The 72,089-nt window shown below is 37.1% G+C and overlaps 2 protein-coding genes across 3 annotated transcripts; both read right to left on the reverse strand.

Annotated features, from left to right (window-relative positions):
* Positions 1-10,994: 10,994 nt before the first annotated feature.
* On the reverse strand, positions 10,995-13,038 carry LOC150037290 (salicylic acid-binding protein 2-like). 2 transcript variants are annotated; one of them, XM_090312234.1, is made up of 3 exons: positions 12,223-13,038; positions 11,633-11,779; positions 10,995-11,538 (listed from the first exon to the last, which is right to left on the reverse strand). In XM_090312234.1, exons 1-3 carry the CDS (start codon positions 12,580-12,582, stop codon positions 11,257-11,259), a joined length of 789 nt encoding a protein of 262 aa, XP_090168360.1. In that variant the 5' UTR covers positions 12,583-13,038; the 3' UTR covers positions 10,995-11,256. The 2 variants fall into 2 exon arrangements, with proteins under 2 accessions (XP_090168360.1, XP_090168361.1); XM_090312235.1 differs by lacking the exon at positions 11,633-11,779 and having other exon boundaries at positions 12,223-12,651.
* Positions 13,039-42,399: 29,361 nt separating this feature from the next.
* Positions 42,400-44,087, reverse strand: LOC120072576 (salicylic acid-binding protein 2-like). Its single transcript, XM_039024968.2, has 3 exons — positions 43,343-44,087; positions 42,947-43,084; positions 42,400-42,800 (listed from the first exon to the last, which is right to left on the reverse strand). The coding sequence occupies exons 1-3, from the start codon at positions 43,700-43,702 to the stop codon at positions 42,519-42,521; spliced, it is 780 nt and encodes a 259-aa protein (XP_038880896.1). The 5' UTR covers positions 43,703-44,087; the 3' UTR covers positions 42,400-42,518.
* Positions 44,088-72,089: the final 28,002 nt, after the last annotated feature.

Raw genomic sequence — 72,089 nt, forward strand, 5'->3', positions numbered from 1 at the left:
TTCCTCAATAGTGGAGTCAGCGCTACACCCTTGTTTCATGCTTCACCATATTACTGCCCCTCCATTAAGAGTGAACATTGATCCTGATGTGGATTTCCTAGAATCCTTATCAATCTGAAAATCAGAGTCTGTGTATTCTGTAAGGATCAAATCCTTAGAACCATACACGAGCATGTAGTCTCTCATTCTCCTAGATACTTGAGGATGTTTTTAACGGCAGTCCAGTGATCTAATGAAGTCGATGACGATGGTACATGATGATGGTTTAGAGGATCCATTAACCTTTAAAAAAACAATGGAAGATATTGATAGGGAACAATGGATAAAAGTCATGGACGTTGAAATGGAGTCGATGTACTTCAATTCTGTTTGGGAACTTGCAGATCAACCATATGGGGTTAAACCTATAGGTTGCAAATGGATCTACAAAAGAAAACGAGACCAAACTGGCAAAGTGCAAACCTACAAAGCCAGACTCGTGGCATAAGGTTTACCCAAAGAAAATTGGTTGATTATGAAGAAACTTTTTCTCCTATTGCCATGATTAAATCTATAAGAATGTTTCTATTTATTGCCACATATTATGACTATGAAATATGGAAAATGGATGTCAAGATAGCTTTTCTGAACGACCATCTTGATGAAAGTATTTTTATGTCTTAACCAGAAGGGTTCATCGAACAAGGACATGAACAGAAAGCATGTAAGCTTAAACAATCCATTTATGGGTTAAAGCAAGCTTCAAGATCCTAGAATATAAGATTTGATACTGCGATTAAATCTTATGGCTTTAAATAGAATGTTGATGAACCTTATGTATACAAGAAAATAGTCAACATAATTGTAGCATTCTTAGTACTTTATGTTGATGATATTTTTCTCATTGGGAATGAGACAAGCTTCCTTGCTGACATAAAGAGATGGTTAGCAACATAGTTCCAAATGAAAGATTTGGGTGATGCTCAATATGTTCAAGGGATACAATTTTTTTGAAATCGAAAGAATAAAACCCTAGCACTATCTCAAACATCTTATATTGACAAGATGTAGTCAACATATAATATGCAAATTCTAAAAAATGTATGTTGACTTTTTAGACATAGAATTCATTTGTTAAAGGAATAGTGTCCTAAGACACCTCAAGATGTTGACGAAATGAAAAGAATTCCATATGCATCTACAGTTGGGAGTTTGATGTACGCAATGTTATGTAAACGTCCTGACATATGCTTTACAATTGGAATCGTTAGCATGTTCCAATCCAATCTAGGACACAATCATTGGACTGGTGTCAAAAACATCCTCAAGTATCTAAGGAGAACGAGGGACTATGTGCTTGTGTATGGACCTAAGGATTTCATCCTTACTTGATACACTGATTCTGATTTCTAGACTGACGTAGATTCAAGGAAATTTACTTTAGGATCAGTTTTCACTCTTAATGAAGGAGCTATAGTTTGGAGAAACATTAAACATATCCATGATTGTAGTATGAATAAGGCAAGTGGGAGAATATTATGGTATTAGTTTTCACTCTCTAAGGCAAGTGGGAGAATATTATGGTATTATAAATGCCTTAGTTTATTATATTTTCCTTTTATATTTCTCAACATTGTATTATATATATTTATTCTCACTGGATCTTTTAGTCTAAGTGGGAGATTGTTGGGAATGTCCTAGAATATTGCATTCTATTATAAAAATCCAATAAACATATCCATGATTGTAGTATGAATACTTTAACTCTATGTAGTGACATAAACATGATCAAGTTAATAGTATATATCTTCTGCCTTATAGAAGTGCAGCATCAGAAGTCTTGAAAGCTTGAAGTAGAAGTCTTGGAAGAGTATTTGTATCTTCAAAGGACTTCTGCCTTATAGGAGTGCGGCTTCAGGAGTCTTGGAAGCTTGAAGTAGAAGTCTTCAAAGAGTATTTGTGTCTTCAAAGGTCTTCTGCCTTATAGAAGTGTAGCTTTAGGAGTCTTGGAAGCTTGGAGTAGAAGTCTTCAAAGAGTATTTGTGTCTTCAAAGGTCTTCTGCCTTATAGGAGTGTAGCTTCAGGAGTCTTGGAAGCTTGAAGTAGAAGTCTTCAAAGAGTATTTGTGTCTTCAAAGGTCTTCTGCCTTATAGAAGTGCAACTTCAGGAGTCTTAGAAGCTTGAAGTAGAAGTCTTGGAAAAGTATTTGTGTCTTCAAAGGTCTTCTACCTTATAGGAGTGTAGCTTCAGGAGTCTTAGGATCCTCTTCTTATTAGAGAATTCTCTCTGGGTCTTCTGAGTGTAGAAAATGCTGCCTTTACAAATAAAGAGAACTTCTCTATTTATAGAGTTCTCAGGTGGGCTTCATGGGCTTGGTTGATCCATGGGCCTGACCCTTGGGCCCAATTAGTTGGTTTTGGGCCTAATCTGGATTTTGGGTCCAATTCAACTTTCTTTTTTGTAGTTTGGACTTTAAGCCCAAATAGTAATATCAAATTGGACCAATTTAATCTCATCTGATTCATCCGCATGACGTCATCAAAACTTGTCTTCAATTCAATTCAGGACATGTGTCAACTTCTATTTGGACCCAAAGTCAATGGTTTAGAAATTCGTCGTTAATTTAGCAAATGACGTGGTGACTTGTGATTGGTCCAAAATTTCTCATTCAACAAATGCCTCCTTTTCGAGATTTATGCACGTATATGGGTGGATGAATCTCTAAAAAAAATGTGATTTGAGATCAAAGTATGATTTTTGTACTCTTTTAATTTGATGCATCATCATAATCAAAATATGAGAATTTAGCTTAAAATTTTGATTTGAAATCTTGTTCATTTGACACACTTTCGCTAAGTAAACTTTAATTTGAACTAAAGTAGAATTTATGTTCCACTTTTATTGCAAATTTAATTTAATTCGACTTCGGAATAGAATTTGGGGTGAAATTGAATCTTGATCAATTTTGGTTTGAGATAAAAATTTGGGATATGCTCAATTTTACTTGGAAATGAGTATAGAAACTAAGGTTGATTTAAACTTGAGATAAAATTTGGAATATAGCCAAATTTTGACTCGGCATTTTATTCATAAGTCAATATCAAGGTTAACCATTCAAATATTGATAAAATTTGGGATATGGCCAAATTTTAATTTGGGACGGATTTGACATTTATCTCACCCGATTTGGCTGGCTTGAATTTAGAATAAAAATTTGGATTAGAGGCTTTAGACTGAGATTTGGAATAACAGTTGATTTTAATTCTAATTTGAATGGAATATGAATTTGAACTTAAATGGAAGAGATTTTGAGAGCCAATGTATTGGAAGACAGCCTTACTAGCGAGATCAGGCCATTACCAGCGATACCAAGCCATTACTAGTGAGATCATGCCATTACCAGCGATACCAAGCCATTACTAGCAAGATACCAGCGATACCAAGCCATTACTAGCAAGATACCAGCGATACCAAACCATTACCAGCGAGATCAGGCCATTACCAGCGATACCAAGCCATTACTAGCGATACCAGGCCATTACCAGCGATACCAAGCCATCACCAGCGATACCCTACCAACTTCATGGTGATACCCTACCAACTTCACCAGGAACTTAATTTGTGAATCGAATTCGATTCGTTTAACAGCTGAAGAAGGAATGATACTTTGTTGCCGGAGACCAGAAGAAGAAGAGGAGGAAGAAGAATGTAGAAACGTAGAAGATCTACATCTTTAAGGTGCTAAAGCAAGTTCATTCAGACATCGGTATTTCCAGCAAGGCCATGGGTATCATGAACAGTTTCATCAACGATATCTTCGAGAATTGGCCAAACATGTTGTCTCTGAAGGCACCAAGGTGGAGAGTAAGTTCACAAGTTCCTCTCATAATCTTCTGTTTGCAGTGCTTGCAATTAGTACGTGAAGTTTATTGGAGAGAGCGAGATTTTAGGAGAGAGCGACACTAGAGAGAGCAAGATTGTGGGCGAGAGTGACACTAGAGAGAGCGAGATCAGCGAAAGCATTTTGAGCGAGATTGTGGGAGAGAGCGACACCAGCGAGAGGATTTCGAGCGAGATTCTCCCTTTTTATTATTATTATTATTATTATTTATTGATAATTTTTTTCTTTTTCTTTTATTTCAGGCAGTCGCCTGCTTTGTGGCTAGCGATACCAGCCTTAGCGAGATTTTCTTCTCCATACTGTTGGCTTATGCTAGATTCTCTCAAGTCTTAAGCTCAAAACTCCTCGTCATTGAATTTGGGGATTCAAAACTCCACCATGACCTTTAATTCAGGCAACATTGTTGACTCTTAACTAATTTCAGCAAGAATCAGAGTTCCACAACAAAATAAACAGTATTCAGTTCGACATGATTTTATCAGATTTCAACTGATTAGTAGAAAAAATTCCATCGAACTTAGCTATATAAATACTGGCAGGACACATGCTCTTCTTCATCTTGTAGTGTGATCTCCTTCGTTTTTACGTCCTTTACAGTTTGAATTGTGATTCTCTTTCGATCTTACATTCTTTACATCCTTTGTCAATCGGACTCGGATTGCAAATCAGCCTTGAATTGTAGTAGAAAACTGTAAGTGAGGAGAAGGGAGAAAGAAGGAAAGATGGGGAATTAGGGCTTCCCTTTCTTTTTTGTTTTCATATATATTTTTTTCTTTTTTTTTATTTCTTAAAATTTTTTTTTCTCTCTCTGTTTTTTTTCAGAAGTTTCCTTTTTTTTTTTTTTTGCTTTTTTTTAAATTATTTTTTTTTACTAACTTGTTCCCTACTATTTTTTTTGTAGAAGTTACAGTGCAACCAAAGAGCAGCACAACAAAACAAGTTTTTTTTAATCTCATCGACTCGTCTTTAATGCGCTCATGTATCCTGATCATCATGGGAAGGGGCCCCGCACAGGCATACAACTCTCCCATTCGATCACCCTAAGAAGGATCTCGGAAAGGTCTACTTTGTAGCGCCGCTCGTGTATCCTGATCGTCATGGGAGGGGCCCTGCAAAGGCTTACAACTCTCCCATTTGATCACCCTAGGGAGGATCTCGGAAAGTTCTACCTTGTAGCGCTGCTCGTGTATCCTGATATTCATGGGAAGGGACCCTGCAAAGGCATACAACTCTCCCATTCGATCACCCTAGGGAGGATCCTCAAAAGGTTTGCCTTGTTATGTTCCTTGATCAAAATTTGAAGATAAGGAAAATATGCCATTGAGTATTTGAAGATGAGGCGGATATGCCATCAAACCTTGGAGATGAGAAGAATGTGCCATCAAGATTTTGATCGGAGTAGGTTGGCTAGAGTCGATCTCACGTACAAGGTGGAGCCAGATGCGTCGGAGTTTTCCTCGCATATGAGGTGAAGCCGGATGGACTAGAGTCGTCCTCGCATATGAGGTAGAGCTAGACAAACTAAACTTGATCTCGCATATGAGGTGGAACCACACCCACATTTTTGGAGAGTAAACGAAGCTACAAATATTTTGGAGAAGAGGTGAAGTTGTACCAATATTTTGGAAAGGAAACGAAACCGCACCACGACTTTGAAGATGGAGTGAAGTCACGTCATCAGTTTGGAGATGAAACGAAGCCACGTCACGACTTAGAGATGAAACGAAGCCGCGTCATTAGTTTGGAGATGAAACGAAGCCACGCCATGACTTTGAAGATGAAATGAAACTGCGTCATTAGTTTGGAGATGAAACGAAGCCACGCCACGACTTGGAGATGAAGCGAAGCCGCATCATTAGTTTAGAGATGAAACGAAGCCACGCCACGACTTTGAAGATGAAGTGAAGCCGCGTCATTAGTTTGGAGATGAAGCGAAGCTGCGTCATGATTTTGTAGACCGAGTCATTAAAGATGAAGCTGAGCCATGCACACCGACCTTGAACTTGAAGATGGAGCGGAGTCATGAACACCGACCTTTAACTTAAAGATGGAAGTGGGGCCATGCATGCCAACCTGAACTTAAAGATAGAGTGGCATCAATGAAGCCTTTGAACTTAAAGATGGAGAAACATCAATGAAGCCTTTGAACTTATATATGGAGAAGCATCGACGAGAACTTCACACTTGAGTTTGACAAAGCATCGACAAATTCTTCGCATTTTAGTTTGATAAAGCATGAAGCTTTGGCAGTAGGCTTAACTTTGTGACTTTGAGCATGAAGATGAAGCATCGATGGAGCCTCTAAACTTGAAGATGGAGGAACGTTTAAGTTTACTTTTAAAGAGGAAGCGAAGCGCATTCCACGTGTGTGCCTTTTATTTACTGTGTTGGCTCCTTACGAGGGATGAACATCTTCAACCCATTGTGTTACCCCCAATAGGGATGAACATCTTCAATCTGAAGTGTCATTCTTTGATGAGGATGATCAACATCAACCTTGTATTATTATACTTAGGTGGTTGTGGTACCTCTTTTGATGGACTAAACTTAAATTTCTTTAAGTTTCCTTCGTACCTTTAAAGAAAGGGATCGAATCATGATGTAGTTTAAGTTTTTTTTTTTTTTTAACTGGACTGAACTTGAAGTTTTTTTCAAGCTGCCTACATACCCTTCTTAATGATAGGGATCAAGTCATAATGTAGTTCGAAGAGAATTTTTTTCTTTTTATGCGCGACTGAACTTAAATTTCTTTAAGTTGCCTACGTATCTTGTATAATGAAAGGGATCAAGTCGTAATGTAGTTCATACAAAGTTTTTTTTTGAGCCGTTCACATTTTAAGCTCATGCGGGCTAGAAGCATCATACAGTTTAGGCTCTTGCGATGAGAAGCTTCTTCATTTCAACTTTAGAAGCTCTTATTTCATCATGGTTTTGATCATCCTCTTCATTTATAGGATTCGTCAATATGATGAGTTTTGGCTTCACTATCAAGGAACTTTCTGTACTTATGTCAACAAAAAATTTCCTCTTCATGCGTGAAGGGACACGACTGTGAATCCTTTCGCCGTTGTTTTCTTCATGGAATGACGTCGCCTTCAAGATTTTCATCCTTTCTTTATGTTGATTGCTTGTTGTCTTGAGACGATCAAAAGCAGATATTGAAGGTCGATCTTTCTTTGATGTGGATATACTTAGCCTTTTGAAGGCTGAAGTTCGAGCAGAAGTAGTCGTTGGACATTGGTCTTCTTCTCCTACCGTGGCCATACTATATCTTTGAAAGACTGAAGACCGAGCACTTGAAGGCTTAATATGATCAAAGATAGAAGTTCTTTGCTTCATTTCTTCTGAGTTTCTGACTTCTTTAGCAGTCAGATGATTGTTGTAGACTTCCATTATGCTGACAGTGTGACATACAATAACTTCTGATACTTTCTCTGGATAATTATTGAGAAAGCTTCTTGAGAAAAATTCTGCCGAAGTTGCCAGCCGTCGGAATTGAGGGAAGTCTTTGTCTTCTTTCTTGGCAGGCTTAGGCTTCCATCATCTTTTTGTCTTTCTTTTTATGAGTCTTGTTTCTTCTTCTATAGCTTCGATAGGAACGCGACTCTTTTTGGGTGGAGTTTGGTTATCTTCTCTTTCGATGAGTCACTACTATCCACCCTTCGTTGTCATCTTCAACAAGCTCATCTTTCTTTTCCGAATTTACTGTTTGAATCTCTTGTTGGAACCGAACAACTATAGGCTCGAATTCTTCAAACTGGATCGGACTTTGTCTTTGAGCATGGGACACAGACAGTATTGGAACATTTGAAGTCACCGCTACTGTAGCATGATTTATCTGAGCTACTTCATCCAAATCTAGCTCAATCTTCTTTTCACGAGCCAACTTCATAATTCGTTCCTTCAGCATGAAGCACCTTTCAATTGGGTGACTAATGACCCGATGATACTTGCAGTAGTTAGGATCATCTATTTTTCCTTCTTGTTCCGACCGCTTGCATTTTGGTAGCTGAATAAGTTGCTTCTCTGGTAGTTGCTCCAACATATCTGCCACATCAGAGTCAGGGAATTGATAAACCTTCTCTTGTCGTTCTTTAAGATTTGGAGGACGCTTCTCGCCTTCATTGTGCCTTCTTTCAAATTTTGTTTGTTTTCCTTTGGAGGAAAATTTCAGCGGGGTCACATGAATGACCATAGATTCTTTTGTGGCACTACCCACGATATTTTCAGTGCCCTTGGCATCATTTTTGTATTTTCTCCCTTCAGAGACTAGGAAATCTTTAGTTCCCCTATTGGCAATGCTCAGCTACATATCATGAGCGCGTGTTGCCAGCTCCTCAAACGTACAAGGTTTTATCCCTTGTAGGATGTAAAGAAGCTCCCAGTGCATGCCTTGAGTGCACATCTCTACTGTAGATAATTCAGTAAGTCTATTTTTGCAATCCAAACTTAAAGCTCTCTATCGGTTGATGTAATCGATGATTGTCTCTCCCATCCACTATTTGGTGTTTGTCAGCTCCATCATGCTAACAATACGCCTTATATTGTAGAAGCGGTTCAGAAACTCTCTTTCTAGTTGTTCCTAACTGTCAATCACTTCTGGCTCCAAATTAGTATACCAATCGAAAGTATTTCCTTTCAAGGTACGGACGAACTGCTTGACTAGCTGGTCTCCTCTGGTTCCTGCATTTTCACAGGTTTCAATGAAGTGTGCAACATATTGTTTTGGATTGCCCTTTCCATCGAACTGCTAGAACTTTGGTGGTTGATACCCAGCTGGCATTCTTAGGTTGTCGATTCTCTTGGTGTATGGCTTAGAGTACATGAAGGAGCTTTGCAATGGTCCTTCGTACTGAGCTCTTATGGAGTTTATGATCATATCCTGGAGCTGTTGAATTGATAGGGAGGCAATAGAGGTGGATTGTGGTGGCTGACTTTCCTACAAGACAGTCTTTCCTTTGTCATTGGCTTTTGTAGCTGGGGATTGACTTGATTCAGTAGTATCTCGAGCCTGTATCTGATCTCTTAAAGCAGCAATTTCATGATCTCGCTCCTCTATAGCCTTCATTAGAAGATTTATCTTTACCTTCATCTCTTCCATGGTCGACTCAGTCGTTACGTCAGTCATCATGACAGACACTACATCAAAATGTGATTCTTTCTCTGATAGATCAGTAACAGAAGCATAGTTTTCAAACAAGGAATTTTCTCTGATGACGATTCCGCCTTTAGAAAATTCCATCAGCTGGCCCCAGATTTCCTCCATGATGACAGAGCTTATGTAAGTGTTGCTTGCGACGGTAGCTTTGGATGCAACTTTCTTTGGTGCCATCTATAGATTTCTTGACTCGGATGATGAGAGAGAGATGAGAGGTAGAGAGGTCCTATCGGGCGTGCCAATTTGTTCACACGAGGTTTCCAGAGAAACGTATTTCGTGGAGTTGAACTTGAGTTGGTGTTGATGTTGGAGTTGATTTGATGCGATGTGGTTCAATCTCTAATACTTAATCCTCTGATTCTCTCTCAGTTGGGTGAATATGCTTAACATGAAGAAGGAAAACACCGAACGTTCTTGAAGTAAAAGTCTTGGAAGCTTGGAGTAGAAGTCTTGGAAGAGTATTTGTGTCTTCAAAGGTCTTCTGCCTTATAGGAGTGCAGCTTCAGAAGTCCTGGAAGCTTGAAGTAGAAGTCTTGGAAGAGTATTTGTATCTTCAAAGGTCTTCTACATTATAGGAATGCAGCTTCATGAGTCTTGAAATCTTGAAGTAGAAGTCTTAGAAGAGTATTTGTGTCTTCAAAGGTCTTCTGCCTTATAGAAGTGCAGCTTCAAGAGTCTTGGAAGCTTGGAGTAGAAGTCTTGGAAGAGTATTTATGTCTTCAAAGGTCTTCTGCCTTATAGGAGTGTAGCTTTAGGAGTCTTGGAAGCTTGAAGTAGAAGCCTTGAAAGAGTATTTGTGTCTTTAAAGGTCTTCTGCCTTGTAGGAGTGTAGTTTTAGGAGTCTTGGAAGCTTGAAGTAGAAGTCTTGGAAGAGTGTTTGTGTCTTCAAAGGTCTTCTGTCTTATAGGAGTGCAGCTTCAGGAGTCTTGGGAGTCCTCTACTTGTTAGTGAATTCTCTCTGAGTCTTCTGAGGGTAGAAAATGTTGCCTTTACAAATGAAGAGAACTTCTCTATTTATAGAGTTCTCAGGTGGGTTTCGTGGGCTTGGTTGGTCAATGGGCCTGACCCTTGGGCCCAATTAGTTATTGGGCCTGATCTGGAATTTGGGTCTAATTCAACTTTTTTTTTGTAGCTTAGACTTTAAGCCCAAATAGTAATATCAAATTGGACCAATTTAATCTCATCTGATTCATCCGCGTGACGTCATCGAAACTTGTCTTCAATTCAATTCGGGACAGTGTCAACTTTTAATTGGACCCAAAGTCAATGATTTAGACATTCGTCGTTAATTTAGCAAACGACATGGTGACTTGTGATTGGTCCAAAATTTCTCATTCAACAGTAACTATTACAACTTTTTTTTTCTTTTGTCAAATTAAATTATTCTTTGATAAGTACAACAAAGTGGGAAGGGGACCATCATTCATGCCAATTGATTCCTAACCTTAAACAATTATTGATAATATATAGCTTCTCTAATTAAATAATTAAGTAGTAGCAACTCTTTTGGTTCAGTTAGATTTGATTTTGTTGTCAATTTAAGTGCTTTTCAATTACTTAATTTTGAGTTGCTTTTATTATACTTTCATGATTGATTATTTATATGTTTTGTGGCTTGATTTTGAAAAGTTTGCTGGTTGAGTTTTGTATTAATGTAATAATAGAGATAATTTTCCAATCTAAACTTGAAAGTGTAATGACTTTTTGCCCCCCCCCCCCCCCCCCAAAAAAAAAAAAAAAAAAAAGGAAATTTAATGTTAAAACATGGTAAAAAGAAAATACTTTTTTTTTTTGTCATAGTTTCATGAACGAACTTAGAGATACCCAATCATTTGATCCATTTAGAATAAATATAACGCAAACTTTTCAATCTGCTCTCAAAAACATTTTTGGTAGAAAATTGAATAAAGTATTTTTGAATTTTCTTTTGAAAAAAATATCTCCAACACTTCAAACTTTTACAACCTAAAAGCACTTTTATTGATCAATGAACAATTAAAAAAGAAAAACTAAACACTCCCTTTTTTAACATCATACCAAACCAAACACATAATAATTTTCCCCTCAAAATCTCCCCTCTTTTTTAATCAGTTCTTGCAAACCCACACTTTGAATTAAAAGAAAAAAAGATAGATCAAGCATTCAACTTAAAAAAAAAAAAGATAGTCTAGAAGTGATTCAGCCGTAGGCTTTTATTATTACAAAAGGGAGCTCGCATTTAAGTAAAGTTATGAGCTACCTGAAGAAGGCATTGGAGAACTTGCAGTGGCTTTGAAAACATAGGCATATGATCAGCTCCTTCAATTTCCATTACATTTTGAATCCCATAATTTTGAATCATCCATTTCTGGAAGTGCTTTGGGATTGTCTTGTCTTCACCGCAAATCACATACACTTTTTTAACTGATCCATAATTTTCCTCGGTAAATTTCTCTGCTTTTGCCAACTCTTCCACGAGTAATGACCCTGGTCTCACCAAACTCTTCCCTAAAGCTAGATCCTTTTCATTATGGTAAATAAATAAATTAAAAAAAATTAACATCCCTTACTAATAATCAATAGAGAAAATGTTACAGAAGAGAAATAGAGAAAACCTCAGAAGGGGAGAGATGATAGATGAAGTTGGCCATGCATTTGGGACCAAATAAAAAATAACTTGAAGAAGCTTCATCATCAACTCTGTTTTCATAACCACAAGATTGGGTGTCCATCCAAAATTCTTTGGGAAGGCTCTCTAGAAACTTGATTATTGAACCATATATTAAAACAAATAAGGATTAAAAAGTCTGCATGGTTTTGCTTTAAGTTCCATAAGAATATTATTATTTATTTCTAGGTTAGAGATAGGAGACTAGAGATAATTGCTATTACTTATATACTATAGATCTGTTTCATCTCTAACCGGAGACTTTGTTTGACTTTATTTGCATGCACCTAACATAATATTGGTAGAAATCAATGTTTAATGGTCTCGAGATCCTTGTTAGTCTATTATTAGTAGAAATAAGTGTCTCGAGATCTTGGAGACTCATTCTATCTGAAATACTTGGTTGATCTTTATAAGGAAGTCAAAATATATCATCTTATAATAACTTTTTTTTCTTAATACAATAAAAATGAGATATTCGAACTACAGATCTTTTAATTTAATCTAAAATATTTAGAGTTGAAAGATTATAGATACCTGTTCTGAGACATAGGAAGGATGGTGGTGAGTATCAGGAGCAAGGGCTGTTAAGAAAACAGAAGCTGAAATGTTGTGAGGGAATTTCTCCATGGCCAAAGCCAAGCTCATGCCACCAAAGCTATGGCCAACCAATATCACCTTTTCATTTGGACCAACACAAGCCATGGTCTTCAACAATGGTTCTGAATACTCTTCAAGCGACTTAACCTCCTGGATTGCCTTTCTGTGGACCCCAGCTCCTGCCATGTCCAACACCGTTACACGGTGGCCGGCTGCCTCGAGCAAGGGCTGGATCTTGTACCAACACCATGCTCCATGACAAGCTCCATGAACCAGAACAAAATGCCTTTGCTCCATGTGTGGTCACAGGCCTCTGTGTCTCTCTTAATTTCCTTTCACCAAATATATAATAGAACTCTAGTGAAAAGTAAATAATATGAGTGGTTTTGAGATATGTGAATAATGGAAGCTTTTATTTTGTAAGGACAGAATTATTTTAATTTGACAATAAATTCGAGAAAAATCTCTCCATGGAAAAAAGAAACCAATTTTATTTTAGTAAATATAGTAATCAAGTCTAAAGATTTATTTAGATTGCATGGATTAAAATTAGACAATTGAAAATATAGAGACTAAAACGAAATGAGCTTAGTTCATAATTGACATTAGTATGTAGTGAGGATTCAGAGGTTTGTGGTTCAAATTTTCTCACTACTCTCTTTATTTAAAAAAAAAAAGTGTAAAAAATAAAATTGAATAAACTTCCAAACATAGAACCAAAATAGTATTTAAAATTATACATAAAAGGAAAACTCTAAATATTAGTTTTCTGTAAACATATATAGACAAAAAAAAGAAAAAAAAAAAGAAAAAAAAAAGTAATGGCTCTTTTTGGCACTACCATGTTTAGAAAGAATGGTGTTACATGAAATTTGTCCAATGAAAAGAAAGAAAAGATGTGCTCTGTATTATTCTCAAACAAGAAAGTAAAAAACAGAGTAGCACCTTACCCGTGATTAAGATAAAAATAAAATTGTGAGGTTAAGAAGAAATGTGTTCACCTTTCACTTGTTAACTGCAGGCGAAGGGCCCCATCACATACGTTTCAGAACAAAAATACAAGTACACCCAAATTATGCAAAAGGAGTTGATGCTTCTGTTTTCAGCTAAGTTCAATTGGGACGATAGTGAAATTTATAAACCGGACTATGTCATTCTTAACAAGTCATTGTCAAGTTTTCAGGGTGAAAAAAAGAAAAGGAGGTATCTACTATAAGTTAACTATGTTATGAGCAAGATGTATCATCAGTGAAGCAAATCTCAGGCCCCCCAAGATCGAGACTCTCTCTCTATAAGACTTGAGGTCCCATCAAATCGTGAGACTCATTCTCACTCGTATTGTATCTTTCCTTCTAAGAACAAAGTCCCATTTGTTCGAATGACTTAGGCTCTACCTAAGCTCGAGAATCCCTTCTTAAACGGATCTTCTAACCCTCGATATGAGGATCACAAAGTATGTCTTCAAGAGATTCAACTCTATCAATACACTGGATGTTGATCGAACACACACTAAGTTGTTTTCTTTCATGCACGAGCTTCACACAAAAATAAAATGGCCAAATCGAACCAAAGGACTAATTGTCCTATCAATATGCACTATGAAAACACATACGATCAAATCTAACTTCCATAGTAGTCGCATATTGAAAAAAAAAAGAAAAGAATAAGCAAATAATGATGTAGAAGGAAAAAAACCTGATAAGGAAAGTATTTTGCAGAATCTACATTTCCGTAGAACATACCTTTGCTAGAAAACCACAAATGCAGAGATAACTCGGATGACATTTGTGATACTTAAACAAATATTACCTTTGTGATACTTAAACAAATATTGCCAACCTCATAATATCTAACAAACTCCCCATTTGGCATACTTTTTAAACATCGACAAAATGCAGAATTAATCAACATAGTCAAATAAGCAGAAACACAATGTCATTGAAACAGAACATAACAGTTTGAGAGACAAACCACACCATTCACAACAGCAACAGAAACAAAACAAAAAAAAAAAGAAAAGAAAAAGAAACCACCACAACAAAAGCAACGACTTCATACTTCTCCCCTTTTTGCCATGCTTAAAAAAAGAACTAGAGAAGAGAAGCAGAAAAGTAGTCATCAACACTCATTCACATCATCATCCTGTGCACCAGAGTTTCTACCCTGATTCAGACTATCCAAAGCACTACGAAGAAAATTCAATATGTCATCCACTTCAATTTTGCGAGTAGAGGTATTTTGGGCCAAAATGCCAAGATCTTTTGATTCATTCGCTAGCACACGCATCACCTTTTTCCCACATGGAGTCAGAAGAAACTTTCTAATTGGACTTTCAGTCATAGGGACATCGGTGTGAACCAGGTTAGAAACATGTTTTCCCCGATACAATTTGTAGTTAAAGGACAGAGTAGGGGGAAGAGGTCTAGGAATGTCTGAGTCCAGGAGAAGATTAAGATTTTGAGCAAGTAGAATTCCACAAATAAGTCTAGGAAAACAAAAAAGAACTTTTATGGCTTGAAAAGCAATATGGCGTTTAATTTGATTAAGGATAAAGGCACCGTAGTTGAATTTTTTCCTTGTGCCAATCTGATACAGAAGACTTATCAACGCAGTAGAGAGACCAAATTTGTGAGAAGTCGAGCACCAGTTCTCAATCTTTATCTTATAAAGCAATACATATTTCATATCGAGATCAGAGCAAGACAACCAACCTTTCTTGGGCGGAACACATTTGACTCCCCCTATGAATTCAAAAACAAGATCAGACATAGATGGTCATTGTTCAGTGACTTTTTCAAGAACTTGGCGATTTAGAAACTTGTTAATGAGAGAGGCTGAAAACGCAAAGAAATACCCTCTCACATGGACCTTTCTATAGTCTGGGTTGCCTTCATTATCAAACTGGTGAGAGAGATTTACATAAAATTCACGAACCAATTGTGAGCAGTATGGTCCAAGCTTCAACACAGAGCAAACATTAACCTTCACAAGTAAATTCATAATCTCTAGACAGTCTTGTGCTTGTTCAGAGAGATCTATTTCAACAACAATCCTCTTGTTTACTACAAACTTCCACTCTTAGCACTATCCTCAGAGTGGAATGATATACCATCTAAAGACATGGCTAAAACATCTTTCTTTTTTACTCTCCTCTTGGTCTTAGTTTTTTGAATATCCTCATCCAGCATATCTAGAGGATCTTTTTCTAACACACTTTCTTCTTCATCAATCCATTATGAGTCAGAAATAGTTGCATTATGAGCACTTGCCTTCTAGGAACCCTCACTAACACCCTTGTTCTTATCTTTTTATTTCAACTGGCTAATCGACATATTGTCATCAGAAGATTCGTCATTAGAACAGGAGGCGCTCTTACTTGCTTCTTCCTCTGCAGAAGAATTTTTACTCTTCTCAGCCTTATCAGATATAGTATCCTCAGTTTCGTTTTCAGAACGTTCCTTACTTGAGTTACTTTTGTCATTCAAACTTTTTGAGTTCCCATGATCTTCTTCCTTTTCGACACACTCGGATTCATTTAACATCCTAGATGTAGTAACATTCGATAACACATTTAGAGCCCCAACCTCAATAGTTTCAACATTTTGAAGTGCTTCATCAATATTGGACTCAACACCCAACACAGTTGGACTACTTTAAGTTAATTTATCTTTTAACGGTTCTGTATTGTCATAAACTCTAGACCCTTTAACTCTATTTTCAACAACTCGTGTTGTTTTATAGATGCAACATGCATGTCCTCCCCAGCCATAGTAACATTTTCATTTTCATAGTCAACAAGAAGGAGATCAGTACTTGTAGAGTTTTAAAGATCAAATGGAAGATGGGAAGGCTCACTTTCAACATAAGGACCCACAAGGTCCTTCGTGGTTAGTTTAAGGGAGGTCTTCCCCTTCTTCTTCTTACCTTTAGCTTTTGTCGCATGAGTTGTTTGTCTTCGTTTTACACCAGGAGAAGGAACAACATTACCTTGACTCAATGTCTCAGCATTAAGGTTTGAAATGTGACCAACTTCCATAACATTCGTTGGAATAATTTCATTGGAAGATTCAACGATCTTCTTTCTATTTGCTTTTTTTTTTTTTTTTTTGTAGCGCACTATTTTTGGTTTAGAAGTATGAATTCCTCTTCGAGTACTCACCATTTTGTTTACAACCACCAGAGAGAAGCCACAAACACAAAGGAAGTTGAAAAGATCGTGGGCATGCATAAATTCAAAAACTTCTTTCCTACAAACACACAACTGACAGAAGTTATTATGAAAAATAAAAAAGTAAATATTTTTCAACTTACCTTGATCAACCCCTCGACATGCACAAGCATCATGCCACATGTCCTACTTCTGAGAAATGGGCCTTAATCCTTTCGCACCCACCTGCAAAACTTGAGTTACCACAAGTCAACTGTACAGAGACCCGAGGCAATACGAAGAGCCTCAGACTATTTAATATCTAGTGCCTTTGTGAAGATGTCAAAATTCGATTTTCAATTCGAATATGTTCCAATTTGTTTACTTTCTACCAATTCTTGGATGAAATGGTGTCTGAAGTCAATATGTTTTGTCTATTGTGTTGGACTGGATTCTTAGAAATATTTATGGTACTCAAGTTTTCACAGTATAATATCATAACATTTTGCACGACATCGTATTTCTTTGAGCATCTGCTTCACTTAGAGAAGTTGAGTGCAACGACTTCCTGTAACAACATATTCAGCTTCAGTAATGGAAAGAGATACATAATTCTGCTTCTTGCTAAACCAGGACACCAAATTGTTTTCCAAAAAGAAACATCCACCAAAAGTACTTTTTCGATCTTCCGAGCTTCCAACCTAATCCACGTCACAATGGCTTACTAGGGGGTTGTTAGTGTCAAAAGAGTAAATAAGACCATACTCACATGTACCATTAATGTATTTGATGGTTCGTTTGGCACCCAACAAGCGACTTGCTTTAGGTTTAGCTTGATATCTAGCACGGGCTTCTACAACAAAAGCAATGTTTGGCCTGCTAGCAGTGAGAAAGAGTAAACTCCAAATAACGCTTCAGTATAAACTCTCATCAACACAAGAACCATCAGAATCTTTAGATATTTTAGCATGTGTAGGAGCAGAAGTTCTCTTTGTACGAGCCTTTTCAAGCCCAAATTATTTGACTAGGTCTATCACATATTTTCTTTGGGAGGTGAATAATCCATCCTTAAACTGCTTGATCTGAAACTCCAAGAAGTATGTCAGTTCACCCACCAAGCTCATTTCAAATTTATTTTGCATTTGATTGACAAAAGGATCTACAAGATGTTGAGACATTCCTTCAAACACTATATCATCCACATAAACTTGAGCAATCACAAAAATCCCTTTATCTTTCCTCACAAACAACGTTTTGTCAACTTCTCCTCTCACATATCCCTGCTTAAGAAGAAATTCAGATAATTGATCATACCAAGCATGTGGTGCTTATTACAAACCATATAGAGCTTTTCGTAGCTTGTAGACATGATTAGGATGAACTAGATCAACAAAAAATTTAGGTTGTTCAACATAAACTTCTTCATTCAAGTACCCAATAAGGAAGAAACTTTTAACATTCATCTGATAAAGTTTGTACTTTAGCAAACAAACAATATTTAGCAGAAGTCTAATTGCTTCCAGGCGAGCCCAAGGGGCAAACGTCTCATCAAAGTCAACACCCTCAATTTGAAAATATCTTTGAGCAACCAAATAGGCTTTGTTTCTTGTAACAATTCCATCAGCATCAGATTTTTTTTTTAAGATCCATTTGGTGCCAATGACATTTGCTGAAATAGGATGAGGAACCAATGCCTAGACCTGATGTCTTTCAAATTGCATTAGTTCTTCTTACATGTCATTCACCCAACACTAATCTTTTAAAGCTTTAGTTGCATTCTTAGGTTTCATAGGAGATATGTAACAAATATTAGAAATCATGTGCAAATAATCCACCTTCCTCTTTCTTCCTGGTGGGAACTTCGATCCAACATCTCTTATAATATTACTAGAAGAACAATTCTTCAAAATTCTACTAGAAGGATGCTTGGTATGCTTCTGATCATCTTCATTATCTGAGATTGTGTTGTGTTCAAAATTTTGAGTAATATCACAGGAATTGTCATGAACAATTGGTGAAGCAATCGATTTTGATTTACACAAATATGTCGTAACAGACTCATCATCATCTTCATTTGCCTCAACAGCAAATTTTCCTCCATTTGCATCATCTATGACAATATTGGTAGATTCCATAACAATCTTTGAACGCTTTATAAATCCTGTAAGCTCTGCTATTTGTTGAATACCCCAAAAAGATTCCTTCATCACTTTTGGAAACTCATTTTTCCTTTGGATATTGATTATCTAAATACCCCAAATATTGGTAGATTCCATAACACGAACTACAAAAAAAATGAAAATATTTGACATTAGGTTCCTCCCCCTTCAAATTTCATAATTTGTGCAGTCTGTGCCAGGATAAATCACAATTCAATTATGTATATGGCAAGCAGTACTCAGAGCTTTAACCCAAAAATGATAAGAAAGGTCATAAACATGAAGCATAGCATGAGCCATCTCCTATAGAGTACGATTTTTCCGTTCAACAACTCCATTCTGCTGAGGTATGATGGGAGCAAAGAATTCATAGTGTATACCTTCAGAGTGGCAAAATTCAAATTGACTATTTTCAAACTCCCTGCCATGATCACTATGAATGCAAACAATGTTAAGCCCTTTATCTTTTTGCAGTTGAAGGCACAATGTCTTGAGCACCTAGAACGACTCAGGATTTTCTCTTATAAATTTAACCCACGTGTATCTAGAAAAGTCATCAACACAGACCATGACATATTTTTTCCCACCAAGGCTTTCTACTTGCATGGGCCCCATGAGATTAACATGAATTAGCTAAAAAAATATGATTTGTAATAGTTACGGTTACCTGTTTATGAGGCACTCTCATTTGTTTCTCAACTTGGCATTCTCCACATATAACTTCTTTATAGTTGCTGAAATTTGAGAGGCCAATCACAATATTTCTCATCATAACCTTCTATCTAGTTTTAATATTGACATGTCCAAGACGCTTGTGCCACAAGCAGATTCATCCTGCTTAGAGATAAGAAAAAATTGCTTTGAATCAGTAGGAGTTAACAAATAACAATTTTCTGATGAGTGCTTTTCTATCATGACAAGAGATTTAGCATTATCCGGGACAATACAATCATCATTGGTAAAGTTCACATTCAGCCCCTGATCACACAATTAACTTATGCTAATAAGGTTTTCTGTCAGGCTCTCTACTAGCATCGCATCATCAAGAACAAGTAATCCTAGATATTTTAGCTTTTCTTTTCCAACAATCTTTCCTGTGGCTCCATCACCAAATGTAACCTGACCTAATCCAACAGTCTTAATATCAGAAACATAGCTCTTTTCATTTGTCATGTGCCTTGAACACCCATTATCAAAAAACCAATCACCTTTAGTTGAAGATCGAAGAGATGTAAGAACAACATTATAACGATTTGGGTTGGATTTGACTTTCTAAACTTTCTTCACAGTGGGAGAATTTGATCTTCTACTATAGACAAACTCAGGAAATCTTGAGCGATTCTCATGTTTATGATACCCATGTAACTTGTAGCAATAGGGTCTTATATGACCTCTTTTTCCACAAAAGTGACATATCCACTGCATCTATTCAGATAATTTTTGTTTTTGAAATTGACTTGTGATAGGACATTCAGGCTGCATATTTTTCCAAGGTACTTGCTCGTTGACAAAAAAACATTTTTCTGAATACTATCTTCCTTTTGACGAGTTGGATCTAGTGAACCCAATGCCACGAACATCCCTGGACAACTTACTTTCAGAGAGGATTTGTTCAAGGTTATCAGTTCCTGAATTTAACATCCTTACAAATTTACACACACTTTTTCTCAACTTTAACTTTATTGAGTTCACGCTTCAAGTCAGAGATAACAGACATGAAGCAAATGTTATTAGTAATAAGTGATTCTATCATTCCCTTTTGAACATAAATAGCCTTAGCATCCTCACATTTTTTCTTGTAAAGATTATAGAAAGATGAAATCAATACGTCATCAGTTCCATCATCACCATTTATTGTAGTGAAATTATCTATGAGCTGTTTATCTTTAGAACTGACAGATGAGGTACAACTGACAAATGTCTTGACATTTTCTTTTGGATCATTACTGCCATCAGGCTTTTCATCAGATAAGGCATAACATAACTCTTATTTTGTCTCTTCATAAATGTTGGGCATTCTGATTGATAGTGACAAAATCCTTCACATTATTTACATCGAAACATCTTATCTTTATTTGAATCATTCCCCCTGGTTTGTCAAAGTCCTTTAAATGGTGAGATCTTTGAATAGATGACCCAAAATTGTTGCCATTCTTTGCCACTTTTGGAGAAAAGAAGGCATACTTCTTTTCAAATTTCTTCAACATACGAGAGAATTATTTTGATAATAAGAAGATTACATCAACAATATGTTCTTCAAATTCCTCTCTTGATTCAAAAGAATGTTTGTCGATTGAAGACTGCAAAGAAATTCCCTTGTTTCTCTTCTCAGGTCTGTCACTAAGAGAAATTTCAAAGGTGAGAAATGATCCAAAAAAATCATCAACTTTCACTGTGGAGATATCTTGGACTTCTTTTATAGAAGTGACCTTCTGTCAAATCTTTTTGGCAGAGATTTGAGAATTTTTTCGTACAAGCTTTTCTTCAGGAATCTTCTCTCTCAGAGAAAATAATTCAATTTCAATGTCAAGTAATCTGATATTGAACTCAATAATAGTCTCACCATCTTGCATTTTTCAAAGATTCAAATTTTGTAGCCAACAGGTGCAATCTAGACATCTTAACTTTGGATGTTCCTTCTTAAGTAACAGCAAGAATCTTCTAGGCTTCTTTGACAGATACACCAGTGTTGATCAAGTGAAAGATTTTTTTGTCAACACATTAAATATGACATGATTTTTTTTGCCAACACAATTAAATATGACGTTTAAGGCCATAGAATTCTCAAAGGAAGCTTCATCTTTCTCTTTAGTCTACTCAACTTCAGTCTTGAGCTTCTGTTCAACTTTCTTGTTAGAAACCTGAGGATGTGACCATCCGATGATAATAAACTTCTAGGATTTACTGTCTAAAGACTTCAGAAAGACAGCCATCTTCACATTTCAGTATGCATAGTTGGTTCCACCCAGTATAGATGGACGACAAGTAGAACCTCCTCCTTTTACTCCTTCCATGAGAGCAATGTAAGATCACAACAGACTTTTTCTCACAGTCTCCTAGGCTCCCATAATAGCTTGTATTTCTGAATTATGGGGGCTAATAAGCAGAATATGCGTTAATAATACCAAGAATTCATGTAGAAAAGTGAGCTTGCATCGACCAGCACAAAAAATCCTCACTAATTGTGAAACCCGGATTTCCATTTTTCCTACTTAAGCAGGAAATAAAAGGGATTAACTAAGTGAAAGTTAAATCCTATATTAAAGTGAAGGAAATTTCTAAATGTTTAAATAGATTGTTGAGTAGCTTTGAGATAAGCCATAACTAGTGAAAATTTGGTTAAGTATAAGGTTAAAACAGAACTATGCGTTAGATGCTAGGAAAATAGTTAAGTACTAGACAATGCGTTGGCCTTGTGCTAAGTGTTGGTGTGGTGCCATGCATTGGCCATGAACCTTTAAGAGATTACTTGGGGGTTGAAAGAGGCTGAAGTATGGCCGAGAGGAAAGGTATGTGGAGACAAGCATGCGACAGCCTATGTTTGAGAGGTTAGTAAAGCATGCGATAGCCTCAAGTTGTGCGGACATAGGCGCAAGGCGCTGGAGATGCGTGTGCGGGTTGATTGTGTATGTGGCGATGCTACGCAATGGCATGCGACGATGCTACGCGATGACATGCGGCGATGCTATGCAATGGCATGCGGCGATGCTATGCAATGGCATACGGCGATGCTATGCAATGGCATACGGCGATGCTACGCAATGGTATGCAGCGATGCTACACGATGGACGCGGTGATACTATGCGATCATGATATACGGTGGCCTTGCTAAAGGATGAGCTAAGAAATGAAACAAGCTATGGTGGACGCATGGTGAATTTTCCTTGCATTGCTAAGGCTTGCAGTAATGAGGTTCATGAGGTTAATTGCGTTAATTAGAAATGGCACAATCGAGGTTAGTGGGTCGCATATGGGGAAAGGTGCTAGGCGACAATGTCTTGAAGGGTGACACGGCAAGGGCGCAAACATGGGATGGACGCATGCACCAATGGGTGATGTTCGGACATAAGTGTGTTGCGCCAGTCGGATGGACGCATATGAAGGATGGACGCATATGAAGTTGGATGAACGCATTCAAAGTCATCATCCAGACATGTGGCTTGTTAGGAAGAAATCTTAAGCATTAAGCAAATGAGGTGGATGCAAAAAAAGACATGCAAATTTGAGGGCTATGTGTTGGTAAAAGGGGAGCAAGACACCTTGGATTGCGATGACGCAAGGTTGCATTAATAGTGTAAGGAAAGGACACTTGGACATGCGGCCAAGTAGGAGGTGTCGGCCTTAGAGAAATCTTGGACACCTATAAATAGGGCCAAAGACTTCAGATGAGAACTCAAATTCTCTTCAAAGGACATAAAGAAGAGTTTATGAAGGCTAATTGGGAGTAGATTACGCGTTGATGGAAGAATGCATGTGTTGGTAGTAAGACCATGCGTTGGTCATGAAGTTCCAAGAGAAGGAGATGTTGTCGGATAGAAAGGTCTGGAAGTAGCATCAACTTGGGACGAGGAGTTCTCCCAGAATACTCGTGTGTTTGGAGTGATTCTAAAGCCACCTGAAAGCTCTAAGAGTCTAGTTTTTCAGGATAGGGCTGCCATAGAAGAAACTCCAAGGAATCGGGCTGGAGAATGAGGAAAAGACAGAAGGGTTGAGCTGTCGGGTAAGCTTGGGCCAGCCTTGATGTTTTGAAAATTTAGGCCAAACCATAAGAAGTTCTAAGCTAAGATTTTGAGGTAAGCTTCCTGAGACATTGTAGAGCATATTTGTAGAAGAAAGTAGCTCGAGATAAACTTAGAACTATGAGTAATCTGCGCTTTAAATTGAACCTAGAATTTAGGGTTCAAAAGAGGAGCCCAAGAAGATTAAGGAACTTTTAAGAGAAAGATTCCTATCCTTACCAAGGTAAGTGGTACTTTCCTTTAAGTCTTAAAGCATATATTTTAGAATAAATTGTGTATGCTTATGTTATGATTGAGTATCTAACATGAGAATGAGATTATGTGATCGGGATGGTCAGGGGGTCAATAGACCTAGTTCCTGAGTCTGAAAGCAAAACCTCACGGGATGGTCAGGGGACCAAGAAGTCTAGTTCCTAAGTTTGTGAGAGGATCCTCGTATGGGATGGTCAGAGGGCCGACGGACCTAAATTCTGAGCCCATGAGCGGGGAGCTATTTGCACATAGGAGACATTGGGAACAAAAGGGAACTCAGCAGAGTAAGCGTTCATGATTAGTATTATTTAACTATCTACCATGTGTATAGGTAGAAAATAGACTCATTTTAAATAGTTATCAGTTTAGCTATCTACTGTGCGCGTAGATAGAGTTGAGAACAGACTCATTCAATGCTAAGGGTTGAATGTAATCTCATAGTTATGATATGCTTGTTATTTATGAGTTGAAATAGACTCTAGAAGTTGCTTACCACTCACGGGGCTTTGTGAAGCTCATTATGTTATTTCATGTTTTTCTTCCCAGGTAGCGAAAGGTGAGGAGTTCCAAGGTGTAACTAAGGTCAAGGTCTGCCACAAGCCACAGTTACACTTCCAGAGGGTTTTACTGTTGTTGTTGTAAACTTTGTAGTTAAATTTTGGAGATGTATAAACGTTACATTGTTGTAAATAAATGGGCCTACTTAATCAGTTAATGTTATCTCCTTGACTTAAAGTTTATTGAGTGTAGTAAAGAGGTTCAGTTGGACAGTAGGTATCACAAAAGGGTAGTATCTACGGTCCCTCATGCCTCTTCTCAAGCTCAGGAGTGCGGGCTCAGGGCGGGGTGTGACACTAATCCTATATCATGCGTTATTCCACATCAAAGTATCTATTTTTGCAGATATTGCAGGAACTGATCGCATGCGTCGGTCTCAGACTGCTGCAAGGCTGACCGTATGCATTGATTTTTATAAAGACTAGTTCGCCACATGTAATATTACGTCCATAGTGATAATCGTGATGGAAGATTGATCACCAAGTGAGTGGAATGGGTTGACGCTTCAGGAGGAACATGCTTGAATGCATACCTTGGGAGTATCAACAAGATAAGGTGATGCTGACATTTCCCATACCGCGACAAAGGTAGTAGTGAGTTAGAACGCAATCATCAATGATGTCAACATTTGAGCTCTATAAATATAGCATTGGATCTTGATGACAGGCAGAAATTACATTATTATAGGCCTTTTATTTAGAATTATGAGAGTTGATAAGAAGAATATGCAGCAATTATACTAAGAATCATGGAAAAGTGAGCTTGCATCGATCAGCAAAGAAAATCTCGGCTAACCCACTATTATGCGTTATTTTGCGTCCAAATGTCTATTTTTGTAGCTATCGCAGGAATCGATCGCATGCGGCGAATCTCACCATCGCAGAGGCGATCACATACATTCGACGCATGGATGTTGCAGCCATTAATCGCATGTGTCCATTGCATAGAGGTTGCGGCTACAGAGTAATAACCGTAATAGAGGGATGAACACAAGGGTGGTGGAATGCAATGATACTTTGGAAACCAAGCACGAATGCATACCTTGGGAGTATCAAAAGTTGATATTGACATTTCACCAACCACGCCGTTAGTAGAGAGATTTAGAGCATGTCCATCAAGTCGTTAGCAGCAGAAATTCAGAGAAGAACCATTAATGCTATCGGCGATCGAGCTCTATAAATAGAAGCCTTAGAGCACAACTTGAAATCATCTGAGCTTCTGCGTTAGGGCAGATCTTTGTGATCCAAACGAAAGCATGAGAAGATATTCTTGAGAGTTCTTCATTTCGTCTACCATTCTGAGTGACGATTAGAGCTTCGCCGGAGATAGATCTCGAGAGAGACTACTCCACCGTCCATCCATGGCACCACCGGTAGCCTTGATACATCTGATGGAAGCAAGACATTGCCCATTTGGCCCTCCATATCTCTTCTATCTCTGTGTTGTATTACATTATGGCTTAAGAGATTAATACATTTTGTGATCAATGCATTTCTCTATTTCCTTCGATTCCATCTTCATTCACTTCTTCTTATCATCCTTTACTTTCATTGCAATAACTAAGTAAGATTGCTAGATTATCGCATACTTAATTATGCGGCATAGACATATGAAGCATGTAGCAAACCACCGAGAGGTGTGCGTTGCTCGGGTATTGTGAGAAAATCCTATTTGCTTAGTGTGAGGCTGAGGCAATGCTTGTCTATGAGCGGACGCAATGCTTGTCTATGAGCTGATTAGCAGCGACTAACTGCCCGAGAGGGTAAGTAGTGGAACGCACTAAGCAAAGCAAGCAGTGTTCCTAGGAATAGGAATAATCTTATGTCAACCATGCTTTATGTGATTACCTTGTCTTATGAGCGCATCATTCATCATTTAGGCATACTTGGGAAAGTAGTCTAAAAACCAAATCTAGGCTTGGGAGAGTCAGATTGGATCGCAAAAGCAAGAATAGAGGCTTCAGAATAAGCTCTATTTGCTATTACACAGCATATGCACCCTATAGATAGGATATGAAAGTATGCAGTCACATCGCATGCGTCCAGAAGTAGGATACGGTGGTATGTTGTCACTTTGTTTATGTGTGGGAGCACATGAGCAAGAATAGAGACTTAGACATAAGTTCTATCTACACTATCGCATATGCATCACATGCATCTTTGTCAAGTGTGTATAGCATAATCGCATAGCTTACGCTGGCTGGTTACCCTTGCGATCAAGCTTATTGATGCGGTGAAGTCATCCCCGCCATTTTATCTATTTTTCCCATGCAACTTATTACGCGTTAACAGTTGTCGTGTCTCTAACTCTCATAATCGTACTTCCATTGCTTAATTTGTTTAGTTAGGAGTAGGAGTAGAGCATAGCCCTTAAACTTCAATATTCTTTTATTCTTCGCCGCAACACATTACTTCATAACATTTAGCTACAAGTCCTTGAGTTCGACCTTGGATCACCCCAAGAAACTTGCAATTTCGTTATACTTGGCGAGAGAGCAAGAAAACTTGTGGTAGGAACGCATGGTCATCAGACGCATATTGCATATCCCTTAGTCCAACGCATGACCAACGGCGTATGGAGAACGAAAAATGAACGCATATTTATTTACTCCATTTTCCACGCATGAATTTTTTGGCACCATTGTCGGGGACTTGGCAGCTAATAGTTTGTTGAGTTTTGTATTTTCGTAGGCAACCTTTTTACCTTGGGAGTATTGTAGCTTGTGCGACCAAGTTGCAAACAATATTTGAAGTGTAGGCGATGCGCCGAAAGCCAGTATTGACCCCAAGATAGAAAGGCAATCAGTCGCATGAACTGAAAGCAATTATAAGCGCATAACGACCAACATGCACCCACAATTGCTTGAAGTTCCAATGGTCAGGGCGAGTCTCTTGACCTAAGCAGTTGAGATCAATCTCCTGCATGGAAGACTCCTTGCGGTGGCCTCACTCCAATTTCTCCAGGGATGTCTTCTACTCTATCTTTACCCTGCTTTCTAGTTTATTTTTATTGTTATTTTGGATATGCGGCTGCTTTCTTGGATGTGGTGCGTTCGCTCCTTATAGGTGCAGCAATAATTCTCCTCGGTGCGCAGTTACAAAGGAAGAATCCTCTCCATCATTCAATGCATGGCTTTGACCACATGAATTCTAAAGCATGGTCACAGGTGTTATTCTACTCGAAGGTTTTTTTCCTGTTGTCTTGTACATATTATCCTTTTGAAATTCTCTTTTGTCTAATTGCCTACCTTTGCGTTGCATCTATGATGGTACGTATAATTCACTGCATCCACTAGCTAAAAATCGCTAGGCTCACCTCACTTTTAATAGCTTCTTCAAAGTTTGACAGTCTAAGTTTTTCTATGTGTAAACCTCTACTCAAGCATTTGTTACCACATTCTTGATGAGTTTGTCTTTAGCTTTTCGACAAGAACGCTACTACTCTCTAAGTTTGGGAGTGGCAATGATCCCGAAAAATGCGTCTATCACATTGTGATTCTATTTAAAAAAAAAAGAGAGAAAAAAAGAAAATGTTCAGGAATAAAAACTCCACTGTCAGCGCAAAGGGGAAACTCAAGCTGATAAGAGTTAAGTTGTGAAAAGCACTTACCCGTAGTTGGATACTTTGTGACACTCGTGCAGGTAAGTCAAAACGAAAGTAAGTGGCCATGATCAACGCATTCGAGCAACTCCTCTATCTGGCACAAGTCCAAATTAAGCCAAGGCAAGAGTTGATTTGAATATGGCATGCAATGGAAGTTGGCTGTCCGCATGACACCCGTGGGGGCAAGCCAAAACGAAGAGCGTAACTAGGTTCAACATTGCATTCTAATAAGAAATCGCAAAGTTTTGAATTGTTTTAAACGAACGCATTGTTAACAGCTAAAAGAAAAGTTGCGAAAAATGAGTAAAAAGTTTTTTAGCAGAGGCTTGCCGAATTTAAGCTTAGAATCTCTTTAAAGAAGTAGCCGAAGTTGAGGAGAGTGTTGCGGCCAAGGTTAGAGGTATGTATAAATTATATTCTGAGAGGCTGGTAATCACAAAGGAAAGCCCGATGGTGAATTGTGAATTTCTTAAGTATAAGGCATGCTTGAGGATAAGCATGATTCTAAGTTTGGGGGTGTGATGACGGGCAGAAAAGTACATTATTATAGGCCTTTTATTTAGAATTATGAGGGCTGATAAGAAGAATAGTTCATGGGAAAGTGAGCTTGCGTCGATCAGCAATGAAAATCTCGGCTAACCCACTATTATGAGTTATTTTGTATCCAAATGTCTATTTTTGTAGCTATCACAGGAATCGATCGCATGCGGCGAATCTCACCATCGCAGAGATGATCGCATACGTTCAACGCATGGATGTTGCGGCCATTAACTGCATGTATCTGTCGCATAGAGGTTGCGGCTACATAGTAATAATCGTAATAGAAGGATGAATGCAAGGGTGGTGGAATGTGATGATACTTCGGAAATCAAGCACGAACGCATACCATAGGAGTATTGATGTGTTGTGAATATGATGAAATAATGATGTATATTGCGATGGTGGTGTATGCGTTACACATGCAAGTTTTCCTAGTAAATTCCAAGTATAAATTCTATTAGGTTGCCTGGTAAGCCTAGGGTCGAATACAGGGACTATGGAGACAGTATGCGACGGTAAATTCTGATTCCTTTGCGGTAACAATCAAAACAATAAGTTGGTTGGTATGTTTGTTTAAAATATAAATCCAGCGAAAGTTACAATGAGTATGCGGGGAACGGGTTGAGAAGGGATTTAGCTAACACTTCCTAAGATTGCGTTCAAGTTATGCGATCATGCTACACACATACAACATCAAGTCATCTCTCAATGCAAATGCTATAGCTCCTAATTTTAGGACACATGTGATGTATATGGTATAGGACTTATGTCTATGCCTCTATTCTTGTCTATGTGACGATGAATGACACACACATACACAAGGCGATCGCATACTATCATATCCTATTTCTAGGGTGCATGCGATGCATGTTAGCAAACAGAACTTATATTTAAGTTTCTATCTCTTACTTATGCAGTTCTATCTGACTTTCCCAAGCCTAGATAATAACCTAGCTCTCTCAAGTCTAGGTTCTTTCTTTAGACTACTCTCTCAAGTATCTCTAAAGGGGTGATGGACATATATATAAGACAAGATGATCGCATAAAATGAAGATCTTAGGTCATGCTAGCTAAATGCTTCTCAACTCATTCGGAAGTTTAGTTATTCATGCGTAATGTAAAGAGAGTGAACAGATGTAGAGATGCAAATTCCATTTTATAAATAAGATCAGACTACAGAATGACAATGGAAAGTTAAGATAGTGAGCTTGGTAGCAATGTCTTGCTTCCCAAGGCTTTTACACTGTGTTTTTCTCTACTCTGCCCAAAGAATGTTCTTGCTTTTGCAAGAGTCAACCCTCTCTCCGTTCTCAACGCTTCTGACATTCTCTCGAGCTAACCAGGAACGATCTTACGACGTCTTCTCTCTTCACTCGCCTCCGCCTTCTAAGTATAAAAATTACAGACTACGGCTATCTATCTCTATGTATATGGCGAAAGAGAACTCCAAAAATTCTGAACTGCTGAACTTCTTTAACGAAGGTGGCTTCAATATTTATAGAGCTTCAGGGTGAAGAGCTTTTCTCTCAAATGATTGCACTGATGGGATGTCATTAATTCTCTGTCTAATGCGCCGATCAATTATCACCGAAAAGTTGAGTGTACTTGCTATAGTATGTCACTAACAGCTTTTCAACTAAATTTGGATTCGACCGTCATCAACTTTCTGTCCCATCATGATTTATTAAGCTTTCACCTTGATGTGTCGTCTTTATGTGGCCACCTCTTTGGGTAGATCTTCACGAATGCATACGATTACATAGCTTTGCGGTCGCAATCTTCTAATGCACTCAGATGCTGAATTCCTTGGATCGCAATTCTGCCCTTTGCCAACGCATTTTCATGCATAAAATATGTAAATTAGCTGCTTTAATGCGATAGGCGCATGTGATCGCAATGTTCTCAACTTAATGCTTTTGGACACAATTTTACATATTTTTATCATCGTAATCCTACATTGTTTTATATCTTTGCATTGTAATAACGCGCATTTCTTCCTATTATCACACCCCCAAATTTAAAACAATGCTTGTCCTCAAGCATAAACTAAAGATTTTCTCTAGAGAATCAGCCGCCTTTTCCTTTCCTAGATTTCTCAAGGTGCCTTATTCAAGTCTTATGAACCAAAATCTCCTTAATTCTTATCCTGGTCTTTTCTTAAAATATTTCTAAAATTTAGAGGCCGCAAGTTTAACCTTCAAAAAGACTTTACTTGTTTCCAGGACATCGCATGATTTATTTCAAAAAAACATTTTTTTTTCAACTGGGGTGTTTTCAAATGATTTTTATCCTTGCATAGTTTAGATATTCTTTCTATGACGTTGCGCTGATCCAAGTGCCTAGCCTTCATTTTGGCTTGCCCCCACGGGTGTCATGCGAGCATCCAACTATGAGCAAGGCGCTTTTTCTCAATCTAAACTCATGCCCATTTGGTAGCGGAGTTACGATCATTTTATTTATGCGTTGATCATGATTCCTACCTTCGTTTTGGCTTGTCCCCACGAGTGTCATGCGGACATCCAACTACGAGTAAGATCCGATTGCAACGTTATGATTTTTTTTATGTCTAAAAGTAGCAAGGTTAAAAATAAATAGTGCACCCCCAAATTTAAACGCAGCAATGTCCTTATTGCTGAAAGATTGAAAGAATTCACGCGATGCTCTTAAGAGGTTTCATAAAAGTTAGTTTGAAAGAAAGCTGGTGGACCACTAACTTCTAGAAATATTTCGTGAATTGACTATCCTAAAATTAAGTTGATTCTGGTACAAGCGATGAGAAATAGAGGCATGAGTTTCATCATTGAAATCATAATTGGCATAGAAGAACAATGCGATGGCTTACTAAAGTAATCAATATTTAATGATTGTTCTGACTAAAAAGGATGCGATGATGAAATTATCAAAATTAAAGACGAGATGCGGGAGTGAAAAATTTGGAATAAGCAAAGTCAAGGAAAGATACAATCCCCAAATTTGCTCTGTTGTCCGCATCATTTATGATCGCATCCTTCTTTGCAGCGAGTCGATTTCTTCAATTGTGATGGCTGATCTACTTAGCCGCGTTTTTTAGTTATCGTGTAGCTCCACCACAATCATTCACCACGATCATTGCAGAAAATCATTGAGAGGGTAAAAAATATAAACGACAGAGTTAAATTCTTTTTATTTTTTAGAGCAAAGAGTGAAAAGGATATAGAAATGATAACGGATATATAAAAAGGTAGATTTGAGTTCATGAACTAGAGATTTCAAGGATACTTCAAAAAGATTGCGTCCCTGATAAATTTGAGTCGCATAACGATGTAGGGATCGCTTATTCCTTCCAATCTAGGCTCTTTACATCCAAGGCGGTTTTCTCTTCTTTTCTCGATCTTCTGGGATCTTGATTACCTCAATCTGGAGCTTTTTCCCATTAACGTTCATCACGATTTCTCCCTTGTGCACATCAATTTGAGTGCGACCAGTCGAAAGGAATGGTCGTCCCAATATGATGGGCGCATCTTCGTCCGCTTAATAGTCCAGAATGATGAAGTCTACCGGTAAAATGAATTTTTTAGTTGAGAACGGGGCATCCTTCAACTCTCCCTCGAGGTGTACTCGAGATCTGTCCGTAAGCAGGAGAGTCTCTGTCGTGGGTGTTAGTTTTCCCAATTTAATCGTTTGAAAATTGATAGCGGCATTAAGTTTATACTCGCCCCAAGATCGCATAGTGCTTGACCAATATAGACCCCTCCAATTGAGCAGGGCATTGTGAAGCTTCTTGGGTCACACATTTTTTGGTGGGATCATAATATTTAACCTTTGCGTTACTGCCACTGTAGCGATCTTTTCTTCATCATTCTGTTTTTTTTTTTTTCAATCTTTGCAGGAATGGTGGTAGCTGTACTTCTTCTGTCTCGTGTTCTAGAGGCTTGTAGGTGGACGTAACTTTTGGGTTCATCTTTTTAGGTTCTTCTACATCATATGTCAATGGGTTCTCGATTTTCACCTTATTCGGATTGGTCATGGTGGGCTCTTCCCCTTCTTCCACTGTCGTTTTTCTGCTTAACAAGGAGATTGCTAGGCATTATTCCTTTCCTGTACCCCCAGAGTTGTGAGGGAGCTCAGTTGAGCTTGAAAATGCCCCTTACGGTCTACTTTTGAGCTCGCCCACAATCTGTCCTATTTGGATTCGATTGCAGATTGAAGTCGCTTGATTCTGGAGCACTGTCTCGTTCTTTTCTATGTACTACTTTAATAGGCTTTCCAGGGAAGAAGATGTCGGTGCTTGTGAGTTGTTGGCTTGATTTTGTGTTTGATTGTTTATTCACGAGAAAAATCTTGACGGCCCTTCTTTTTGTGCCACAGGTTGATAGCTTTGTTGTTGATTTTTCCACGCGAAATTGGGGTGGTTTCTCCACTCGGGTTGTACGTATCAGAGAAAGGGTTATTCTTTATGAAGCATACTGACTGTGGATTCCTTGGGCATTCTTCAATCGGATGTGCTTCTCCACAGGTGACACAACTCGTGGTCATTTGAGCGATTGTGTTGACTTGCCCTTTATACGTTCCCGTGCTATTGATTGCGATGCCTTGTATTACATTCATCATCACATTCATTTGGTTTTGTAGGGATGCGATGGCCCCATTACTTGCGTCATTATCTTTAATTCTCAGTCGTTGATCGCTTTCTCTCCAGTCTTCGTGATTCTTTAAAATGCGATCAAGTATATTTTTCGCCTTGTCATACGTCTTGTCGAGTAGACCTCCAGCTGCTGTTGCATTGGTAGCCGTCTATGATGCAGGGTTCAATCCGTGGTAGAAAATTTCCATTTGGAGACAATCGGGTAAGCCATTGTGCGGACAATCTCGCACCAGTATTTTAAACCTCACCCAGGCATCACTGAGTGATTCTTCGATATCTTGTTCAAAATTAGTAATCAACTTCCTCCTTCTAGCGTTCTCTTTCAGGGGGAAATACTTCTTCATGAACTTTTTCACTACCTGTTCCCACAATGTAATCTTCCCTAGTTCGAGAGAATAAGCTCATTTCCGTGCTTGGTCATACAGCGAAAATGGAAACAACATTAGTCAAACCTCCTCAGCAGAGATGTTTAGGAACACAAACATATTGCAGATTTCAATAAAACTCCAGAGGTGGGCGTGCGAATCCTCGCCACACCTATTGTCAAACTATCCGACAGTTTGAATCATCTGCAGCATCACCGGCTTCATCTCAAACCTCGATCCGTCCAAGGCTGGCCTCATGATTCCTGGTAAGAAATCGTAGAGGTTGGACGATGCATAGTCCTGGATGGGCCTATTGCAGTCGTTCGCCAAGAGGATGGGGTTCGCCATGATATTATTTGCATTTCCTGCTTTGTCTTCCAGTTGCTCCGCCATGTTGAGATTTCTCTCTTGTTATTGATGTAGGCGATTGTCTCTTCTTCTTCTTTGGAAATTTCTCTCAATCTCTGGGTCGTAATCAGGCTCAGAAACTTGTCCTTCGCTCATACGATGCCCCTCCCTTACCAAAGGAGAGGCAGTGCACAAAGATGGAAAGCTATAAAGAAAATAAAAAAAGTTACCGTTAGCACAATATGTACTGTTGTAGTCCCCGACAACGACACCAAAAATTTGATGCATTGTGAATATGATGAAATAATGATGTATATTGCGATGGTGGTATATGCATTGGACATGCAAGTTTTCCTAGTAAAATCCAAGTATAAATCCTACTAGGTTGCCTGGTAAGCTAAGGGTCGAACACAGGGACTATGGAGACAATATGCAACGGTAAATTCTGATTCCTTCGCGGTAACAATCAAAATAATAAGTTGGTTGGTATGTCTATTTAAAATATAAATCCTATGCAGTGGAAATGAGAAAAGAGTTAATAACAATGAAAGTTATAATGAGTATGTGAGGAACGGGTTGAGAAGAGATTTAGCTAACACTTCCTAAGATTGCGTTCAAGTTATGCAATCATGCTACACACATACAACATCAGGTCATCTCTCAATGCAAATGCTATAGCTCCTAATTTTAGGATGCATGCGATGTATACGATGATGTCTATAGGACTTATGTCTAAGCCTCTATTCTTGTCTAGGTGATGATGAATGACACACACATACACAAGGCAACCGCATACTATCATATCCTATTTCTAGGGTGCATGTGATGCATATTAGCAAACAGAACTTATCTCTAAGTTTCTATCTCTTGCTTATGCAGTTCTAATTGACTTTCTCAAGCCTAGATTCTAACCTAGCTCTCTCAAGTCTAGGTTCTTTCTTTAGACTGCTCTCTCAAGTATCTCTAAAGGGGTGATGGATGCATACATAAGACAAGATGATCGCATAAAATGAAGATCTTAGGTCATGCTAGCTAAATGCTTCTCAACCCATTCGGAAGTTTAGTTACTCATGCGTAATGTAAAGAGAGTGAACAGATGTAGAAATGAAATTTTCATTTTATAAATAAGATCATAATACAGAATGACAATGGAAACTAGGGATAATGAGCCTGGTAGCAATGTCTTGCTTCCCAAGGTTTTTACACTGTGTTTTTCTCTACTCTGCCCAAAGAATGTTCTTGCTTTCGCAAGAGTCGGCCCTCTCTCCATTCTCAATGCTTCTGGCACTCTCTCGAGCTAACTAGAAATGATGTTCCGGCATCTTCTCTCTTAACTCGCTTCTGCCTTCTAAGTATAAAAATTACAGACTACGACTATCTATCTCTATGTATATGGCGAAAGAGAACTCCAAAAATTCTGAACTGTTGAACTTCTTTAACGAAGGTGGCCTTCGATATTTATAGAGCTTCAGGGTGAAGAGTTTTTCTCTCAAATGATTGCACTGATAGAATGTCATTAATTCTCTGTCTGATGCACCGATTATTTGTCACCGAAAGTTGACTGTACTTGATACAGTGTGTCATTAACGGGTTGTCAACTAAATTTGGATTCGACCGTCATCGGTTTTTTATCCCATCGTGATTTATTAAGTTTTCACCTTGATGTGCCGTCTTTATACGGTCACCTCTTTGGGCAGATCTTTGTGAATGCATACGATCGCATAGCTTTATAGTCGCAATCTTCTAATGCGCTCGGATGCTGAATTCCTTGGATCACAATTCTGCCTTGCGCCAACGCATTTTCCTGCACAAAATATATAAATTAGCTGCTTTAATGCGATGGGCGCATGCGACCACAATGTTCTCAACTTAATACTTTTGGACATGATTTTATATATTTTTACCGTCGCAATCCTACATTGTTTTATATCTTTGCATTGTAATAACGTGCATTTCTGCCCGTTATCAAGTATCAAAAGGTGATGTTGACATTTCACCTACCACGTCGTTAGTAACAGAGATTTAGAGCAGGTCCATCATGCCGTTAGCAATAGAAATTCAGAGAAGGACCATTAATGTTGTCGGTGATCGAGCTCTATAAACAAAAGCCTTGGAGAACAACTTGAAATCATCCGAGCTTCTTCCGTAGGGAAGATCCTTAACATGTGTCAATCACAAGGTCAAGATTTAGAGATGTGAGAGATTCGAACTATAAACCTCTTGTTCACTAATACATACTAATAACCATTTAAGTTATGCTTGATTTGACAGGAAGTGATCGCTACAACGTACAAGAATATCATATAACAATTAAAGAGAGAAATGTATGAGCACATGAAACTATACATCTTTTAGGCTTCGAAATCATTAATAAGTGAGTTGAGTTGAGCCTATAGAATTTTATTCTTAATTTCATTCTCTTTTTCAAAACTAAAATATGTTAAAATCTGGGTTAAATTACGATTATCGTCCTTGTGAACTTTTATGTTAGTGTGGATTTGGTCATTAGTTTTTTAAACAAGACAGTTGCAAATATAACAATCAAACAAAAAATATTAGCTATAACACAATGCAAAAAAATTTGTAGATATAAAAAGTTGAGATCCAGCTCATATAAAATGTTCATAATGCCCAATCGGAGTCAATTGGTTATAGGGGTCTATCAATGATAAAGTTTATCACTAATAGATTTTTCTATTGGTAGTGGTAGACTTGTATCATTGATAGATTCATACCAGTGATAGACTAATTTTATCACTAATAGCAAAATATATCACTGATAGAAGTCTATTATTGATAATAAACCCGTATCAACGATAGAGTCTATCACTAATGTTAGATATAATGAGGTTGACAATATTTCTTTCTAGATTCATAGATGTTATTAGAGATTTCATTGCATTAGTGGTCTCTGGCAAAGGAATGTTCTATGAAGATGCTGATCCTGCAAAATACTTTCCTTATCGATTGTTTTCTTCTGCAGTATTATTTGCCAATCTCTTTTTCTTTTTAATATATGACTGTTATGGAAGTTAGTGTTGTTCGTATGTGTTTCCGTTTTGTATATTTAAAGGACATTTAGTCCTCCAGTTTTGGTTAGTCGTTATGTCTTTCTTAGAGCAACATTGTGTTACAGTACTGTAATTGTATCAGTCGTGTTTATAAGAAGGGGAGAGTTTCATCACTTGAAGATATACACCAATCTGCTTACTATTTGTGTATCATGATTCATCTGGGAAGGGATTCTCAAAGCTTAGAATGAGCCTAAGCCATTCGAGCAAAGGGGACTTTGTTCTTAGAAGGAAAGATACGATTCAAGTAAGAAGAAGTCTTACGACTTAAAGAGAGCTCGAGTCTTGCAGATAGGGAGCCTCTATCTTAAGGAGAGCCTAAGACATTCTTCACTAATACTACTACTTAAGGGGAGCCTAAGTTTCCATGAGAGGAAGTCTCAAACCTAGGAGGAGCTTAGGTGTACGTGAAGTGATAGAGCTATTTGGGAGTCACTGTAATTGTGTTATCATTACAGATAAGTAGTACATTATAATTGCTTATCATTGATATTAGTAAAGTTATTTTTTCTGGGCACACTTTTCCTTCAGACGTAGGTGGTTTACACCGAACTCGGTTACCAATCTCTTGTGTTTAGTTATCTTTTTATTATTTCTCATAATTGTTATGTGGAATGATGTAGCATTGTAGGTAACATAGTTATCAAACAGTAGACAACTTTTTTCTTATTTTCAATTGGTATCAGAATGTCACCATTATCTTTATTGTTGTGATTCTGTCACTCCCTAATGGAAGGAGTAAAGGAAGGAGGATCTACTACACATCTCTCTATACTGGACGGAACAAAATATGAATACTAGAAAATGAGGATAACAACCTTTCTGAAAGCCTTAGACAACACCAAAGATAATAGTGATCCGCTTTGATACAAAATGAAAAAAGATAAGGAGGTATCTACTGTAAGTTAGCTATGTTACGAGCAATGTTTTAGCCTTTCACAAGACAATGATCAAATATTCAGAATAGATAAAATAATACGAGAGGTTGGTAACCCAGTTCAGTGTGAATCATCTATGTTTGGGGGGCAGTGTGCCCAGAAAAGATAACTTCATTAATATCATTGATAAGCAATTGTAACACAATAATTATCTGTAATAGATGTATGATTATAGTGACTCTCGTAATGAAGGAAATCGAACATTAGGATTTTCATGAGCAGCAGAAGGATCTTTCCAAATTTCAATCGTATTCGAACAATACAATTATAGTACACAAATGGAAACATACAGTTATGCATAAATTGAGATTACAACATGCTTCTCATAAGATCAAAAGAAGGAATTAACATACCTTTGAAGACTCATCTTCAAGATCCCTCAATCACGAATGCTTGTTCACAACAAGACGACAACCACAAACGCTCGAACAACACGACCGCTACACTGCACGATCACAACGAATTCGAACAAAGCAATCTCCAAGTCATGAACACCTCGAACACCACAAACGGCCTTCACAGAACCTCGACTATGTTGAGTTGAGTATGACTCCACCAAAAAGGTTACCTTGGTATTTTCGGTGTGAGAATCTAGAGTGTGAGCTCTGTGTGGACTTGGTTAGAGGATGAGACCAGAGGAGAACAATCGTGTAAATGATTACACGATTGAGCAAGTGGGAGATGTCAACGCCTATCGTATAGATCGATCCCCAATCATTTATCAAAAGTTATGTCATCGTTTAGCAAGAGCTATGCGATTGTTTAGCTCATCGTTCAGTTGAGAGTCTGTTGTATAGAAACTCTCCACCATCGTTTAGTCTCTCCAAGCTGTCGTTTAGTAAATCTGATTTACTTAACAACCTTTCTGTGAAAATTTTTCAAGATTGGAAATCTCAAATTAACATTACCAAAATGAGGAAAACATTTTTCCTTTTTATCTCATGGTTATCATAAAACCTCCAATAACCTCCCACTCAATTGGTTACTAGATAAAAAAGAGATAATTATCCAATCATTAATATTATTATAAATATAAATGATAGCCAACTTACCGTACTATATTTATAACCTATAGTTTTAATATTTCATCTCATGAAACATATAAACCATAGCTCTTTTTCTATTCCATGGCACTTAATGTAAATCTCATTTACATCAATCCTCCACTAGATATATCTTATATATCATACCAATCATATCATATATATAATCGAAATATATTTTGTTAATTTGAACATTTCAAATCAACACCAAGTACTGATCCTCAACTTGAATCCATTGAATTACCAAAGGGACCTTATGAACCTGTAGCTCGAAGTTCCAACAGTGCATGAATAACTGACTAAACTCTTTAGTCACGGGATCCACCATCCGTTAACTGCCAGGCACTCCATTAAAGACCGACAATTGAACTCTCCTTACCACAGATATATTATGTATCCATCTTCTCAACCAATAATCGTTATGCCCCTGTAGTTACATCTAACTCCTTAAGTACCACCAATCCCTCTAATGAACACAAGTCATAGTCCTACTATGACTGAGTCCTCTCTTCCAAAGAGAAGCTGTGGCCACTATGTTCAAGTCCCGGAATCAACTCTTAAGGGAGCAATCTATCTAGTTATCCCTACTTTAGGGAAGAAGTGAATTCCATCTTGTGTAACTGAGTTCCCAACTCTCAAGTCAGACAAGTCCCCAAAAAAGTAGCATGTTGAGTTGACAATCTAGCCACTCTCACCTATACTAATCAAAGGATCGCCCTAAAAAGTAGGAGTTCCCAAAACACTCAGGATTGAGGTCAACTCACCTATGGTCATTTAGGTGAGATGTAAGCCTCCAGTATCAACAACGTTATATACAGAGATGAATCATCTCGTGGTCCGGTGTTATACAAACTTTTTGTATAGGACACCCCCACTCACATGTCTCCACATGAATGGTCAAGATCTACCATCTGTAGTAGTTTACAACACTTTCAAACCTCTACAAAGCGGGTCGTATCCGTAGTGTCACCAGGATCAGGTATCCTACCTTAATTCTTATACTACAAACCTATTTAGGTTATCACTTAAGGCATGATCCACTTGTATATCTCATATACATGCTTAAGTTTACATAAGATAACCATGGAACTTTGTTTATTGGATATGAGTAAATGCCATAATGAAATAACACTTATTATATTCATAAACAATGTGTATAATTACAAACAACGAGACTCTAGGAGAATTAGGACACCAATCCCAATATGTACAACTTTATTACTCAACTAATAAGCGAGGTTTCCCCTAGGTGTGAGTCTTCTTCTCACAGTGTTATAGGTTTCCCCTAAGATGTATTATCAGTGAAGCAAATCTTAGGCTCCTCATAAGATCGAGACTCCCTCTCTATAAGACTTGAGGTCTCCTCAAGTCGTGAGACTCCTTCTCACTCGTATTGTATCTTTCCTTCTAAGAACAAAGACTTCTTTGTTTGAATGGGTTAGGTTCCACCTAAGCTTGAGAATCCCTTCTCAAAAGGATCTTCTTACCCTTGATCTGAGGAACACGAAGTACGTCTTCAAGAGATTCAACTCTATCTACACTGTGATGTTGACCGAATACACACTAAGTTGTTTTCTTTCAAGCATGAGCTTCACACAAAAATAAAATGGCCAACTTGAATGAGGACTAATTGTCCTACAAATATGCATAGTAGAAACACATACAAGCAACTTTAACTTCCATAGCAGTCGCATACTGAGAAAAGAAAAGAATCGAAAAATAATGATGCAGAAGGAAAAAACTTGATAAGGAAAATATTTTGTAGAATCTACATTTTCATAGAACATCCCTTTGCTAGAAAACCACAAATGCAGAGACAACTCAGGTGATCATTTGTGATACTTAAACAAATATTATCTCTATAATACTACAACATATTTGCCAATCACATAATATCTAATACAGGGAAAAACTCATTGTGAAAGGAGACAAATTGTTTAATTTCAGTCTCCTTTCCATCATAAAAAAATTGTTAAATATGAAAACGAAACAACAAAATGCCACTAATATGAATATATAGGAATGATAAGCTGTTTAAATTATTGAAGAACGGGGTAAAATATTTATTTATTATTTGATATTGACATTTCATATTTTTATTGATATTTCGGTAAAATTTGAATTTTGACATCTCCATGAATATGGATATTTTAAATGTTGTGGAGATAATTAAGAAATGTGTGAACCACATTCTTTAAAGTTTAAATTTCAATTTAATTCTATATATAAATTATTGAATAGTACTCAGCCACCAATATATTTATTTTTTGGGAACAAAGGAAAAAAATCTCTTCATTTATCTCAGCTTCTAGCTGTCTTAATGATGGCAAAGTATGAGAAACCAAGGAATTGAATCATTCTCAGTAGTATTAAAAAAAAATTAAAATGTAAATGAAAAAAAAATGATATATGGTTCGCTAATAGTGTATTAACTATATCCACAAAGTAGAGAGACAATAGTTTTATTTAGAGAAATTTTTTTAAAATACAAAATAAAGAAGGTATCTCGTTCAAGAATTTATATGGTGCATTTTTCTAAATTTTAGACTCATAAATATAAATAATACTAAGATGATAAATAACATAAACTTTATCAGATTTAAGCATTTCAAAAAACTTTTTTCTTCTTCTTTTCCGATAGGGGCAGAGAGATTCAAATTAGAATGTCAGTCATTTAACACGTACTTTATTACTTTAGATTGGTTGAGTTAATCACTCCTAATCACTTAATATGCCATATTAAAAATGGATAAGTTTCCATCAGAATGATATTATATAGTTAAAAATTTTGAATCCTCACCCACTTGTTAACTAAAAGACGAAAGAGAACGAACAAAACCACACGTTTCTCTTCTTTAAAGGATGAAACTTGGTTGCTAGTTGGGATAATGCACCCAACTTGTACAAACCCAAGCCACATGGCCTGGTCCATTCTTAAAACGGTTTTTTCTATTTTTTTTTTATTTTTTTATTTTTTTTTCGAGCTAATCTTATTTTTCATTTTTTTTTTTATTTAACTTGTGAATTCAAATTTTGCTTTTTTTCTTCATTTATTAAACAAATAACTGTTTTTACAACTCTCCAACAATATCATTTTTTATATAAAAAATTATAATATTTAATTTTCTTTTATATTTTCTCTCATATAAACAATTAATCATTGTGAGTTCAACGTAACAATATTGTGAGAAATATGTTATAATTTAGCTATAATTAAGGTGGTTTTCAATTTAATTTTTAATTCTATATTTTTATTCCTTTCTAATCCACATAATACTATTTATTTTCACCAAATATTTGAAAAGTTAAAAATAATAATGTGAGAAGTTTCTTAAATCATGAGGATATGTCTAATTAGAAGCAATTTTGAAATAGAATTTATAATCCAACTAATAATTTCAAGATGAAACAAGAAGAATTTTATACACATTTTCATCTTTAAACTTTGAAATAAACATTTCTAAGAAATTGCATAGTCCTATCCTTTTTTAGTTAGTGCAAATTCCAATGCTATCAATAATGTATATGTGTATTTTCCAAATTTCATTTTACTTTAGACACAGTTTAGTCGATTTAAAGTTCTAAAATGTCTTGTTAAGCACATTTTAATTATTTTTAGCTAATAATTTTAGGTTGACATGCAAACCCAAATAATGAACCCTTTTTACAACAACGCTTCAAATGACAACTATATCTTAAAATTAGAAACCTAAATATTAAAAGGTCATTAATATTAATTATTGCCTTCGATTTCAATTAAATCAAAACCAATAGTGTAAAATTAACAATCTTAAGTATGAGTAGCCATTTTTATTTTAGAAAGCTAAGATTGTTTTAATTAGCTAATTAAGCGTAGTTGAGAGCAATCTGAAGGAGGCAGTGGAGAAGCTGACGTGGCATAGAAAACATAGGCATGTGATCAGAGCCGTTGATTTGCATGACATTCTCAATTCCAGCGTTGCAGATCATCCACTGTTGAAACTCCTTGGGAATTGCTATGTCCTCCGTACAAATTACATAAACTTTTGTAACGGACCCATATTTTTCGTTTGAGAAATTCTTTGCCTTTGATAAGTCTTCTGTGAACAGTGAACTCGGCCGCAGAAGAGTGTGGCCCAGAACTAGATCCTTTGGTAATAATAATAATTCATTAAGAAATGGCACGTGATATATTATTATTGATAAAGAGGGCTCGAAAATAATGAAGACAGAATGATTTAATTTTAGAAAGACACAGATATTGATTAATAAAAAAGAGAGAGAATGAGAAAAACCTGAGGAGGGGAGAGTTGGTAAAGTCGTTTGGCCATGAACTTGGGTCCAAAAAGCATTGATGTTAAAGGCTGAGTTTCAGTTCCATATGGGCAAAACTTTGTGTCTAACCAAGCTTCCATTGGCGTTTTCTCAGAGTACTTGCATTATTGCATCCATGTATACAATTTTAGCCACAAAAATGCATTATATTATTGGGTCATCCAAAAGAAGAGGTTGAAATTTGACTCTTACTATTGTCACTAACACTACCCTAAAAATTGGGCAATGATTAAATAGCAACTAAATGAAAAAATGAAAATCTAATCAGAAAATTTGAAGACTAAGGAAAATATGGTTTAGGAACAAACCTTGTAATTGGAAAGTAAAGAAACAACAATAATAATAAATTCGTATACCTGATCTAAGACATAGGAAGGTTTGTGGTGAGTATCAGGCACAAAGGCCGTCAAGAAAACAGAAGCAGCTATCTTATCCGAGTATTTCTCCATAGCAACGGCCGAGTTCATACCGCCAAGGCTATGACCCACCAAGATCACCTTTTCATTAGGAGCAAGACAAGCCAAGGTCTTCAACAACGGCTCAGAATACTCTTCCATGGACCGCACGTCTTGGATCGCCCTCGTGTCGATGCCCGAGGCTGCCATGTCGAGCAGCGTGACGCGGTGGCCAGCGGCCTCGAGGAGTGGTTTGATCTTGTACCAGCACCAAGCCCCATGGCAAGCTCCGTGGACTAGTATAAAATGCTTGTGCTCCATGTGGGAAATTATTTGAGGCCTCTTCAAATTACAAAGCTTGTTTAAAAATTAGAGAGGATAGGGATAGTAATATGTATTGACTGAACGTAAGTCGTTGGTCGTTGTTAAGTCTTCGGGCTGCCTAATAATCGTAAATACTCTTACAGCAGCCAACCCCTTTTAAAAGGGACGTAAATGCATCGACCCGCTAGATGTCCTTTTGATACAGATAGAAGGGCATCCAATTTTAATGAAGAATATTTATTTCATTTGAAAGGGATTAAATTAATATTAAAATTATACTCAAAAGGAAAGAAAGAGATGATATTAATTAATTTTTGCACTTAAAGGCTCTCTTTACGTTCTTTCAAAAGTAGGAAAAGAATGAGAATGAAGAAATGTGTTGGATTCGATTGTTATGCGATTTTTTTGGCATATATCAATATATGCAATGGAAGTCAATTTTCGGTTTCATAAATTTTGATTACACTCCATTTTCGCGTAATCGGATTTCGTCTAATATTGTGTATGAGTCTTTAGTTATTCTTTGGTTACGTGGGATCTACATAAATATTTTTTTGAAGTTGTGATCGAATGGGAAATTTCTTTTTCTAATTTTGGTATTATAAATTTTCAAGAATAAAAATTTTGAAAGTAAATAAAATTTAAGAATCTGAATATATAAAAAGATCTAAAAGTAATCACTACTGATGAGTTTTGATTGTGATTTCAGGTCATTTTCATCATAGGTAAATAAACAATGTTATACATCAAAAGAAATATCATTCCTGTTCCATAAACTATTTCCATTACATTTAGACCTAATTGGAAAAGAATTAATTTAGAGTACAAGAAGAGAAAGTGGTTTAATGAAAGAGATTAGTGGTTAGGCTAAATAAATGATACATTTACTTAAAACATGTTTGAAAGGGATTTTGAAAAAAATTAAGAAACGCAGTTTAAATAAATTAGAATGGAACCTACTTTAACAAATTCTACTTCAAATTTCATTTTTTCTCATCCTTTCAGCTTTTTTTTCCGAATTTTTAATATATATAAACGATAAAAAATTGAGCTATCATGTTAGGCATATATTCTTCAAACTTTGTTGAATTGACATTTTATGTAGAAAGTTTTGTAGCTTAAAATATATTGTTATCACATGTCTTTGAAGTTTTGTTTTTAAATAAACAAATATATAATGTGTGTAAATGGACATTATACAAGTCATTTTCTTTTGGATTATTTCATGATTCCAAACGTAAATCCAACTAATAAACATTAATTGAGTGTTTTTTATTCCGGAAAAACTGTGTGTTTTCCATATAAAAAACATATATTTATTTAAGAAGATAAAGATTACATTTCAAAAGTTAGCCTAATTTAGTGCGTCTATAAAGAACCGAAAAGTAATTATAGTTTTCCATATAAAAAACATATATTTATTTAAGAAGATAAAGATTACATTTCAAAAGTTAGCCTAATTTAGTGCGTCTATAAAGAACCGAAAAGTAATTATGTTGCGCAGAACAAAGTGTGTGTTTTAGGATGTAAAGAGACCCTCTACAAGAATCTTGAATAATGACGTATCAGAAAAATATTCGCTCATTTAGTAATCATTTGGTTTTTTTATTTTTGTTTTTAAAGTTAAATCAATTTATATATAATTTTTTATCATGATTTACATATTTCTTAATAACAATGGTTGAATTTTTAGTTAAATTCCAAAAACAAAAACAACTTTTTGAAAGCTACTTTTTTAGTTCTCAAAATTTATCTTGGTTTTTTAAACAATAGTGAAAAGTATGTAACAAAAAGAAGAAATTTGGAGATGGAAATAGTGTCTATAAACTTAATTTTAAAAAACAAAAAACAAAATAGTTACCAAACAAGCCATAGTTAATCGATATGTAACTATTTCGTTTTTAATTTTTTTTTAATTTTAGAAAATTAAGCCTATATCCTCTCATTTTCTTACATAGTTTGTATTAATCATGAGTAAAATAGTTGAATTATTAGTCAAATTTAAAAAATAATAATTTTTTAAAAACTTTTTTTTTTAATTTTCAAAATTTGACTTAGTTATTGAAAACTTGGATAAAAAATAGATATCAAAGCAAGAAATTTAGAGTTAAAAGAAAGGTTTATAAGCTTAATTTTCAAAAACTAAAAGATGAAATTTCAAATGTTTATTAAACATGCCTAAATAAATATATCAATTTAAATCAGAAACTTTCATTATATATCAATTTAAACACTGAACTTTCATAAGTGTATCCAAGTAAAACATAATGGATGGTTTAAATTGATACAATTATTAAATTTAGGGTTTAAATTGATGCACTTAAAAAATTTAAGGTTCAAATTGATATAATTATTCGTTTGGGGCTTAAATTGATACAATTCCTAAAGTTCACAGTTAAAATTGATATAGTTAAAGTTAAGAGTTTAAAATGATACAACTCTCAAAATTCAGAGGTAGAAATTGATATTTGCTCCAAATTTAATTTCTCTTAAGTTTTCTTTTAAATAAATATTTCCTCTCACACGCTTAGCTTCATTTAGTTTTCTTAAATAACCTGCTTAGCTTAATTTTCTTAAATAACCGATTGATTTAAAAATTTAACCTTTAATATTATATTATCTAATAAATTTGTTTTATTTATATCATTAGGTGAATTCTCTTCAAATTCATACTGAGATGTTGTGAAATTATATTTTTATTTTATTTTATTTATTTTTTCATATATATTATGTAAATACTACTCTATTTCATCCGTGGGTAAGACATTGATTATAATCTTAAATAATATTGATTAAGAAAGACGACAAAAACAATTAGTAATTGGCAAGCAACACAATCAATAATCAATAATTTGTTATTTATAATTAAACTTTTGCTTTTAATCCTGAGTATATATAGAAATTTTAAATTTAATCCAATATTGAAAGAAGTTAAAATATGACGACACTAATACCAAACTTAGTTGGAAAGTCGTCTTTTTGTACACCGGCTTATAATTATCCCCAATAACTTAATAGTATGAATAGATTTTTCTATTATATTTGTATAACATAATTTGTTAGGTCTCTCAAACCATACAAGACATGTGTCAATCATAAGATCAAGATTTTGAATTTCTACCTTACATGTCGAAAACTAAAGGTAGGTATAGTTAAAGAAATGAAAGAGGGATCCGAGAGATTCGAACTATAAACCTCTTGATCATTAATACATACTAATAGCCATAATTCACTTTGACAGAAAGTGATAGCTACTAGTTACATGAATATCATCTAACAATTAAAGAGAGAAATGTATGAGCACATGAAATTATACATATTTTAGGCTTCAAAATCATCAATGAACGAGTAAAAATGTATGAACCGAGCCTATAGAATTTTATTTTCAATTTCCTTTTTTATTTCAAAACTAAAATATGTTAAAATCTAGGTTCAACTACGATTATTGTCCTTGTGAACTTTTATGTTAGTTTCGATTTGGTCATTAGCTTTTAAAAAGAGACTATTGCAAATATAACAATCAAACTAAAAATATTAGTTATAACATAATGCAAAAAAAATTGTAAATATAAAAAATTGAGATCCAGCACATAGTTCATAATGCCCAATCAGAGTCAATTGGTTATATGGGTCTATCAACGATAAAGTCTACCACTGATAGATTTTGCTATTGGTAATGATAGACTTGTCTCATTGATAGATTCATACCAATGATAGACTAATTTTATCACTAATAGCAAAATCTACCACTGATAGAAGTCTTTATTGATGATAAGCACGTATCAATTATAGAGTCTATCAATGATGTTAGATATAATGAGGTTGACAATATTTTTTTTTAGGTTCATAGATGTTATCAGAGATGTCATTGCATTAGTAGTTTTTGGTAAAGGAATGTTCTACAAAAATGCTGATCCTACAAAATACATTCTTTATTGGTTGTTTTCTTCTGCAAAAGGATGTTCTACGAAGACCGCTATGAAAGTTAGTGTTGTTTGTATGTGTTTCTATTGTGCATATTTAAAGGATATTTAATCCTCTGATTTTCGTTGTGTTAGGATTGATGTCCTAAATCTTGTAGGGTCTTATAGTTTGTAAACATTATTGAACAAACTTATTGTGTATTTATTAAAATATATGATATTTTATTCATTGTCTATAAAATATATGATATTTTAGTTGCATTAACCACAAACCAATAAACTAACATCAAAAGTTATCTTTGTAAATTAAACATGTATGTAGAGACATATGGGTGGATCATGTTTAAGTGATAACCTAAATGGTCTGTAGTAAATGGATAAGGCTGGGTATCTTATCCTAGTGACACTACGAGTATGACTCACTTTGTTAGTGTTACAATTGTTGTAAAATGCTACAAATGATCTGATCATGATCATTCATGTATAGATATGTGAGCGGGGATATTCTATACAAAGGAGTTTATATAAGACCGAACCATAAAATGTTTAATCTCATTATATAACGCCGTTTATAATAGAGACTTACATTTCACCATGATGACCATAGGTAACATGTCCTAAATCCTAAGTGAGTTGTGAACTCCTTCCTATGGGGATGATCCTTTGATTTGTATGAGTGAGAGTGGCCAGATCGCCAACTCAACAAGCCTACCATTTTGGGGATTCGTGAAGAGTTGGGAATACAACTACAAAAGATGGAATTCACTCCTTCCCTGAGACAGGGGTAAATAGATAAATTGCTCCCTTAAGGGCTGATTTCCAGTCTTGAACAATGTGGCGCCACACCCTCTCCTGGTTCGATAGGGGTTTAGCCATAGTAGAACTATGATCTATTGTTCATTAGAAGGATCAGTGGTACTTAAGAAGTTAGATGTAACTACAAGGGCAAAATGGTAATTTGGCCTAGCTGTACTTACGAGTAATTTGTGAAGGTCATCGTGCTATTGATTGGTTGTATCCAATGGATACAGAAATATATTTGTAGTACAAAGAGTACAACTTTTGGTCTTTAGTGGAGCGCCCAACAGTTAATGGATGGTGAATAATATAATTAATGAGTTTAATTAATTATTTATGTACCGTTGGAGCTTAAAGCTATAGGTCCATGAGGTTCCCTTGGTAGCTCAATAGGTTTAACTGAGAATCGGTTTTTGGATTAATAAAAATTGTTCAAATTATTAGAGGAATCTAAATATATGATATAATTAAGTTGTTTCAATTATACGTGATATAATTATCATAATGTATTTGATACATTATAGCTTAATGGGAGGAAATAAATATTTGAATGAGATTCAAATATAGTTTCTATGAATTGGATTCATAGTTGTTAAATTTAATATAAATAAGATTTATATTAAATGTTATATAAAAGAGAAAAAAAACTATAGCTTATATTGTATGTGATACAATATTAAAACTATAGGTGATATGTTATATTTAATATATATATATATATAATATGATAAGTTAGTTATCATATTTATATTTATATTATTATTATTATTATTTTAATAATAAGGGAGGGAGTTACAACTCCCTTCCACTTCTTTTCTCTCCACCCACGTAAATGGGTTGGTGGTTATTTTTGGCAAGTAGAAAATAAAAAGTTTCTTCTTCTTGCTAAGCCAGTTAATCTATTTTAATAGACGAAAAAGACAACAGAAGAGTTCTGTATGTATTGATTTTTTTTTAGAACTTTCTCAATCTTTCCTCCTTAATATTAAGTTTTTCCTCAAAACCAAAATAGCCAGAGCCCACCACTCTTGGGTTCACACACTTAGAATACCGAGAAAACATTCGTGGTAGTGTTCGTTCTTGTTCAAGGTTATTCTTGAAGAAAGTCTTCAAGGAGTTCATGAATTGTTCGAGGGATATCGTGAAGAAAGGTCTTCAAAGGTGAGGTTTCTAAAACTCTTTCATTAACATGCTGTAATTTATAATTAAATACATATCTTGTTTCTTGTTTACTATAAAATTTACATTTAATGAAAAATGAAATTTGGTCGATCCACTTCCACTCATGGTTCTCTCCCAAAAAAGTTCCTTCAATTGGTATCAGAGCCAGGTTGTAGGTTTATGATTCTAAATTTCATTCTTTTATTGAATCAATTTTATAGTAATGGTGCAGTTTATTTTCTGCATTCTGTTTCATGTGATGAATGGTTGTGAATGTGGCTTTGTTGATGGATTTTTCAGGATAAAATCTCTATTTTAAGGCTTTCATTGTTTACAATTTGGTTTGTAAAGGCCCCTGCATTTTTTAGCATTAATCATGTTATGAGTCTGTAATTTGTAAGTTTGAATTGCTCGTGCTGTTTCTAGGAAGCTTCAAAGAAGAGTTGCAGACCTCTGTTTCAAAGGAGAAGACGAAGCAGTACTTCGATATCGTGTAGCTACAGCTACATGATCGTGTAGCTTTTGCTATGCGATCTTGTAGCTTTTGCTACACGATCATGTAGCATTTGCTAAATGATCGTGTATCTAATGCTACAAGATTGTGTAGAATTTGCTACACGATCTTAGCATTTGCTACAAGATTGCACAGTTGCTTGCTACATGATCGTGCAGTCTTTCCTACAAGATCGCTCAATTGCTTGCTACACGATCACTGCAAGATGGTTCATTGAAGGACGGTTTGGTTCGAGTGGTTCAAGGCCCAGTTCACCTGTTTTGAACCGGATGACTTAAATTTTTGTAATAGATAGCCTTTTATTTTTTCTAGAGGTCTTATCCCGGTCTATCAACTATTAGTATAAATATACATGCGATGTATTTTTATATTATATGTCATAATGTATGTCATATAGTTTTAAAACCCACCATAGGTTATGCGTTTATATTCATGCATCATTTTATATTATAAGTGTTATAATATATGAATATGCATGATTTAAATTACATATAGCATGCTCATGCATCATATAATATAAATGTTATAATATATGTATGCATGCATTCTAGCATATCCATACATCATTTATATTATAATTGTTATAATATATGGTTGAATGAATGTATGGAAAGTATGCTATACCATGATTCATTACTTAGTTATATAATTGTTATATATTAGTAATGAATGAAGATTGCATGAAGTATGACATTAACTTAGGTTAATTTATAAATGTTATAATTAACTGAAGTATGTCAAGCATGCAATGGTTGTTTTAATTGTTATATAACTAAACGAAATTAGAATTAAAATCAATAATTAAAAGTTGCATGCAAACCTTAGGCTATAATCATTTTTCAAAATTGTTTTAAAATATGATTGAGATAAACCTAAGATCACATTTCTAATGAGATTAGAAATCTAAGTTTAATCTTTTAATCAGTTTAATAAGATTAAATAGATTCTTAATAAAAGATTAAATATGTAACAAATGTATCTATAAGGGACCTTTTGGCTGGGCGAGTTTTAGCTAGGCTGGGGTACTTAAATTGATGGAAACGTCGCACCCCTACCTGGGAACTTACCTGGAAAGGTGAATTCGATAGATTTATTACATGCATGCAAGTTTGATCAAAGTCTATTAAAGAATAATGAGGCTTTAACCAAAATTGTTTAATCATCAAAGACAATGTTTTTAAGCAAATTAAACAAACACTTAGATAAAATCAGTAGCTGAATTTTTCTTAAGTTAATTAACCCTAGGTAGAACACTCAGTGGGAGGAAAATGCGGTATATGATACTTCACTTTCTCCTCTACACATTTCTCCTTATAATTTCTCACCCTGAGATCTACTCTCGGCCTCGAGGCACCATGGGTTTCCCTCTACAGGTGGGATTTGGGTAGGTCAATAACAAGGTGACTGGAAAGAGTGTTTATAGTAAGTGGGAGTGGGACATGTGACAACACATCCCTCGATCTCTCTCATTAGGTTAAATAAAGTTTCATGCATTGCCTCGTGGCATCGTGGGTGTCCCCATAAAGAATGGATGTATTGCATGGCGCTTTATTTGATCTCTAGAAATGAATAGGGTTGCTTTAGTTCCATGTCCCAATCGGTTTTTCCCTACGATTGGCTCATTGAGACGGAGCTTTAGAACATAAAATGAGGGGTTACACTTACACAGAATTGTTAAGGATGCTAATAAATTCTGGACCGAACTGTTAGGGTTGATGCCCTAAAGTCTCGTGTCCTGTAGTTTGTAAACAATTTGTAGGAACGCTTGTGATGTATAATATATGAAACTTTACTTCACTTCTTAATTTTGCTCAGTTAATTATTTTATTTGCTTTACCACGAACCAATAAACCTAAAATCCATGGTTATCTGTATGTAACTTAACATGTATGTGATGACATACAAGTGAATCATGTCTTAAGTGATAACCAAAATGGTCTGTAGTATATGGATATAGGAGGGAAACCTTATCCTGGCAACGCTACGGATGCGACCTGCTTTGTGGAATGGTCACAAGTGTTGTGACTTATCACAAATTGTCCGATCTTGATAATTCGTGTAGGGGACATGTGAGCGGGGGCGTCCTATACAAAGAGTTTGTATAAGACCTGACCACAAAGTGTTAACATCTCGTTATATAACACAGTTCCTAACAGAGACTTCACTTCACTAGGATGACCATAGGTAACATGACCTTAATCCTGAGTGAATTGGGAACTTCTGCCATTGAGGGCGATTCTTTGATTTGCATGGGTGCGAGTGGCCAGGTCGCCGACTCAAACCTACAACTTTGGGGATTCGTCTGATTTCGGAGTTGAGAACTCAACTACAGAATATGGAATTCACTCCTTCCTCGAAGCAGGGGCAAGTAGATAGATGGCTTCTTTAAGGGCTGATTCCAGGGCTTGAACGATGTGGCGCCACACACCTTCTCTTGGCTCGAAAGGCGTTCATACATAGTTGAACTATGTTGTTCTGTTCATTAGAGGGATCGGTGGTACTTAAGGAGTGAGATGTAACTACAAGGGCAAAACGATAAATTGGCCCAACTGTACTTACAAGCATCTGTGAAGGTCATCGTACTCATGATTGGTTATATCCGATGGACATAGAAATATATCTGTGGTAAGAAGAGTTCAGTTGTTGGTCTTTAGTGGAATGTCTAGCAGTTAATGGATGGTGAATCTCGTGGCTAAAGAGTTAGTCAACTATTCACGTACCGTTGGAGCTTCGAGCCATAGGTCCATAAGGTCCCCTTGGTAGCTTGGATAAAGTTGAGAATCGATTTTTGGGTCAGTTTGAAATGTTTAAATTGACAAGAGGGAGTTCGATTATATATGATATAATTGAATTGGTTAATTATATATCATATAATTGACTAAATGTATGAGATACATTATTTTGGAGGAAATTGGATATAAATATGATTTATATCAAGTAGATGAGAAAATACTATAGTAGATATATGATATCAAACTATATGTTAAGAATATAATATGATTATATTCATTAATTAATTCTTTAGGCGGTTATGAGATAATTGGTTGAGAATTTCTCCGGAATCGTGCAAAAGTGGGAAGATCGAATCCGGTTCTTGTAACTGAAGAATAAAATGAAAATTGTTTTCATTTTGTAAATTTTTTTGAAAATTCGCTCACGGTGTGCAAACCTAAATGATCGCTTACCATTTGAGAGCCTGTACGATAGAGCCCATTGTCCTAAATGATCGCACACCTATGCACTAAACGATCGCACACGATTTCTAAAAGATCGCTTACCTTTTCTATACGATCGCTTAGCGCTCGAGCAAACCTAAATGATCGCTTAGCAAAACCTACACGATTGTGTACCTTTTTTCTAAATGACATGCACCCGACTATACGATAGTCTTCTACTATCTCCCACTTGCTTGTTCGTACTACACGATCGCCTTTTCCTCCTCCCTCTACCAATTCCATCAAAGTCCACCCTTTGGATTCTCACTCCGAGAATACCAAGGGCTTTAAGTGGTGGTGTCATCCCTAGTTGTTGTTGGTTCGTGTACTGCCAATCGTGTAGACGACCGTGGTGCTGTTAGGCGACTGATTGTTGGGCGATAAGAAGTGTAGAAGAGTTCGCTTCTGCTAGACTGAGTTTGAGTGAATATTTTCTTCAACTTGTACGTTTACTCAGTCTTTATTATTTTAATTGTTAAAACATACCTATAATTAGTGTTACAATACACATCTGTTTGTTAAAATGTGTGTGTGGTAATTTTGTCACAATGCAATTAGAAAGATCCGTATCCACTCATGGATACTCTTGTTTAAGAGTTCCTTCAATTGGTATCAGAGACAGGTTGCTGATATTCCAATTTCATTGATGCAAATAATTTCATATACATTCGCGGTGGGTGCAACAGATCTACTATTTGTTTAATTGTTAAACTCGTTTGTGGATGTGCGAATTAATGGAGTTTTCTGGGATAAAACCTCGGTTTGATTAATTCTTTTTCATTTTCGATTAATTGCGAAGGCCTGGCATTTTCTGGCATAATTAATTGTTATCGAGTCTATAATTCAAAGTTAGTTGGAGACTTGTCATTCATGAAGAAGTTTAGAGCAAGGGTTGTTGTTCTTCGAGGAAGAAGACGATCTAGAGTTGATTGAGTCATGTAGACGATGGGGTAAGCGATCACTGGGTATCGGATGCTCGAGTGTCATTTAACGCGCGCGCACACTAGACAATTGTTTAGCTTAGCAAGTTTCATCGCTTAGTAACTGACTAAACGATCGCGGAGCCAATCGCATGGTAAATCGTTTACCTTTCACCGCGTTAAGCGATCGCCTAGACGATCAAGCTTCGCAGCCTCGTTGTCGTCTAAGCGATCGTTTAGCATTTCGCGCTATCGTCTAGTGTGCACTAAGTGATCGTTTACCTGCGACGTTTACTAAACGATGGAGTTCACTTGGCGGTTCAAGACCTGGTTCGTCTATGAACCGGTTCGCTCGATGTAAAATGTAATAGATAGAATTATGTCATTCTGGTTTTGTAAAGGTTCATCCCGGTCCATTCATCTTTGGTTTATACATGAGATGTATGGTTATTTATATGTCATATGGTATGCACGTATAGTAAATCTCACCTTAGGTTATGCATTGGTCATGCATCATCTCTTTATTGTAAATGTTATAATTTAGAGAAGCATGATCTAATTATATAAGAGCATGCTCATGCATCATATAACATAAGAGTTATATTTATGCATGCATAAAAAGCATTGACATGTATCATCTTTATATTATAATTGTTATAGTATAAGGGTGTATGGAAAGCATGTTTGCTTGGTTATTACGTGTATATAAAAGTTATGTATAGTAATGACCGAACATTGCGTGAAGCATGACACATAGGTTTCTTTATAAGCGTTATAAACACCTAGTTATGCGCAATGTGTTTTACTTGTTTCTTTTTAAAGGTTAAAGAGAAATTAGAACTAAAAGTAATAAGCAAGACATACATGCTCATTTAGGTTTAATTCATGGTTTTAAAATGTTTAAAACTTGGATGCATAGACCTAAAATCACGATTCTAATATGATTAGCAACCCTTAGGCTTTAATCTTTTACTCAGTTTAATAGGATTAAATTGACTAATAAAAGATTAAAGTGTAGCAAATCTATCTATAAGGGTCCTTTTGTCCAAGGCGGGTTCTGGCTAGGCTAAGGTATTTAAGTTGATGGAAACGTAATACCCCTACTTGGGAACCTACCTGGAAAAGTGAATTAGATAGATTTGATGAATGCATGCAAGTTAAGGACAGTCCATTAAAGTGTTTAAATGTGACTACTTGAACTTGTTTATTTCGTAGATAAAAATTGTTTATGAGCGGACTTAAAAAGATGACTTAGACTAATATTAGTAGCCAGATTGTCTAGGTTAATGAACCCCTAGGTAGAACATTCAGTGGGAGGTATTTGGGGCATATGATGCTTCATTTAAACCTTTCACGTTTCTCTTACATAGTCCACACTGTGAGATCTACCCTCGGTCTTGTGGCACCCTGGGAGTGTCCCTCTAAAGGATGGTGTTTGGATAGGTCAATATCAAGGTGAATGAAGAGAGTGTTCATAGTAAGTGGGAGCAGAAAGTGCAACAGCATATCCCTCGGTCTCCCTAGTTAGATTGAATAAAGTTTCTGCATATCGTCTCGAGGCACCCTGGGAGTGTCCCGTATAGGATGGAAATTTTGCGCGTTTCTTTACTTGATCTCCTATAAGAGGATAAGGATACTTAGTCGCTTGTTTTAATTTGCTTCTTCGCTACGATGGGCTCATTAGTGTGGGACTCTGGCACCAAAAGTGAGGGGTCACACTTACACAAATTTGTTAAAGGTTAACAGTTCTGGACCAAATAAATGGTGGTTGTTAGGTTCAGTTCCAAGAGTTAGTTCTACCTAATAGTTGAGAAGGTCTCATCCTAGTGAAAGGGCATCTGATCACCCCACTGGTGACATTTGTCCTGCCTCGCTGAGGAATCATTGCAAAATAGAAGTCTTTCACTTAGGGTACTTGAAAACGTTTTGCAAAATTAATTGGTTAAAATGTGGTTTAGAAAAATCTAATAAAACCTTTGTTCGTTTTTCAACAACAAGTTTTGAAAATGGCCGCAGCCACATTAGCTTTTCTTAGCGTTGAGAAATTAACTAGCGATAATTTTTCAACATGGAAACACATGTTCACGACAATCTTAATCATCGAGGATCTCATGTTTACTCTTACAGAGGCTTGTCCTTCTATCCCAGCTCCTAATGCCGCTCAAAATGTTTGGGAGGCATACGAGCGATGGACACTAGCAAATGAGAAGGCCCGAGCCTATATCTTGGCAAGTCTTAATGATGTATTGGCCAAAAAGCATGAGCCCATGGTCTCAGCACGTGAGATCATGGAGTCCCTACAGGGGATGTTTAGACAACTGTCTGAACAGCTCAAGCACGAGGCTCTTAAGTATATATTCAACTCCAAAATGGAAGAAGGCATCTCTGTTTGTTAACATGTGCTTAACATGATGGTCCACTTCAATGTGGCGAAGTTGAATTGGTCTACTATCGATGAGGGCAGCCAGGTTAGCATAATCTTGCATTCCTTACCGGAGAGCTTCCTGCACTTTGTTAGTAATGTGATTCTTAACAAAGTGAAATACACCCTTACAACTCTCCTCAACAAGTTGCAGACCTTCCAATTTTTACTGTAAAGTAAAGAGAGGAAGAAGGCTAAGGTAAATGTTGCTTCATCTTCAAGTACGTTTCATAGAGGTTCGACCTCAAGAACGAAGTCTGCACCTTATACTTCTAACTCTGCAAAAGGGAAGAAAAAGAAGGGTGGTAAGGGGAAAGGGAAGGCGCCTGCTAACCTGCCACCTGTCGCCCCAAAAAGGTGTCTTCCACTGCAATCAAGACGAACACTGGAAGAGGAACTATCCTCGTTAGCTGAAGGAAAGGAAGGCTGCCAAGGCTAAGGACAAGGCAGATAAAGGTAAATATGATTTACTTGTACTTGAAACTTGCTTAGTGGAGAATGATGATTCTGCTTGGATAATTGATTTGCGCGCCACTAATCACGTTTGTTCTTCTTTTCAGGGGATTAGATCCTAGCGACAGTTGAAGGATGGTGAGATGACGATGCGAGTAGGCATCGGACACATCGTCTCAGTTGTGGCAGTGGGAGGGATCCAGTTATCTTTACAGAATAGGTTTCTTGTTTTAAATGATGTATATATTGTTCCTGAACTTAAGAGGAACCTCATTTCTGTAAAGTGCTTGTTGCAATGTAAATACACTATTGCTTTTAATATGGATAAAGCGTTTATTCATAAAGATGGTGTTAATATTTGTACAGCGTATCTGGAAAGGAACTTGTATGTGCTAAGACCGTTAGCCATAAGTTCCCTCCATAACACAGAATTGTTTAAAACTGTCGTAACTCAATCTAAACGTCAACGAATTTCTCCAAAAGAAAATGCCCAACTTTGGCACCTTCGATTAGGGCACATCAATCTCAATAGGATTGAGAGATTGGTGAAGAATGGACTTCTAAGTGAGTTAGAAGAAAATTTTTTACCAGTGTGCGAATCTTGCCTTGAGGGTAAGATGACTAAAAGACCTTTTACTGGAAAAGGTTATCGAGCCAAAAAGCCTCTTGAGTTAGTACATTCTGACCTTTATTGTCCTATGAATGTGCACGCCCAAGGTGGCTATGAGTATTTTATCATTTTTATTGATGATTACTCTAGGTATGGGTATGTTTATCTTATGCAACGGAAGTCTGAATCCTTTAAAAAGTTCAAAGAGTTCAAGGCTGAAGTTGAAAACGTATTAGATAGACGAATTAAAACACTTCAATCGGATCGAGGTGGAGAGCTTTTGGACTCAACATTCCAGGACTATTTGATAGAACATGGAATCATTTCCCAACTCTCAACATCGGGTATGTTGGGATTGGTGTCCTAATTCTCCCAGAGTTTCGTTGTTTTATAAAGATACACATTGTCCCATGAATAAAATAAGTGTTATTTAATTCTGGCATTTACTCATATCCAATAAACAAAGCTCCTCAGTTATCTTATGTGAACTTAAGCATGTATATGTGATATATAAGTGGATCATGCCTAAAGTGATAACCTAAATAGGTTTGTAGTATAAGGATTAAGGTGGGATACTTGATCTTGGTGACACTGCGGATACGGCCTGCTTTGTAGAAGTTTGCAAGTGTTGTAAACTACTATAGATAGTTGATCCTGACCATTCATGTGGAGACGTGTGAGCGGGGGTGTCCTATACAAAGAGTTTGTATAAGACCTGGACCACGAGATGACTAGACTCTGTATATAACGCCGTTGATACTAGATACTTACATCTCACCTAAACGACCATAGGTGACACGACCTCAATCCTGAGTATTTTGGGAACTCCTGCCTTTGAGGGCGGTTCTTTAATTAGTATGAGTGAGAGTAGCCAGATTGCCAACTCAACATGCCTACATTTTTGGGGACTTATCTGATCTGGGAGCTGGGAACTCAATTCACAAGATGGAATTCACTTCTTTCCCGAAGCAGGAATAAGTAGAGAGATTGCTCCCTTAAGGGTTGATTCCGGGGCTTAAACATAGTGGCCACAACTTCTCTTTGGAAGAGAACACTCAGTCATAGTGGGACTATGACTTATGTTCATTAGAGGGATCAATAGTACGTAAAGAGACAGATGTAACTTTAGGGGCATAACGGTTATTGGCCCAGCTGTACTTACGAGCGATCTATGAAGGGTTGTCGCACTGCTGATTGGTTAAGATGGACACATAATATATCTGTGGTAAGGAGAGTTCAACTGTCGGTCTTTAGTGGAGTGCTTGGCAGTTAACAGATGGTGGATCCCGTGACTAAAGAGTTTAGTCAGTTATTCACGTATCATTGGAGCTTCGAGCTACAGGTCCATGAGGTCCCCTTGGTAGCTCAATGGATTCAGTTGAGGATCAATTCTTGGTGTTGATTTGAAATGTTCAAATTGACAAGAGGTATTTTGATTATATATGATATAATTGATATGATGTATGAGATACATCTTGTGGAGGATTGATGTAAATGAGATCTACATTAAGTACCATGGAATAGAAAAAGAACTATGGTTTATATGTTTCATGAGATGAAATATTAAAACTATAGGTTATAAATATAGTATGATAAGTTAGTTATTATTTATGTTTATAATAATATTAATTATTAGATAATTAATTCTTTTTCTTTTAAATAACCAAAGTAGTGGGCGGTTATTGAATCATGGTAACCGTGAGTTTAAAAGGAAAGTGGTTTCATATTTTTAAAAAGAATTTTTTTTTTACAAACGTTAAAAAGTTTTGAGTTTTCTCTCTCGCGCAAAAGAAACTCACGAAGTCGTCAAGTAAATTGAGATTTACTAAACGACAGCTGGGCGAGCTAAACAATCGTGTAGTGGTGAGCTAAACATCGTGCTATATTTACTAAACGATCACATAGTTTTGCTAGACGATCGCTTGGCATAAGTAAACGATCGTGTAGAGTTTGTAGGCGACAAATCGAGCTAAACGATGAACTAAACGATCGCATAGCTTTTGCTAGACAATTACTTAGCTTTATGTAAACGATTGGACATTGACCTATACGATAGGTGATGACGTAAAATTAGCCGTCAAAGACTTGATGATTAAAATTATGTGGGACGCAATATGCGATGCATGTCTTAAGTTATGCGTTTATACTCATGAGTCGGTGGTCATGCGTTGGAATGAAAGTATGTGTTACTCTTATATGAGATGACCATGCGTTCCTATCACAAGTTTTCTTGCATTCACACCAAGTATAACGCGAACGCAAATTTCTCGGTTGATTTGAGGTCGAACTCAGGGACTTGTAACTAAATGCTATGTGGTAATGTGTATGTGGCGGATGAATAAAAGAATGATGGGTGTGATAAGCTATAAACTACTCCTACTCCTAACTAACAGATAGAGCGATGAGAATATGATTGAGAGGTAGAGACACGAAAACTGTTGATGCGTAGTAAATGCATGAAAAAATAGATAAAATGGTGAAAACGTCTTCATCACAACTCTTAAGATTGACAGCAAGGGCAACCCCAGTTAACACAAGCTATGCGATTATGCTACACACACTTGTGCCTAATTTTAGGACGCATGCGATGTATATGCGAAATGTTGAGAGGCCTTATTCCTAAGTCTCTATTCTTGCTCATGTGCTCCCACACATAAACAAGATGACCGTATACCACCGTATCCTACTTCTTGGACGCATGCAATATACTCTCCGTACAGTGCATACACTATGTAATAACAAACGGAGTTTATCTCTAAATTCCACATTCTTGCTTATGCGATCCGATCCGCTCTCTCGAGTCTTAGAGTTGGTTTTTAGACTACTCTCTCAAGTATGCCTAAATGATGAGTGATGCGCTCATATGACAAGGTAATCGCAATAACCTAGTTGACGTAAGATTATTCCTATCTCTAGTGAATACTTGCTTACATTGCTTAATGTGACCAACCACTTACCCTCCCGGGCAATTAATTGTTGCTAACTTTACTCATAGACAAGCGTTGCGTCCGCCTACAGATAGGCGTTACTACAGCTTCACACTAAGCAAATAAGGTTTTTTTCACAACACTCACGCAACGCACACCTCCCGATGGTTTGCTACATGCTTCATATTCCTATGCTGAATGATTAAGTATGTGATGCTCTAACAGTCTCACTAAGTGATGCAATGAAATTTAATGATGCTAAGTAGATGAAGATGAAGAATGGGTCGAAGGAAAATACAGAAATGTATTAATCACAAAATGTATTAATTTCTTAAGTCAAAATGTAATACAATACAATATAAGGAAATAAGAGAAAATGAAAGGACCAGCTGGAAGCAATGTCTTGCTTTCAGCGGATGTGTGTCAAGGTTGTCGGTGGTGCCATGGAAGGGCGGTGGAGCTGACTCTCTCGAGATCTAACTCCGACGAAGGCTCCGACCGTCACTCGGAATAGATGAAGGATATGAAGAACTCCCAAGCTTTCTTTTAACGCTTTGGTCGGGATCATAAGGATCCACCCAAAGGTAGGAAACCTTGGATGAAATGAAATTCTGCTCATCTACTTCTATTTATATAGGTGATCGCCGACAGCATTAATGGACCTACTCTGATTCTGACATTCGCGGCGCGATGGTCCTTTTCTGAATCTCTGCTGCTAACGGTGTGGTAGGTGAAATGTCAACATCATCTTTTGATTTTTTCGAGATATACGTTGATGCTTCCATTCCACCAACCTTGTGTTCATCCCTCTATTATGGTTATCATCATGTAGCCGCAATCTTATGATGACCGCATTTACATGATTACCGCAACTTCTATGCGATGACCGCAATAGCTTGATGATCACAACTCATATGCGATAGATGCATGCGGATGATTACCGCAACACCCATGCATTGAACGTATGCACTCGTCTTTGCGATGGAGAAATTCTCCACATGCGGTCGTCTTTGCGATAGCCTGTCTTCCGCATATGTGTCCACTTTCTGCATTAGCTACAAAAATAAACAATTGAACGCATAATAGTGGGATAGCCGAGATTCTTGATGCTAAACGACGCAAACTCATTTTCTCATGAATTCCTAACATATTTGTCGCATATTCTACTTAACAACCCTCATAATTCTAAATAAAATGCCTAGGATGACGTGCATTTCTACCCCTCATCAATAGGTCTCCACCATCTTCCACTTGCCCAATCGTGTACGCGATTGGTGTTTCCTCCTTTGTCTGCTTCATACCAAGTCCGAACAAAGCCTATCCTTTGGATTCCCACATCAAGAATACCAAGGTAGCCTTGTTGGTGGTGTTAAACTCAACTCGACATCGTCGAGGGTTTTTGGAGGTTGTTCGTGCTGTTGCTGAGGAGTTAGTGGCCGAGGCGATCGTTGAGGACGAGCGCGAAGTGTTCGTACTGTGCTCATTGTGGTGTTGCAGTCATATATATCGAGTGTTGGAGGTTGTTGTTGTTCGAGCGGTCGTACGCAAAGGAGCGTAAGGACGCATCTGCGATTGTTTGTATAGTTTTTTCTTTGTTCATTTGAGTTTTTCATGCTGTAATTTTTGTATGAATTGTATAACCGTGTGTATTGAAGTCGACTGTAAATGTTATGTTCATTCATGATTGTGATTTGGAATTATCTTTCTTCCGCTGGTTATGGAAATCTTAAATCCGATTTCCTTCTATTGGTATCAGAGCTAGGTTTCGATCCTAGGACCTGTGGGTTATGGGCCCACCATGCTTCCGCTACACACACTCATCTGTTCATTATAAATGTTATAGTCTAAGAGTGAATGGAAGCATGTTTTTCTTGTTTCATTGCGGTTTTGTATAAGTGTTGAATGGACAATACATTGAGCATGACACTTAGGTTGTTTATAATCATTATGAATGCCTTGCATGTGTTAGCTTAGCATTGTGGTTGTTTTCATTTATAAGTGTTATAAAGGAAATTAGACCTAAAATCAATAATCAGAGTTGCATGCAGACTTCAGGTGAACTCATTTTTTAAAAAGGTTTTTAAAATTGGATTGAGATAGATCTAAGTTCAAATGGTTCTAAAGTGTTTAGTAACCTAGATTAATCTTTTAAAATCGGTTTAATAGGATTAAATTGGTTGAATAAAAGATTAAATTTGTTGTAAACCTATCTATAAGGGACCTTTCGTCTAAGGCATGTTTTGGCTAGGCTGGGGTTCTTAAGTTGATGAAAACGTAGCACCCCTACTTGGGAACCTACCTGGAAAGGTAAATTAAATAAATTTTCAACAAGCATGTGATGTTTTGATCAAAGACTCCGTTAAAGAGTTTAATGGATGATGATCAAAAGTTGTTTAACTATCCAAGGTAAATGTTACTCTTGGGCAAACCTAAAAGTCACTTAGTTAAAATCCTTAGCCGTGTTTTTTCTAAGTAAGCTAAACCCTAGGTTATAAAATACTTAGTGGGAGGAAGAGGCATATCAGATATGTCTATGATTCCACTCACGTTTCTCTCTGTATGTTCACGCCGTGAGATTCATGCTTGGCTTCTTGGTGCCCAGGATGCCTCTCCCTTTGGATGGTGTTTGCATGAGTCAATATCAAGGTGAACGGAGAGAGTGTTTATAGTAAGTAGGTGAAAGGTGTGTGTCAACACGTCCTATGGTCTGTTCATTGGTTCACACCATGAGATCATTCTGTACGCCCTCGTGTCGCCTTCGGAGCGTCCCCCTTCGGATGGGTTTTGTGCAGTTGGTCAATATCAAGGTGAACTCTAGAAATTGATAGAGTCGCTTTAGGTTTTGCCCCAATTGAATTTTTTCCCTTCGGATTGGCCTTTTGGGACGGACCTCTAGGGCTTAAAATGGCAGGTCATACTTACGGGAGATTGTTAAGTAAGTTAATGATCTCTTGGCCAAATCAATGATGGCTAGTCGTTATAGAAGTAAAAGTTATTCTGGTATTAATGACAGGTTGAGAACTTCTCAATTCAGAGGAGGGATAACTGACCTCCCTTCGGCAGCTTTTGTCCTAAACCTTTGAAGTGTCATAGCAAAACTAGATGTCACATGGGGTGCATGTTAGTTTTGCTAAAACCTTATTGGATGTTGTTTTGTTTTACAACAGGTATTTGCTTAAAACCTAACGTAAGTCAATGTGTTTTTCTTTTCAGCAACTCATTAGTATTTTCGTCTAAAGTTTTTAAAAATGACCGATTACTTACAGTGGAAAGAATCGTGTGAAACAAATTTCATGGCAAACGACCTCCATCCCACTACTCTCCAAAAGAGGAGACAAGACAGTAAATATAATTTATTGGTCTTGGAGATGTGTTTGGTAGAGAATGATGATTCTACTTGGAACCTTAATTCAGGTGCTACCAATCATGTTAGTTCCTCTTACCAAGGATTCAGTTCCTGGCAAACATTACCACAAGGAGAGATGGCTCTTCGAGTCGGTACTGATGAGGTTGTTTCAGCTGTTGCTATAGGCAAGCTGAAGTTATTTGTTGACAAGAAACATTATCTGTTACTGGATAATATTTTTGTAGTTCCTCATATTAAGAGGAACTTAATCTCGATTTCTTGTCTCATTGAACAAGGCTATATCGTCTCCTTTTCTGGGAATAAAGTGTTTATTTTCAAGAATGGAAGATTGATTATGGTTCAATGGAAAATAACTTATATGTACTGAGGCCGTTAGTCATAAAAGCATTTCTTAACACTGAAATGTTCAGTACGGCAACAACAACTAAAAGATCAAAGGTTTCTCCAAAGGAAAACACCGATCTTTAGCATCTAAGGTTAGGTTACATATACCTCAATAGGATTGAGAATTTGGTAAAAAGTGGACCTTTAAAGAGTTTAGAAGAAAACTCCTTGCTGATATGTGAATCATGCCTTCAAGGCAAGATGACCGAATGACCTTTTACTGGAAAAGGTTACAGAAGCAAGGAAGCCTTGGAGCTTGTACATTTAGACCTCTGTGGTCCGATGAATGTTAGAGCTCGAGGTGGGTATGAATATTTCATCTCTTTCATAGATGATTATTCAAGGTTTGGGTATTTCTTCCTAATGCAACGTAAGTCTGAAGCCCTTGATAAGTTCAAGGAGTATAAGGTTAAAGTTGAAAACTTATTAGGTAAGAAGATAAAAACACTACAATCTGATTGTGGTGGAGAGTATATGGACCTCCAATACCAGAACTATATGATAGAACATGGGATTGCATCCCAACTCTCGGCCCCTGGTACACCTCAGCAAGATGGTGTATCAGAAAGGAGAAACAGAACATTATTGGACATGGTTCGGTCTATGATGAGTTATGCTCATCTTCCAGACTTGTTTTGAGGTCATGCAGTGCAGACTGCATGTTATATCCTAAACAACGTTCCCTTGAAAAGTGTTTCTGAAACATCTTTTGAGTCATGGAGAGGTCGTAAAGGTAGTTTACGCCACTTCAAGATTTGGGGCTATCGACTGTGCTAGCGACTAACCCAAAGAAGTTGGAACCGCATTCGTAGGTTTGCCTCTTTGTAGGCTACCCCAAGGAAACGAGAGGTGGATACTTCTATGATCCAAGTGAGAACAAAGTGTTTGTTTCCACAAATGCTATCTTCTTGGAAGAAGACTACATGAGGGATCATAAGCCACGAAGTAAGCTCTTTTTACGTGAGATCTCTAATGAAACTGAGATTGTTGAGGGTTCAACAAAATTTGTTAGACAGGCCGACAGATCAACAAGAGTTGTTGAAGTCGGAACGTCTAGTCAACCAGCTCAAGAGTTGAGACTGCCTTGACGTAGTGGGAGGGTTATGAACCCACCGGATCGCTACATGGGTTTGACTGAAGCCCAAAACGTCATTACAAATGATGGGGTCAAGGATCCGTTGTCTTTTAAGAAAGCAATGGAGGATGTTGACAAAGATAAATGGGTTAAGGCCATAAACCAAGAAATGGAGTCTATGTACTTCATACCATCTGGGAGCTTGTTGATCCACTTGATGAGGTAAGATCTATTGGGTATAAGTGGATCTATAAGTGAAAGAGAGGTGTAGATGGAAAGGTGCAAACCTTTAAGGTTAGACTCGTGGCAAAGGGTTATACCCAGGTTGAGGGAGTTAACTATGGGGAAACTTTCTCACCTGTTGTCATGCTGAAATCTATCAGGATTCTTCTGTCCATAGCCACGTTTAATGATTATGAAATATGAAAAATGGAAGTCAAGACTGCCTTTCTTAATGGTAATCTTGAGGAGACCATCTATATGACTCAATCAGATGGGTTCGTAGTTCCAGATCAAGAGCAAAGAGTTTGCAAGCTTAATAGGTCCATTTATGGGCTGAAACAAGCATCTAGATCTTGGAACATCAGATTTGACACTACTGTCAAGTCGTTTGGCTTTGACCAGAACGTTGATGAGCCTTCTGTTTACAAGAATATCATCAACAACTCAGTAGCTTTCCTGATACAGTATATAGATGATATCCTACTCAAAGGAATGATGTAAGGTATCTAATTGACATTAAGAGTTGGCTAGCTGCCCAGTTCCAAATGAAAGATTTGGGTGAGGCACAGTATGTTCTAGGGATTCAAATTATTCAGGATCGCAAGAACAAACGGTTAGCCCTATCTCAGGCATCGTACATTGATCAAATGTTGATCTTATACAAGATGCAGGATTCTAAGAGTGGTTTGTTACCCTTCAAGCATAGAATCGTTATGTCCAAGGATCAATGTCCTAAGACATCTTAAGAAGTTTAGAAGATGAGACGGATTCCATATGATTCTGCTGTAGGAAGCTTAATGTATGCAATGTTGTGTACCAAACTTGACATTTGCTATGCAGTAGAGATTGTCAGTCGGTATCAGTCCAATCCAGGATTTGATCACTGAAAGGCGGTCAAGACGATCCTCAAGTATTTTTAGAGAACGAGGGACTACATGCTCGTGTATGGAGATAAGGATATGATTCTTACAGGATACACGAACTCTGACTTTCAGACCAATCGAGATTCTCGTAAATCGACATCGGGGTCAGTGTTTACTCTGAATGTAGAGGTTGTAGTCTGGTGAAGCATCAAGAAAGGATGCATCGCGAACTCCACTATGGAAGCCGAATACGTAACGGCTTGTGAAATAGCTAAAGAGGTTGTTTGGCTGAGGAAGTTCCTTTCAGATTTGGAAGTTGTTCCAAATATTGATTTGCTGATCACACTGTATTGTGATAACGGCGGGGCTGTAGCAAATTCGAAGGAACCTTGGAGTCATCGTCGAGGTAAGCACATAGAACAGAAAGATCACCTGATCAGGGAGATTGTGCATCGTGGTGATGTGATAGTCACGAAGATCGCATCGAAGCTCAACGTTGCTGATCCCTTTACAAAGGCCCTCACGGCTAAAGTGTTCGAGGATAACCTGGAGAGTCTAGGTTTGCGGGACATGCGGCAGTCTAGGGTAAGTGGGAGATGATAGTGAGGTATGCCCTAGTTTATTGTATATTATACAATTTTATATTGTATTGTACATTAGTCTCTTGAGTCATTAGGACAAGTGGGAGATTGTTGGGATTGGTGTCCTAATTCTCCCGGAGTCTCATTATACACATTGTTTAATGAATTAAATAAGTGTTATTTAATTCTGTCATTTACTCATATCCAATAAATAAAGCTCCTTGGTTATCTTATATGAATTTAAGCATGTATATGTGATATACAAGTGGATCATACCTTAAGTGATAACCTAAATAGGTCTGTAGTATAAGGATTAAGGTGGGATACTTGATCCTGGTGACACTGCGGATACGACCCGCTTTGTAGAAGTTTGCAAGTGTTGTAAACTACTATAGATGGTTAATCCTGACAATTCATGTGGAGACGTGCGAGCGGGGGTATCTTATACAAAGAGTTTATATAAGACCTAGACCACGAGATGACTAGACTCTGTATATAACGTCGTTGATACAAGAGACTTACATCTCACCTAAACGATCAGATTTCCAACTCAACATGCCTACCTTTTTGGGGACTTCTCTAATTTGGGAGCTGAAAACTCAATCTACAAAATGAAATTCACTCATTTCTCAAAGCAACGATAAGTAAAGAGATTGTTGGTGGTGTCAAACTCAACTCGACAACGTCGAGGTTTTCTAAAGGTTGTTCGTGTTGTTGCTTAGGAGTTCGTGGCCGAGGCGATCGTTGAGAACGAGCACAAAGTGTTCGTGCTGTGTTCGTTGTGGTGTTGTGGTCATGTAGATCAGGCGTTTGAGGTTGCTGTTGTTCGAGCAGCCATGCGCAAAGGAGCGTGGAGACGCATCTGCGATTGTTTGTACAGTTTTCACTTTATTCATTTGAGTTTTTCATGTTGTAATATCTGTATGAATTATATAACCGTTTGTATTGAAGTCGACTGTAAATGTTATGTTCATTCATGATTGTGATTTGGAATAATCTTTCTTCCACTGCTCATGGAAATCTTGAATCTGATTTCCTTCAGGGTACACCTCAACAAAATGGTGTGGCGGAAATGAGAAATTGAACCTTGTTGAACATAGTTCATTCGATGATGAGTTACACTTCCTTACCAGACTCGTTTTGGGGTTTCGCAATGGAGAGTGCGATACATACTCAAGTGTGTTCCTTCCAAGAGTTTTGCGAGAACACCTCTGGAGTTGTGGAACGGGCGTAAAGCTAGTTTACGTCACTTTCGCATTTGGGTGCCCTGCACATGTGCTTGAGGTAAATGCCAAGAATTTGGAACCACGATCGAGGTTATGCCTCTTTGTAGGCTACCCCAAAGGTATACAAGGGGGTTATTTTTATGATCCATCAGAAAATAGGGTATTTGTTTCCACGAACGCTACTTTGCTGAAGGAGGATTATATCAGGGAGCATAGTCCTCGAAGTAAAGTCATGTTGTATGAACTTTCCAATGAAACAACTGAAACTTCAACAAGAGTTGTTGAAGAGCCTGCTTCATCAGCAAAAGTCGTTGATGGTAGTTCATCTAGTAGGTCGGTTCCACCTCAAGAGTTGAGGGAACCTCGATGCAATAGGAGGGTTGCGAACTCGCCCGTTTGCTATCTGGGATTCACGGAAATCCATGCTATGGTAGCAGATGGCGACGTTAAGGTATCAGAAGGCAATGGAGGATGTTGACCGAGATGAATAGGTCAAATCCATGGATTCGAGATAGAGTTGATGTACTTCAACTCAGTATGGGATCTTGTGGATCAACCTGATGGGGTAAAACCTATAGGTTGTAGATGGATCTACAAGTGGAAACAGGGTGCTTATGGGAAGGTGTAGACCTTCAAGACTCGACTTATGGCAAAAGGTTATACCCAGGTAAAGGGAGTTGACTATGACGAGACTTTCTCGCCTGTTGCCATGTTAAAGTCGATCTGCATCCTCTTGTCCATTGTAGCTTATTATAATTATGAGATTTGAAAAATTGACGTCAAAATGGCTTTTCTGAATGGAAATCTTGAGGAGACCATTTATATGGTACAACCCGAGGGATTCATAGCCTAAGGTCAAGAGAAAAAAGTTTATAAGCTGAATCGATCCATTTATAGGTTGAAACAGGCGTCTAGATCTTGGAACATACAGTTTGATATTGCGATCAAGTCGTATGGCTTTGAGCAGAACGTTGATGAATCATGTGTCTACAAGAAGATCATCAACGCTACAGTAGTATTCTTAGTGTTGTATGTAGACGATATACTACTCATTGGGAATGATGTAGGTCTACTAATTGTAGTTAAGAACTGGCTAGCGACCTAATTCTAAATGAAAGATTTGGGAGAGGCTCAGTTTGTTCTGGGTATATAGATCTTTCGGGATTGTAAGAACAAATTCCTGGCACTATCTTCGATATTGTACATTGACAAGATGTTGCTCCAGTATTCGATGCAGGACTCCAAGAGGGGCATACTGCTGTTTAGGTATAGAGTCACTTTGTCTAAGGACGTGTGTCCTAAGACGCCTCAAGAGGTTGAGGAGATGAGATGGGTCCCATATGCGTCTATTGTTGGCAGTTTGATGTATGCGATGCTCTGTACTCAACCAGATATCTGCTGCGCTGTGGGCATAGTCAGTAGGTATCAGTCTAACCTAGACCAGGGTCACTGGACCACAATGAAGAACGTCCTCAAATATATTTGGGGAACAAGGGACTACATGCTCGTGTATGGATCTAGAGATTTGATCCTTACTGGATACACGGATTCTAACTTTCAGACTGGTAGAACTCTCCCAAATCCATGTCAGGGTCAGTCTTTACTCTTAATAGAGGAGCTGTAGTGTGGCGAAGCACTAAGCAGCGGTGCATCGTCGACTCCATTATGAAGGCATAGTACGTAGCGGCTTGCAAAGCTGCTAAGGATGCCGTCTGGCTTAGAAAGTTCTTGATAGAACTAGAAGTTGTTCCAGATATGTATAAGCCCATTACCCTCTATTGTGATAATAGTGGGGCAGTGGCAAACTCTAAGGAGACTAAGAGTCACAGGCATGACAAACACATAGAGTGGAAGTATCATCTGATCTACGAGATAGTGCATCGGGGGGACGTGATCGTCAAAAAGATCGCTTCAGAGTATAATGTTGTTGACCCATTTACGAAGGCTCTCACGGCTACAGTGTTTGAAGGTCACCTTCAGAGCATAGGTCTATAGGATCGCCTGCGGCTAGACTAGGGAAAGTGGGAGATTTTTTTATATTGGGCTTTTATGCCCTAGTTTTTTGTTTTGTACTAGTTTTTATACACCCCACTTCTCTTTAGGACAAGTGGGACAATGTTGGGGTTGATGCCCTAAAGTCTCGTGTCCTGTAGTTTGTAAACAGTTTGTAGGAACGCTTGTGATGTATAATATATGATACTTTACTTCACTTCTTGATTTTGCTCAGTTAATTATTTTATTTGCTTTACCATAAACCGATAGACCTAAAATCCATGGTTATCTGTATGTAACTTAAGCATGTATGTGGTAACATACAAGTGGATCATGTCTTAAGTGATAACCAAAATAGTCTGTAGTATATGGATATAGGAGGGAAACCTTATCCTGGAAATGTGGCCCGCTTTGTGGAATGGTCACACATGTTGTGACGTATCACAGATGGTATGATCCTGATCATTCGTGTAGGGGATATGCAAGCAGGGCCATCCTATACAAAGAGTTTGTATAAGACCTGACCACGAAGTGTTAACATCTCATTATATAACACCGTTCGTGACAGAGACTTCACTTCACTAGGATGACCATAGGTAACATGACCTCAATCTTGAGTGAGTTGGAAACTCCTGCCATTAAGGGCGGTCCTTTGATTTGCATGGGTGCAAGTGGCCAAGTCGCCGACTCAAACCTGCCACTTTGGAGATTCATCTGATTTTGGAGCAGGGAACTCAGTTATACAAGATGGAATTCACTCATTCCCCGAAGTAGGGGCAAGTAGATAGATAGCTCGCTTAAGGGTTGATTCCAGGGCTTGAACGATATGGGACCACACACCTTTTCTTGGCCAGAGAGGTGTTCACACATAATTAGACTATGTTGTATTGTTCATTAGAGGGATCAGTGGTACTTAAGGAGTTAGATGTAACTACAGGGGCAAAACGGTAAATTGGCCCAAATGTACTTACGAGCATCTGTGAAGGGTCATCGTGTTCATGATTGGTTATATCTAATGGACACAGAAATATATCTGTGGTAAGAAGAGTTCAGCTATTGGTCTTTAGTGGAATGTCTGGCAGTTACCGGATGGTAGATCTCGTGGCTAAAGAATTGTCAGTTGTTCACGTACTGTCAGAGCCAAGGTCCATAAGGTCCCCTTGGTAGCTCGGATAAAGTTGAAAATTAGTTTTTGGGTCAGTTTGAAATATTCAAATTGACAAGAGGAAGTTCGATTATTTATGATATAATTGACTAAATGTATGAGATACATTATTTTGGAGAAAATTGGATATAAATATGATTTATACCAAGTAGAGGAGAAAATACTACAGTAGATATATGATATCAAACTATAGATTAAGAATATAATATGATTATATTCATTAATTAATTATTTAGCCAGTTATGAGTTAATTGGTCGAGAATTTCTCCGGAATCGTGCGAAAGTGGGAAGATCGAATTCCGTTCTTGTAACTAAAGAATAAAATGAAAATTGTTTCGAAAATGCTCATGATGTGAAAAGTTTACAATCGCTTAATGTTGAAACGCTATACAATAACGCCCATCGTCTTAAATGATCACACACCTGCACACTAAACGATCGCATGTGATTTCTAGATGATTGCTTACCTTTTCTATACGATGGCTTAGCGCGTTGAGCAAACCTAAACGATCGCTTACCATTTGCTAGACGATCGCTTAGCAAAACCTACATGACCGTGTGCCTTT

Source organism: Benincasa hispida, chromosome 3 (genome assembly GCF_027475165.1).
Source record: "Benincasa hispida cultivar pf3 chromosome 3, pf3_genome.v1.1, whole genome shotgun sequence".
In the NCBI taxonomy this organism is placed as follows: Eukaryota; Viridiplantae; Streptophyta; class Magnoliopsida; order Cucurbitales; family Cucurbitaceae; genus Benincasa; species Benincasa hispida.

Bases quoted from the DNA above. Each gene is read 5' to 3' on its own strand.
- LOC150037290 (XM_090312234.1), bottom strand. From the start codon at position 12,582: ATGGAGCAAAGGCATTTTGTTCTGGTTCATGGAGCTTGTCATGGAGCA. The intron at 11,780-12,222 runs GTATCTATAATC...TCAATAATCAAG, and splicing joins CTTCCTATGTCTCAGAACAG to TTTCTAGAGAGCCTTCCCAA. The intron at 11,539-11,632 runs GTTTTCTCTATT...CATAATGAAAAG, and splicing joins ATCATCTCTCCCCTTCTGAG to GATCTAGCTTTAGGGAAGAG.
- LOC120072576 (XM_039024968.2), bottom strand. From the start codon at position 43,702: ATGGAGCACAAGCATTTTATACTAGTCCACGGAGCTTGCCATGGGGCT. The intron at 43,085-43,342 runs GTATACGAATTT...CAATAATGCAAG, and splicing joins CTTCCTATGTCTTAGATCAG to TACTCTGAGAAAACGCCAAT. The intron at 42,801-42,946 runs GTTTTTCTCATT...TTATTACCAAAG, and splicing joins ACCAACTCTCCCCTCCTCAG to GATCTAGTTCTGGGCCACAC.